Genomic DNA, 59601 nt, shown 5'->3' with positions numbered 1-59601 from the left:
TAAACATATATTAGGCTCGTGCCTGCGCATAGGCTCCTATGTCTAGTATTGAATATGGGAATCCAAGATATCCAAATATCAGGGCCGAAAGAATACGAATCCAATAATTAATTTTGGGTAATTTAAATCTATTCAAAGAATTTTGGTATTTAATATTGAAATTAGTATAAAAGAGGAGTTAAAATGGAAACTTTTTGTTGACATAAGATACTCAAGCACATGGCTTTGGAACAGCACACGTGTGGCCATCAACTAAACCAAGTCAGTATTCAGTACGATGCTGGTCCACCTCAGTTTTTTTATTAAAAAAAAAATTAAAAAAATCTAAATTTTACTAAAAAAAATTAAAAATAGAAAAATCGAGGGATAATGAAAATTGAAAAAGATATATATTATGGAATGGTTGTGAGATATTTTTATTTTGTTTATTATAAAAGAATAATTAAAATTGTTACAGTTAAGCAAATCTAGTTCGACTTGTACTATTCTATACTGGTCCCAACGATTCAAATTCCGACACTAGAGTTTATAGCCATGTGAGTAGCTAAATGATAAGACAACAGATTTTGGTCCCGTTATCAAATATATATTCAATGATTGTAATTTTTTCAAAATAATGTAACCAACTCTTCAAGCTATATTTCATTACATAATGAGTAGAAGTTAGTAGAAGATTTTTAGACCTCTCATAAACTTAATTTAAAATAGATACCAAATGTACTTTATATTAATATGTTAAGCAGATAGAAAGAGATATTATTGGAAGATTAATGAGTTGTAATCTTAAATATTTTAATGATTAAATAATTTAAGATTTTACTTAAAGGTCGAAGTTGTCGCTGACTCGCGAATAATTATTAAAAAATGTCTTTATATTAAAATATTATTTTAGCGTTTTGATGATTCCTACCTACCTTATTGACGATAATTTCTGCATTTATTGTTATCGTCTTTATTGTTGTTGCTCCGATAGATATTGTTGGTATTGTCAACATGATTTAGGGATTCAACTTATAAGGGACCAAATGTTGAGTCCCACATCTGATATTTTTATAAGATTTTGAGAAACGAGCTTGAGTTTGCGACAAAGCTAAACTCAAAGCTCATTTTTTTATTATAATATTAAAGTTAGATCCACTCGAACTTTATATGTTAGATCCCCGTCGTATAATTTTTTATGCACATTTTTTTCCCCTATTTTTCTCAAAGGGACATAATTAAGTAAATTGTTTTGTGCGTAAAATGGTGAATTTTGGTTGTCACAACTCATACTGAAAACGATAGTCCCACCTTATTGTTAGGTCCACTTTCACATTTATTGTTCAGATGCCACTATACTCTTCTACATTTAGACCCAAATTGTTAATCCAATTATAGATAATAATTTTATAATTAGTTTCATTTGTTTTTTATTTTCTACAAATAAAGAATATTAATTAAAAAAATCATATGCATGAGTTCATTTTGCTATATACGTATCCAATTCTTGTCCACTTAATGTCTAGAAATCATTTAGATTTGTATATCTAGACTTCTTGTGTAATGTTATTGAAATGAATATTCAAAAATCGTCTGTATTTAGACAAAGCAAACTCATTGAAGAAAATAAAATCAATATATATTCAGTCCAAAATTATTTTCTATTGAATATATGTTCTAACTTCTAAGAACTCAAACCTCACTCTAAATGATAAAGGACCATTTTAATTTAGATATGAATGTTAACATAAATGGATATTATTTTTACTAGTAGAACAAGGGGGACTTAATATTTATTTTTTCAATTCAAATTATGGTATATGTGAGATTTGACTCACTTGATGTGGACTTTGGTGTTTGTCTTAACCTAGCTTTTTTGGTCACCATTGGAAGAAAAAAAAAATATGTGTTTTGCTATGACTTGTTAGAGTGTGACTTTTACAAAGTGAGTTTGAAAATATTGCAAATAATGACAAGTGAAGGGTTGATAAATCTTAAACTTAACCTTTTCCAAGGGACCACATAAGATTGGCAAAGCCAAGTCTTTTTGCTTCATTGCCCATACTTTTCATCATCACTCTTTGCTGGTTAAAAGTCAATGCAATATAAACTTGATAGCTTTGTAAATCAATCATCTTATAGAACATACTTCCAATTTTTTTTCAACTTTATAAAATTAAAGTTGACTTCATGCTCTTATGGAGTAAAATTGGATAAAAGACTAGGTCAAAAAGTTCCCCAATTATGTTCTTGGAGTTGATCGAATTAGACAGAGTCGATTCATAGAAATAAATTCACAATTTTAACTTGATAGGTTCAATCTTTAAACTTATGTTCTCGGTATTTTTTTCACTATATTTCTAAAATTATTGGTTGAATATATATATTACTATTTGTTAGAAAATTTTATTATTTTTATTTACTTTTATAAATTTTGAACTCAAATCTTCCACTGTCAGTCCATACCTTCCGTTTCTCGTCAGACTAGGACTATGACAACCACTTTTTGTCGATTAGGCGCACGCTACGTCCATCCGTCACATACCTAATATCGATTCGAAAAATTAGCTCGTAAAATTAAAAAGTTGATAATCGATTTTTTTTTATTTTCACTTGATGTCTTTTTTGTTGGATTGATTGATATACCTAACTAGCATTTGATTATATATTTTGAAAATAATAAAAGATTATCTTTATATTTACGTGTCGCTATGAAATTTGATCTCTTCAAATATTTTCATGCTTCCAAAAATAGGCTTTTGGAACTGTCTCACAAAAATATAAAAGAAAAATTCCAAGTAAAATATGCATGTTCAAAATGTTTAAAAAACGGAAAATAAACAGATGTAACGCGGAAGCTAACAAAGCAAAGCTCGAAAGATCATGAGTAAGAAGACAAATGAGAAATATACCAAAAGACACAAAGATTTAACGTGGTTCGATCAATCGGCCTAAGTCCACAAAAGGAGATGAAGCAATCTCTATAATTATGAAAGTACAAAAAATATTGAAAGAAACAACATCAACCAATTCACACGAAATACAAGGAGACTCACAAAATTCTCACCCATAATCGCAACTCTCAAAACCCTAGGACTGGAAAATGACTATTCGAAATATTAAAACTTTTTTCCAAAAGAAAAACTTACTTATTATAAGAAATCAGAGCAAATAACCTCAACACTAAATTCACAACGTTAAAAACTCAAAATATTAGATTTTAAACTTCGACTTCAAAATTTATGACCAAGTGAACTTATAAAATGCTAGTGTAATGAGTTCCATAGAAGTGGTTAAACAAATATTTGAAAAAAAGGGAGAAATATATTAGGATAATTTTGAGATAAGAAAACAAAGGACTAAAAAATAGGAAGAGTACAAATGCTAGTGGGTTAAATCATACAAAAATAAAAAAGTGGGGGTTGGTTTTGGGCGGGGAAGAAGCCAGCAAATAGCATGTGCAAATAAAATTAGAGTCTGGGACCAAATGACTTAAAAAGTATACCCACCCCCCACCCCCACCCCACCCCCTCTATAGAACCAATTCAACAAAATGTTTATTTTTACGATCTCATAATTTTAGACTTATATGAACTACCTTTTTGCCCTATAATAATGACATGATTTTTGGGACACCTATATATCTTTCTCCTTGGTGTGAATGATTTACTGTTTCTTCTTAGGCCGGCACACTCTGTGCTGCTTCTTTATTATATATACGACTCCGTTCGTTCTAATTTATTCGAATGTAATTTGATTGAATATAGAGTTTAAGATATATGAAAAGATTTCAATTCGACTTTTTACTAAATATATGAAATTCAAGATGGATAAAATGTTGATGGTCTTATTAAATATTTGTAATATGTCGATTAAAATAGAAGTATGTTAGGTGAAGTATAATTTTATAACGATGATATTCGAATTGGAATTTGTTGGACGCATACCTCAATTTAGTATAAAGTGTAGAGTATAGTTGCACTTTGTGTTACTTTTAAGTTGTAAAAGTATCTACGTTCTAACCTTATATATAAATAGAGATATTTACTCTGCCTAGACTGTAGTACTGGAGTAGTATATTCATGTAGAGTGAAAGGTGATTGTTCATCGATTAGATATTCTTTGTTGGAATATTTTCAAAATTGAATATTCTTTATCAAAATATTATTTTGAGTGTATAAAAAAATTGCAATGTGTATATAGGCACAATCAGAATTTCAAAATTAGAATATTTCATTGTTGTATATGGTTTAGAGAAAAAAAAAAGAATGCATGAATTCACGTGAACTCCACCTTAATGTGCTTCTATGAATAGGTAAAAAATAACCCTGATGTTGAATTTATTATGATCAGTAAATCTTTTGTTTTCTTTGGTTTCTTGATTTTGCATAAAGATCAAGATTGTGACGTATTGTGTTATAATAGCTCAATAATCATATGTACCATTATTTACCTAATGATGTGCAATTAATCCGTTCATTGGTTTAGAAGCAAGTTATTTCAAGATTAGTTATTTTAAAATTAGTTATTCTGAAATAATTTATATCACCATGTATATGGGATAACATATTTCATTACTATCGTATAAATGATGAGATAAGTTATCTTACACATGACAACCAAACAGAATATGAAAAAATTTATCCCATCAATATTTTCTTATCCAATCACTAATTAACTTTATCTTTCACACCAAACCACCCAAAAACTTTTCAAGAATTAGCATTTATAGTTTGTTAGAATAGAAGATTATCAATAAAGTCAAGAAGACTATTCAGTGGTGGAAACACCTAAGTACTTGTCTATGCATGTGTTTGTAAATCAATTTTTTTTAACAAAACAATATGTAAATATTCAAAACGCAAAATTACAAAGGTAAAATGAATTTAAATAAAGCTTTAAAACCAACATAATCATAATTAAACACGTCTTAACATATAAAGTGTAATTGAGGAAATAGATCTAAATATATCGCTTCAATAAATTTTGCGTTGCTATGATGATCTTAGTCAATAACATGTATCGTTTGTTATGGACTTGTATTTCTATGCCACATCAAACCTCAAAAGTACACTATCATGTGAATTTAAGTAAGTACTTTTTGTTAATCTCTTTACTTTTTTTTTTCAATTTCAATTTACGATAATTTATTTAAAATGTCATATACACCTTATCGACCTACCCTCACGGGTTACACACATATGAAACTGTGGACAAAGAAAAAACTTGTAAACTCTGCAAAGACCAAGCCTCCAATTAAGACCAATTTAGTAAAACAAACAAAAATTGATTACTTATTTTTAATTTTTTTTTAAAAATGTTGCTATTGTGTCAGCAATAAGTGATCCAAGAAAAAAGGTTCAATTGACTCTTCATTAATTTGGTCATATATAGTAGAATTGCCTACACTTTATAGAGCAGCTTACTGACTCACTTGCCTTGTTTTATGTTGCTCAAAATCTTGTTAGTATTATATTTTTTAAAAATTGATTTAATTAATTTTTATAATTAAATCATAATTTTTATATATATTAATACTATTAAAAATATATCATGAATAAAAATTATAAACAGGATAAATATTTGTCAGAGTTTAAATAGATTTGCAGATAATTCTGAACTTCAATCCCAATGACGAAAAAAAGTATTCTTACTAACGTTGTGAATACATAATATGAACAGAATCAAATATTATCCACTAAGTTTGGAATTTTATTGCATGTGAATTGTGATGATATACTAAGACTACAGTTTCATCTCATTCTTTATAAATTTGCTATATTATAATAACTCTTTTAATACAAGAATGATCTCTTAATTTAAAGTTCCTTTGACGCTCATACGACGCATGCTACTTTCTTTTTTTTGTTAATGAAATTTACAATCAACGAAGAAAATTGACTTTTTAAAAGTATTTTTTTAATTTAATTTATGTAACATATTTTTTATTTAGAGGATTTAAAAAAGAGTTATACATTCTAGATTTAGTAAGTAATAATTTGATTCTATAATGACAAATTTATCTTGTCACACAAATATATATGACTTATTTTAAATTACTAGCCTCAAAAGGTTTATTTATATTATTAAATTCAAATAACATCATACTTTCTCTATCCCATATTAGATGAGTATCTTACTATAAAGATTTATCTCATATTACTTGAGCACTTACTAAATCTAGATACAATTAATTATTGTTTTCTATTTTAACTATATCATTAATATGACGTTTTTAAAGTTTAAATAATTTTGAAGATCTAAGAATTTCTTTTTTTAAAAAAGCTAATTAATATAAACAAAAAGTAAAATAATAAAATTAATTAATGTATTGCTAATAACTTATCAATCGAGTAAAGTAAAAAATTTCTATCTAATATAAAATGAGTGAAATATAAAGTAAAACGAGAATATAACAAGTATTTGTTAAATAACTTTCTAAAAGATCAATCCTAACATTATTAGTTGTACCATTTACTCTTGTTACTGTCTAGATAAATCTGACCCCTACCCCTATATTCCCAATCCAATAAATATCCCTTTTTAATATTGATGTGGTAAATATTCAAAGTATCACCAACTCCAACAAAAAAAAAAAATTAAAATATTATTTTTATGCATTTCGTTTAACAATAGTTATTTATTATATTATATTAGAATATATAATCATATTTGTTCATTTTATGAAATTAATAAAAAAAATTTGTTAAATTTTTTCAAATATTATATTTATTATATTCAAAAGATAATACAATAAAATTATTCTTTTATTCATAATTTGTTTTAAAAATGTACAAGATTAATAGCCGATTTTACCCTCTCTAGAAATCCTTTTGCTCTTTTGGTGATTCGAGCTCGTAACCTTCGAATTGAAAATGAGAGATACATATCATTCGAGCAATTCTCTCTCGTTAATAGTAGACAAATATTATTGGCCAGACAGAGTAAAAATAAAATGGAGTGTGGTAAATAAGAAAGCACAATATGCAAGGGAATAGTTGGCATTTGCTGGATGGCTGTTGCACAAATATTGTTGAACATATGATTTTCTTGCAATCACCATGTTGTACCAATATCACTTGCAACTTGCCAAAAACTCATTTCCCCACCCCCACCCCCACCCACCCACCCACCCCTACCCCATAACTAAAGCCAACTGGCAAATTTTGATCCTTCACAAAATTGAGAAAAAAACTAAGGCCCAAAGGATAAAGCAAAGGACAAAGCTAGTCTACTATTGAGTGTGCTAACTTTGGTTTTATTATACACCTTACTTCTTCTCTTTCTCCACTTATAAATACACAAACCAATAATCACAATAAAACACACATTAATTTTTTTTTCTTTTAAAAAAAAAAAAAACAAACAAAACCCTTTATTTTTCTTCCTCTGTTTTTTCAAGAAACACCAAAAAAAAAAATACAAATTTTTTTTTCCAAATATTCAAGAATGAATTTTTCAGGTTCTGAATGTAGCAGTGGCTGTGAATCTGGATGGACAATGTACTTAGATCAATTTTCAGAAGATCAATACAACAATAACAGAAGAGATATTAGCCATAATAATATTCCTCCATATGGTATTAATTATAAAACAGAGTATGTTAATGATGATGAAGAAGAAGAAGATGAAGATATGTCTATGGTTTCTGATGCTTCTTCTGGTCCACCACATTTTCATGAAGATTATTGTTTTGATGAAAATGGATATATTTTTTATCCATCTGCTTCTCAAAACACTCAAAAAAATAAAGAAAAGAGGAAAATTAATGAACAAAAAGTCAAAAAACAGAGTATTTATCTTGATGACACTGCTAGTTCTCCTTTTTCTAATTTCCCTAAGGTAATAAACTTTGTCACTATAACAATTTTTTTTTTTTTTGATATTTACCCTTTTTTGTATTTATATTTTTTTCAGGATGAAAGATGTTATAATGATAGAACTTCCATGGAGATGGTAACTGGTTTCTCTGAAACACATTCAAAGGTTATTTCTTCTTATATCATTTTTTCAATCTTTCGGAGACATTGTCTTTATTTTTATCCGCTAAAAGTAAGGTTGCGTATACAATACGCTATTCAGATCTTATAGTAATAAGATTATACTGAATATATCATTATTATTATTATTATTGTTATAGACATAAAACTGTGCTTGTCAGATCTCACGATAATTTGTGAAATTACACTGAATATATAGATTATTGACAATGAGAATATGTTATTCTATTCAGGGTAAATCTGTTTTGGGAAAACATTTTGGATTCTTGAAAACATCTGTGAGTGGAAGAACTTCATCAGAAAAATCTAGTAAGTAAAAAGGTCCTATTTTGTTCTTGATACTATAATAATAATAATAATAAATACATCTCAATCTCAAAGCTAAATTATAATTTAGATTTGATAATACAAATTTTCTCTATCCATATTTTATGTCGTTTTATTTAAGCTCGTTTCAGTTCAATAGTATTACAAAACATTACCCAAACATATATATTTTACTAGCTAGACCAAAAATAAATGTCGTAACATGACTTAAACTTAATCTCAAGTAATGTACATATTTATCTTGTATTATGTCTTATTATTTTCACTAGATATTTTTTTTTTCAAAATTTAATGTATTTTTTGTAATTGTTTTTTTATCAGGTGGATTGAAGGGAAGAAAGAGGCAATAAGAATTGGCAAAAAAGTATATTTTTTTCAGTGTCTGTAAGCAGCAGTTGAAGAGAGTAAAAGATTTGATGTTTGAGGGGTGAATAGGGGGGGCATGAAAAAAATGGAAAAAAAAACTTTAGATTTTTGAGGATCTTATTTTATCCTCTTTTTTTTTTTATAATTTTTTTTTAATCTTTCTTCCTAGTTATTTTTCCTGTCTATGTAGTGGGAAACAACAGGAAAACATAAATGTCAAAAAAAAAAAACTTTATTTTATTATCTCTTTCCCACACCAAACAGAAGTCAGGAGAAAAAATAATTAATATTTAGTCCATAATATTCATTTCTTTACAGTTTTATTTATTACATTATCTCATAATTTAATTCTTCAACAAATAATTTTAACATATCTGTATAAATTTTAAAAAATGGAAATTATATATTATTCTTTTATTGTTGTAACTGTGAGAATTGCCAGCCTAGCTGAGGGAATTTGATGAACTGATTGAGTTGGTTCAAAATTGATAATGTAATATACTCAAAACATTGTGAATAATGAAATATTGATCCCTTTCAAGTTTCATTTTCTACCAAAAATGAACAACCCCACCTAGTTTTATGACAGCTGTCTACTAAAATTATGATCCATGTATAATTTTGGAGGTGCAATTATTAGTTTTTGTACCTTGTTTAATAGCTGATTTAGTGGTGAGTTATGTAGATATTAAATTATTTTTAAGCAATATATGATACTATTTAATTAGAAAGTAAGTTATTTATATAAAAATTAATGTTGTGTTTAATTATCTGCAATTTAGGAATTCATTATCATTAACATAAGTATAAATAGTGAAGGTAGTTATATTTTATGTAGAACAGAAAGTTAAATAACCAATACAGATATAATTAGCTCGATTTTGCTATAATTAATTTTTATATTGGTGTTACTCGTATAACTGTAACCAAGTATTAAACGACAATAAAAATTATGATAAAATAGTATTTCTTCATTTTTAATATTGAGATTTTGGATTCGAATCCAATTAGATACAGATATGGAATCACTTTTGTTACTAAGCATAGCATTTTCCTATTTTTGAATTTAGTTATACTTTAATGAGAATACTGAATATGTGATAAGTGATAGGAAAAAATTTATTGATTTCATTTTAATTTTGCTTCTTTTCTTTTTTTTTTTTTTTTTACCTCACCTAAATCTTTAAATATTGAAGATCTTATGATATTAAAAGAATTTGCCACCCATATCTTGGAGCATGACATAGATTTCAAGAAAAAGACAAGAGATCCAGCTATGTGTCCTAAATGCTGACAATTTCCCTTCTTGGTACACTAATAATTTTCACAAATTTTGAAATTATTGAAAATTGTTATGTGGATTTGTTGCTCAAATTAGAATGAATTAATTGGTAAGGTTAATTATTTCTTTTATACCTAGCTAGCTTTTTCCAATAATTATTGTTGAAGGGTTTGATATTCTCCAATCTCCATGTGTTACATCTTAATCCAACAAAATGTACTTGTTACACAATTGCCACATGTTGTTACACAAATTAAAACAAAAAATATTAAATGAGAAATACCAGATGTCACCTTTCATATGTAGGTAGATATTCTTGCAGCTTCCATGTGATTGAAGGTGCCCTTTGTCTATGCTTATTTAATGTGTGGCTTAGGGTTTTCTAAAACATTGTGTTAATTAAAACCCTAATTAATGCATGCTTCATATACCTATCTTATCCGATTTTTCAAAATTTACTGATCTGACAAATTCAAATATTCATATATAAACAATACATTCAAAGGAAAAACGCTATTAATAAAAAAAAATATTATATAGCTCGAAAATTATATTCATTCATCCTACCCCACCTTCCTAATATATACTTTAATGTTGCCTCAAAAAAACTCCCAAAATTAAGTCATGATAGATTATAGAAGGTTGTTATTTTTTTATTCATGAATAGTTGAGTATATATTCCAAAAAAAGGCATACCAAATTTGAATTCTCTAGTCATTGATTAATTTAATGAAATGTAACAAGAATTTAACTTATATATATTAAAATATTGTGAAATTATTAACATGCTATAACAAATTAAATTACTCTATAACTAATCTAACACTATTTACATTCCTTATAACTATAATCTCTTGTCAAATTGGATTGTATATTATAGTCGAAATAAACCACAATGCCAATAAAGGGTAGTTAGAGTTATATACAATAATATATTCAAAGAACGATAGAATGTTCACAGATTTTATCTTTATTTTTATGAGACAGAAGTTATTGTTAATATATTTTACCTCAAAAAAGTTTTCGAAGCAGAGTTACGAAAAAATGATTTAAATTACGATCGAAGAATTATTGAAAAGATATTACATGTTATCTTTTCATGTATAATGATCATACAAATTAGCAATAATTGTGGAGAAGTTGCATGGTTGCATAGTTATGTTAGATGAGAAGTAGCTATCAACTTGATTTCAATGGAAACTTGTGGTGCATATTATTCTTTATTTATAACAAAATTTTGTTGTTTTCTTTATTAACTTGTTCTGTTTTAAGTCAAAAGCTTCCTCAGATGCTGACACAAATGTTTGTACATATTATGTTAAAAAAATAAGTAATAATAATAATATTGAAGGAAAAAAAAAAAGCAAAGAGTTAGGCCTTGTTATTGCTTACACACAATTATATTATTATTTTATTTTAAAAAGTAGTCAATAATTCATGCGCACACGTGCACTTATAAGTGTTTAAACTTTTTTTTTAAAAGGATAAATACAAAGTTTTGATGAATATTTAAAGAGGAGAAAAAACACTAATCTTCACCAATCTACAATTATTTATTTAGTATAATAATTAATTAGTATGACTTGGTAAATGAACATGTGAAATGGGAAGAAACATAGTAGCTACTAGGACAATAAAAATATTAAAACAACCTAAATTATATGCCTTCTACCAATACTATAAAAGTTTTTATATACCGGATCGTTTAAATTTGTATCGAGTAAGATTTATTAAAGGATAGAAATGTTTTTATTATGATTTTTGAAATATAATTATGGGATTCAAATGACTTCTGATTGAACATGAGATAATTACTTATTTTGATTTTACCGTCATCTTAAGTGAAACTAGAGGTGACGAATAAGTGAATCTAACTAAATTTGAGCACGTCAAAATAAGTTAAGTTTATAAATAGAAAGATGAAGATGAGTTGAAACAGACTAAAACATGGATCACAAATCAACCTTACTAATTCTTACTGAATTTTAATGGCTTTATTTATTCTTTTATAAATTTTTAATACCTAATACAATATAATTTTTCTTTATTATGTACTCCATAAAATACCAAATTTAATGGACTAAAATTAAGTGAATTAGGTTGAAATATGTCGAACTAATATATATTACGGTTCAATAATCAAATCATACTTAAACTAACCATAGGTTAATTTTGTCAACTTAGTGGAAGATAAGTATGAAAAAGGTCATTTAAAAGAAATATTTTTATAGAGTCCCAATTAGTAAAAATTGAACACAATACTTCAATCCGCATTTTAGGGCGGATTTTGGGATTCCATGGTAGGAATCTTGCCAACTTGGTTGCTCAAATTAAAAAAATTATGAAAAAAAACAAACTTAACTTCTTAAATAATAAAAAGTTTAAAGTTTATCAAGAAAAAATTAGTGAAACAAAATGGAAAGAACACTTTGTAAGAGAAACTATTTACTACCTTACAAAAATATTTATATATTCTGATGACAAAACATACGGTAAAAAGACTAGTTCAATTGCCATAATAATATTATTTTTATAGTATATAAATGTCATCAGAGTATTTATATACTTTAATGGTATCAAGGATGAAAAAATTGTGATTCAATAAATAGAATAAGAGACGGTCAGGTAAATAATTTAGGGCATGAGTCCAATCAGGAATCATGATAAATATATTGAATGGGTCCGATTTGAGTAAATACTTTGCCTAACATACTAAATTTGTATAGTTTTCTACCCAACCATTTATTATGCCAATTTTTTCATAGATTTAACTTATATACATTTACGACCATACATAATTATTATCACATTAATTGAATTTTCAAAATGGAAACAAAATTCCTCATTTCATGGATCTTGAAACCAAATAGAAGTGCCCCACACTCCTCCACAAAGAGATATAAGAGATACAAAATGGATTAAAGTGCAAGAATGTTTTTAAGTATACCTTAAACATGAGTTGCTTAATAATCAATGTTTAGAATGTTTAACATCAAATCATAAGAAAATGAGAGGACATGAGTAGCTAGGGTTGGGGGGTATTAAATTATGTTGTCAACTTGCACAGTGTTTGGAGCCATGAAAGAAGAGCACCAGGTTAATAATATGGTTGGTCCTAAATTTACAAGTGAAAGTGACAAATTGGACCCCATTCATGTGCTACTGATTGTTATAATAAACCTCTTTGTCTACCACTTTTTATTTTTGGAATGTTTGCGTAAATAGTTGGACAAATTTACTATTTACTTGTTTAGTTTATATATATATATAATAAATTATATGTTGATTATGCATAATCATACCCATATTATATATGAATCATACATTCGTCAGCTATATTTTAGTTTAATCATTGAATTTGACGATTTCAAAGTTTTTATTCTTTTTTCCTTAGTAATTGGGAAATATCTTAGTTTTTGTTGATTTCGTATCTCAGTTTGTCTATATATTTATCATTATTTAACCATTACAAACGCTCATTTCTCTTTCATTATAATGTTTTTCCTTTTTTTAATCATTTTAAAATTGTCCTACTTTTAGCACGATAGAAGTGTTCGATTATAGGCGGCTATAGCATGATTTTGATGTTTCAATGACTTAATTAATATGAATAACTCATAGAACTTTGGTTTTTCCAAGACTTATTCAAATGTTATTGTTCAACTTCAAAAATAAAATTAGTATAGAAACCTTTTTGTTCCAATAAAAAAGTAAAGTTTACAAAATTATAGAACAAACTTGTATATATAGCATCTGAAATGGGAGACAATTATAGGCAGACACAGATCCCTAGAACAACAAATCTTCTAAAAGTAATATATACCCAAAATTAAGGCTGTTTATGTGACAAGACAACTTAAAATACAGTATCCCCAATACTAACTAGAAAATGACCAACATTATAATTAGAATACGTACGACAATATGTCCAGTGAAATCTCACTTAATGAAGTTTGAAGAGAATAGAGTGTACAAAGACTTTATCATTAACTCGTAGTTATAGAAATGTTATTTTCAAAAGACCATCAACTCAAGTCACAAGTACGTAGATCATCATTATCTCGTGGAGATATAAAGTCTATAAAAAATAACAATAACATCTAATAATCGAAATACAATAATAAACATATAGTTTGAACTATAAGGATACAATTAGTACTACACACCAACTTTTATAAGGTATAAAACAACATGTTTACCCTCTTAACTTTCTAACCTTATAGGTGACTTTTACTTTATAATTTATTTAATAAAAGAGTCTTGGATTCAGTTGAAACCCCTTCGATAATTCCATTCCCTCTCTGCCAAAATATTTTCAGCAAAGATTTACATTAATGTTGATAAGGGTCAAAGTAGGCATGTGCACAAGGAAACAAGCAATCACATCAATATAATGCTTGTGATAGTAGCAAAGCAATTTGGGCATTCAAAAATGTATAAAGTTCACACCCTAACAAAGTGATTATATACCTAACAAAGATTATATAGCTCGAAATTTTTAATTAAGAATAATTGAATATTTGTACTTTATTATAATCTTGGTAAACTCGATTTTAATGTTAAGTTGAAGATAAATTCATAAACTTTAAATTTCGAGTCTGATTGTACCCAAGCTGCCTCATGATAAACTTGATCATTAATTGGGATTTCAATAATTGGACAAAGACAGTATATAGATGGATTGGTCTTTCCATAGTCATAGTGGCTAAAATATAAAAATTGCATCAGTTGAATTAGACACTTCAAATCAATGAATGACCAAACAATATATAATTTCTCATCTTTGGTCCCTCTAACAGCCTAATATATGTAACTGACAAGTTTGTATCAGAAAGAAATGCTAAATATGGAGGGGAATGAGCACTCAGCTAACCTTTCTTGCCACCCTTTCTAAACCTATTGAATTTGCATTTACTGACTTAAGGGTTTGGGGGTTAGGTAGAAAGGAAAATGTTTTTTCAAAAAATATAAATGTTTTTTTTTTTTGTGTTTGGTACGTAAGTAAAAATAAACAAATAGTAATACTTTTAAGATATTTATATGTAATCTGGATAAATATTATGGTAGTTGTGGTTATAGGGTGGTACGAATGAGTGCAATGGTGTACCCAGAATTTTTATGCAAAACTTTTCGTTAGTGATAGCACTTTTTAACCGTCAAGAGTGATGGTAAAACTAGAGTGTGCTGGAGGGTGGTGAACAAGGACATGAGCACGATCAATATAAAATATCATTTGTGGAACTTATTTTCCTTGTTTTCACCCCCAGAAAGTCATTTTCAAAAAAATTATTTTACTAAAAGATACTTTTAAAATTTTTTGAACATGAAACAATGAGCAAGGACAAATATTTTTCTCCATACCAATCATGCCCTTGATCCTTTCATCAATTATATATATTACAGGTTCGAATAAATTACATTGAGTTCATATAAAGTCTAAAAGTCATAAGCAACATTCTAAATTCACCCTTATAACCATATTTAATTGATTGAAATATTTTTAAAAACAAATTTCTTAAAAACGAAGAATATGACTTATCTATTAAAAAAGGAAAAAAAAAATTATTTGTTGGACTATTTCAGAAACGTCTACATCACGAATAAATGTTCTTGATACAATATTTTCTTCACATCCATCCAAACTTATTTATCAATCTGGCATTATGATAAAGAACAGGCAGATTGTATCCATTTAACTCTTGTATATAAAAATAATAAATGTATATTGAACTTCAAAATTGATTTCACAGGTTAACTTGACTATCAAAAGAATACATTACACAACATGCTTTCATCAGCACTTCCCCCAAGTGACAACAAATAAGAACCTAACACTGCAGATGGACTTGAATCGCCCCGCTAAATTTCCCTAGTAAAAATGAAACAAAAACCACCTGGCACGACACAAGTTATGTCCCGAAAATATGTCTGTGAACAGGTGTAGTATCAAAACTTTTAACGACTTGAATCCAAGGTTTGTCTATGATTAAGGTGGACGTTTTTGAAAGATGTCCAACAAATAAGACGGGGTCTCTGAAGGCATGAAACTCGAAATTCTTTCTACCATTGAGTTTCGTCTCCAGGTCACTTCCCTTTAACTTACGCTTCATACCTCCATTCACAAGAGTGCTATATAGCTTCTTTGAAGCCAAATCTTGACCATTGGCTAAGTCAGCCTCATCATCACCATCTACTGGCTTCCCAAAGTCAATCAAGCACATTGCCCTGTTGGTTAGATTATTAGCAGATATCATTATTATAGTGATCCAACACTGATACATAATAGAAGATTTAACACTTTATTTCCTTGTTATTTGACGTGACATAAAACATTACATGTCACTGAGACCAAAGGGAACAGAGCTATTGATATGTTTTCATTTGTCAGAGCAAAATACCAAGTGTTGTTGCATGCAGTATAATACTGAGAAACACAGAGCCACCAATAATCTTTTTATTATCAGTAAATATGAAAATAATCAGTAGAATAAAGCTAGAGACCAAGATGGTACTTGGCTGGAACAAAAGTGAGTCCCCTGCACAAAATAAAAGGGGATAATAACAGAGCCACTAATAATTGCTGGTGAAACTTAGAGCCATATACAGTTGCTGAATACTATGTTTTCCGGGTCCATTCAATAAGCTTCTAAGATAAACTTGAACATGTAATAAAGGTCACATGGTCATGTCAATATACTCAAATAGAGCTAAAAAGGAAAGAAAACGTTCATCGTTATAAATGCTTTTGGAATACTCAGAAACGAGGTAGCTGCCAAATGAACCATGTCATGCAAGGTAAAAGATTGCATCTCAACTCTGAGTATTTTTAGTTTTAGCCTAAAAGAAAAGAGTCTTATCCACCTTTGGGCTTACTTTTCTCTCAAAGAAGTGTAAACTCCATAATGAGACCTCTATAGGAATTACTAAGTGACTCTGATTTTCATTATGACCAAAGTGATTTTGATTTTTAAAAAGCAAGTAATAATAGTGACCACAATTATAAATACATCTGTCAAAAAAACAGTATAACCAACCTTGGACTATAGGCAATGACAGATGAAGAAGCAGAAGACGGTGGGAATGAAATCCCAATCACTTCTCCGGGAAATTCTTGATATCTTCTCGGCAGTGCAAATGTATTATGATTCGACCATTCCCCTAACTGCTTAGCTTCAACATCTAAGGCATATACCTGGTTCGAAGAAGTTGATACTATAAGCACATTGCTATTTTGAGGACTAAAACCACCAGCTGTGACCGAATGACCACCCAATCTTGATATAAACCAATGTTGCCTGCTCCATGAAAAAATTCATTCAGATCCAAAAGAAACGAGAATACAAAATGACCGTTCAAAGGATACGTAAATGATTTCTTAGATAGTTGAGGAGTCCCAAGGAAATGGAGAAGACATCTTAAAACAACAAAAAGCATGTTAATACCTCTGTGTCTCTAAATTAAATATATACACATCTCCAAAGCAGTTTATAGTAGCTAGCCATTGCCCGTCGATGCTGATGAACATTCTAGTTATGGGAGGTTCAGCAGGTAATAGTTCTTCAACATGCTCTTCACGACGAGGTGTAAAAACATGAACTAGTTCTGAGCTTCCTGCCTCCACCACCTAGAGACAAAGCTAAAACTTCAGAAAATGGCTCAGATTAAATTCATAGTCTAAATAAAAATAGCGAGTTTAACGTTTCAGATTTATCCGTAGCTTAAATATCAAACAATTCTTGCAAGCTATGGTCATAAGATTCACTCCCAAAGATGTCGGTCTTCAGAACTGCTGGCTGTGACCCCTCTCCCTTATCCTCACAACTCACACCTGCTGCCCCTTCTTCTGTCTGTTTACCCACTCCCTCACAGCCTCTTTCCAGTGCCTATCAACAGGCTATCACTATCATACCATCAATACTCCCACTTCCTGCTTCTAGATCTCCTCCATCATATCTTATGATGCAGTTTGGTGGTAGGATTGCAACACCAGGGAGAACCATGACAAGTTAGGTGGTCAGAGTTCAGGAAGGCGAGATTCAACGGCAGCAAAGGTGGTTAGTTCTATAGTCATGATCCTTAACCATGAGAACCTTACTTCCTACAACTTTTGTTTATCGATCCCTACTGTCCTAAAACTTTTGTTTATCGATCCCTACTGTCCTAAAACTTTTGTTTATCGATCCCTACTGTCCAAAAACTTTTGTTTATTGATCCCCACTGTCCTAAAACCTTTGTTTATCGATCCCTATGCTAAAACTTACTACTATGAATTTCTTAGTAAAGCCAAAGAGAAGATGGCAAGCTAACTCCCTGCAACTTAGGTGTGCAGTAAGACTCAAAATGTCCATTTTACTTCTATTTAAAAGTACAGTAGAAAATAAAAGAGAAGAAGGTAAACTGGACAAAGTACTGACATAGACCCTTCTGTCACACCCTGCTATCATCAACCGAGAAGAATCAGCACTGAAAACCATTGAATGGGCAAATGGCAGATCCAAAGGAAGATGACTTTTGTTGACTGCCCATGGACTCTTACTGGAAGCAATTCTCTTAAGCTCAAAAAGGCAGCATTTTACATGATCAGAAAAAGCAAAAAGGCCGCCAGAAGGAGAAACTGCACTACATGTTATTTTCCTTGGAGCTTTACACTTAACTCGGGCCACCAGATCTGTCTTAGCAGCTCCACCAGACACAGCTCGAACTAACAAAACATCAATCCAGTAGGAAGCTTGGATTAAGAGTAACGCAGCCTGATTAAATATTGTATTTACTGCAAGTTGTATATGCGGCCTCTGGGGTACAGGACAAATATCATGTGGAGAAAACTTGGTAAACTCCCTCGCAGAATACGCAAAAAGTTTAGTGTCATCACCACCCGAAATAAGCATCGGAACACCTAAATGTGCCCATTTATGGTAACTGGAATCAAGGAGCTTTGACCTAGATCGAGGTCTCTTTAAGTCCCGTTCAACTATGGTATCTGAAAGGAAAATGAAGATGATTAACAATAGAACAGAATAACAAATTCCAACAGACTGTACGAAGACAACTCTGCGAGAATCTAAAATTCAGTTAGAAGAAGGGGCAAAGGATCAATTTTACTATCAGAGGATACAAATGAACTAACCTTCGCGACTGATGGGTACAGCAATTGTCAAGGCCTTCACATCATGTGTGTGGGCCCTCACATGACTAATATAAACCCATTTCTTCATGACTCCGGAGGTTACATTTCCTTCGTTAGCCCCAGCAAAATCCACAGAGAGCTTATAAAGTACAACCTAAAAATCAGCAGCATACTGTCAGCAGCTATGGGAGAGGATGTTTGCCTGTCATCTCTGAACAATTATAAACTGCTGCACTTTTACTTGTCCACTATCCAAATAGATTTTTACTTTTCCTCCTCACTTTTAACGTATCAAGAAAAAAAATTATTTTTCCATGTTTTACCTCGGCATTAATTACTTATTCCCCTAACCACTTGCCCACACCTAATACTAAACATTAATTAATAGGGGTAGTGTGGTAAATAACCAACATCAATCATTATTTTCTTCATGCCTTGCCAATTCCAAATGTGACAAGTAAAAGTAAATGAAGGGAGAATACAAGACTCCTCAGTAAAATATTTAGTTGAAAAGATCATACACTGGAGAAAAAAAGGTAAGTACAGATTACTGCATAGTTATTGAAGCATGGTAACACCAGTGTTTCAAAAGGCATTCCTGGACATGCCTCAGGGTGGAGTGTAGCACAAAACGCACTAGGGAGATCTGTGGGGAGTTGAAGTATAATGAGGCATAAACCTTATCAATCTGAGCATACGCTTAGGCATTGAGTGAGTTTTTCTTTTGGGGCGTAAGCCCAAAAAATCTCTCCTAATTAAAATTGTTGAACAAGTTAAAAATTAATACCAAAACACGTGAAATTTCAACTTGTTATTAAATTTTTTGAAGTTACAAAAAAATTAAATCTAAATTTTTTTTATTGATAGACCTAATTTGTGTTCTCTCTCTTCATCTCTAAAGGGGTAAAGGGAAAATGCATAATATAAACCAAAATCACATTATCCTTCGAAACTTCAAATAGGAAGTTACGGAGGACACGAATTAGGGTGAAATGGTAGTAGGTAGAAGTGCGTCCATACAAGTAGGTAAGATGGTATTGTCTTGTTGTCAATACTAGTAGTTATAGTATTGCTCTTGTAGTTTCTTGTTCTTTGATTTCTGTTACCATCTGTTTCGTTTAGTTTGATTATATATAGCATTATTTTGTTGTAATATTATTCTGCTAATATCTGTTGCTTTGGTAACTGTTCTTTTCATAGATTGTTTTAGTCTAGAGTCGAGCTTATATCGGAAAAAGCTTCTCTACCTCTGAGGTCAGAGGTATGGTCTGCGTACACCCTCCCCAGATCCCACCTTGTGAAACTACATTAGGTATGTTGTGCAGGGAAAAGAGATTCTGACTATTTTCTTTGGGACGAAAAACTTAAGCCTGAAAACATTCTGAGAAGCTCTTAACATATGTGAAATTAACAAGATAAAACCAACAAAACATCACCAAAGATACTCCAAATAAGAATATTTTGTTGAAGGTGAACCTTTTTGTCGAAAAAGTGCATGTTAACAAAAGCTGCAAATGTATGCTCCGATGGAGGGTGGGGTCACTTTTCCCATGCAAAGCACACACAAGTAAACAGTACCGGCAGTGCTTGTTTCAAAAACGAACCAGTCATTTTCGGAACCAACACCAACCCAAGAATCTCGGACTAGCCATTTAGACCATCCAATTGGCTAAAATAAAAGGATGCACTGCATCATTATCTTAGTTACAACTTCTAAAATAGCAGGTGGACAAGCCCCTACAACTCCAACCAAAAGTTTCCTATTTCTAGGGGTTGACATTTATATACCTGACCATCAGAGCCAGCAGAAAACACCCTAGTATGGCTGGGAGATGCTGCTAAAGCATTTACGTCGCCTTTATGATTGGAAAGTGCATTCACAAGAGTCCCATGTTGGGTGTCCCAGAACTGAACACTCCCGGAACTATCGGCGCTGACGAGGGTACCACATCTGGAAACAATATGAAATTAAGGAAAAATTGGAACATCATATGGAACATTCTTAAAAAAGGGGAGAAATGAACTTCTTTTCTTCACATATATTTAATGCAAGCATTTCCAATTTAATTTTCACCTCAATGCAAGTAGCGACCATATGCATAATTCAGATCCACTACCCAGCCCTCCAAGACCAACTGATATCCTGTAGATTTCATGAGTTACTTCGGCATTCCAGCATCTTATAACCCTGCAAAGAAACAACTTCCATCAGAAAATTCACCATGGACATAATATAAAAAAGTAATTTCATGCCTCAACCTTTATGTCTTTTTGAGTTTTCATTAGAAATCAACTGGTAGGTTATATCAAAAATGAAACATACCCGTCACTACTCCCAGAAAATATCCTATTTGCATCAGAACTCCAAGTGACACTCAATGTACGTCCTATAAAAAAAAAAATACAACTCTATAATACCAAGTGACATTCACAAATGTGCTGTGACTCTTAAGGGTAGCTGTCTCACCCTTGACACTTGGTGATGATCTTTTGAAAGTTAAATTTTTATCATCATCGACTACATAGATTCTTACACGGCCATCGTCACAAGCAAATGCTATTCGGCTATTATCACTAGCATGATCCTCGTGAAGCTCTACAGAGTCATCACCATCTTCGCTTTCACTGCTGTCACTATCGCTGCTCTCACTATTTCTATGATTATCGTGCCCATTCTCACAATGCTTGGGAGACTGCTTTTGATTAAGGTGTGAATTACTGCATGGCTCCACAGCCATCTGCCATATAGCAACATCAATAGAATCTAACGCAATCTGCAAACAACCATAGAAACAACACCATTACTTGATTTAGATCAAAAAAACCATAAAGTGATTAAATAACAACAAACAGCTTAACAAAATGCAAAAAATGTCTTGTCTTCCGCGGGTAGTCAATTTTCACTAGGCCTACAATTCTATGTTAACTAGATAGGTTAAAAGGTACATTCTTTTCATCCGACCTCCTACACAGGAGCTAATAATCAATTCTGCCCCATTCCCTTATAATGGTCTCTAAGATTTCTGGTAAGCATAGCAAATGCAACTCTATCCAAGCATAAGCCACTTACTGGTAATAAAAATAGCTTAGAATAGTAGGAAATCTCCAAAGTACAGCAATAAAAAGCTCAACATTTGAAATGCCATTCAAGAAAAACAATAAAAGCAAAGATTATTTTTTTCACACACCTGTCTTAAATCAAAAAGGTCCCATTCAGAAACTGATCCATCAATACTGGAAGACAACAACCTTCCAGCAGGCGCACCACCGGAGCCCGACCGACACCAAACCAGCGAAGAAACCCTAGAATTTGGATTCCCGTGTATTGTCTAACCACAAAAAAAATCCAAAACTTCAATTCCCATGATAACCCGAAGAAGTATACAAATATAAGCAAAATACAAGTACGTACAAGCTGACAGTGCCAGCCGACTGATCCAGGAGAAACAAGCCAAATCTCAAGAGAACCGTCCTCACGTGCGGCGGCGACTTGAGAATCGTCGACGCTGGTAGCTAAGGCTACCACCGGTGATGGCTTCCACTCAACTGAGCTGCTCCGATGAACTTCGAGCATCTCCGAAGCTAAAGATTACAGCTTTTTGTGAAGAGTTTTTTCGACTGATTGGTGAAGGGGCAATGAAGAAGATGAGAAGTGAAAGGGGAAAAGAGAAGACAATAGGTCATTAGCGCCCACCGTACACGCTAGGTTTTCTCCGAGGGTTTAAGCGCCAACGGGTCGGTCGGGTATCATAGGATCCGCTTAGAAGAAACGGGTCAGTCAAAGTACTAATTTGATTTGACACCTAGTTTAAAAAACGAAAACTTAAAAAATAAATAAATAAATATTAATTTTATGCTTTTAAATTTAAAATATTCATTGTGTAAGCAATTTTCTCATCTTTGTCTAAGTACTTCATATTAAGTAAATTTTAGATTTTTTTTATAATTTAAAATAAATGAATTATTCAAAATGTATAAGAAAATTATTGAGATTTTTTTCCTCATTTGTTTTTCATTCTGTGAATGTTTTACTACTTTACATCTTCCAAGAGATTAATTTGAATACTAAAAAATTGTGAAAAATAGCCTTTAATTTAAAATTTATGTCCTTAATATTTTTCTTAAAGAGCCTCCAATAGTAATGAACTAGACGATGTATTGAGGTGCATTATTTAAGGAATGATTAATAAAATGATAATTTTACTAAATCACGTTATTAATACAATTTAATCAATGCTTCTAAAATAACTAATAATAAGGAAAATTAATCTAACGGATTGAGATATCTTATGGATGAATTATGAGTAAGTTGATGTTATCCAATGGAATAATGTTGGGTTTTTATTTACTATTAAATATAAAGGACTAACATTAATTTAATATTTGAATCATTTTATGAATCAGTGTTATTTGACAATAGTTAGGCTTGTTGAAAATCTTTTTAAAAACCTATAGCGGGAGATTCAATGGCAATTTTTAAAAAAGTAATTTTTTTAATTTTCATAATCAAACGTCCACTTAATTGTTTGTTAATGCAATGCACAATATTAGGAAAAGGAGAGGTAATAATTATGTCTCAATAATAGTAAAACAACATGTAATTAAGAGTTAAAAAGAATAATATTTCCATAGACCCTATTCCTATCATACGAAAATAAAATAATTATTTTTGATAAAATCTCGATTCTGTTTAAAAGCAGATTCCAACGTCAATTATTGGCTCATAACTTCAATAATAATCTCTATAAAGGATTATGAGATATCCATCTTTTGAACATATTAAAGCACTCTTCCCTTTTGTACTCAGGAGCTACATGTCCAGCTCCCTGTTTAAAATAAATAAATAAATAACAAAAAACATAAAAAGACGGTGAAAATAAAAATCAAATGTACAATAAAACAAACAAATGTGATGGAAAATAATAATATAAAGTACTTGCCTTTACAGTTGCATATGTCATCTTATTGGCATATGATCTTGTGTATCTACAAAAATGAATAAATAAATAAATAATCAAAATCAAATTTGGTATCTATAATGATAAAGAAAAAGGCAATCTAATAGTTCATTTATTTGAATTTTTTAAAATCTACTTATGAAAAATACTTTTTATCCAAAGTTTTTCGTGAAAAAACACAAGTTATGAATTTGAAAGAAAAAAAAAAGCATTACGAGAATAAAATAATTTATGCTCGAAGAAAATACCCGGCAACTTGACCATTAACGATCCATTGACGCCAATTATCAACAATTGAATAATTTAATGATTTAATCCATGCTTCTGTAGATTGGAATGGTACACCCATGTCATGATCACCACTGTTTCAACAAATAAAAAGGTATAAAATTATTTAATTACAATTTTTTAAATTTATTTCGAGCTCGTTTCGAATTTAATAATATAAAAAAATAAAAACTTTAAAAAATAAATAAATGAATTACCTGTATATAAGTGATCGATAACCTTTAGCGCTATGATTTCTATGATATGAAATACTGTCCATAGAGGTAAATGTATAGTATTTTTTAATACCATTTTGCTTGCATCTTGCCCAGTGATCTATAGTTCCCTGGTAAGAAATTGGAAAAAAAAAATTAAAAGGAAAAATAATACCTCAATATCTATGTATACCGATAATCTATTATTTTCCAAAAAAAAAAAGATCTATATAGTACCAATGAATACTCTTATGATGATCAAAAAGTTAGAATCGAAACATACTATAACAAGTTAAATAACATTAATAATATTAGGATAGTAAGTTTCTTTTCGATTTATAAAACTTAAATTCATGACATATACTTTATTTAATCAATCTTCTGAAAAATTAAAGTACTTTTTCTTTTAAAAAATAATAATTCATTTAGAATTTTTTTTTATATAGAATGAAATTATTTATACACAAATATCACAATTAATTTTTTCATAATTTGATACTTAAAAGTGTTTATTTAAAATAGTTATTCAAATTACTAATATAATATATACATAGAGAATAATTTAGTCAAATACAAAATGATGCATTCGCAAACCTTTCGAACATGGAGAGCTTTCTGGACTCGAGGGTCATTTGCCCAATAATTTGAAAGTTCGTGTCTATCAACCTGCAACCATGATATCATTATATTTATATTTGATGTTTTTACCAAATCAACGATAACATTTTATTTGTTTGAAAACACTCTTCTACGACATCTCATTTATTTGTTTTCGAAGTTTCACATCACACACACCTCCTCCTTAAAAACACTAAACTTCTTGATTAATTGATTTTGATATAAACACTGAATGAATTCGAATAACGAATCTTTACCCTAGATATACTTACAAGCTTTCCATAACAGCTGGGTGAGATGGCATTCTCTTGAATAGATCTTCTACTCCCTCTAAATTTAGATGGAAATGGGCTTTTCAATTCTGTTTCTGATCCACACAGGGGATCTAAAACATGTTGATCATTAATATTGTTCGACAGCTACAAAATTTGCAAATTCAACAAATTAACTAGTATCAACCAATTAATTATGGAAATCTTAATAAATAATCGTATATATTTAAGAAATTATTAACCTCATCCACAATATTTAGATCTTGGCTGCATTGAGCATTAGTGGGAGCAAACTCCTTTCTGTATTCTCCTTTGCAATTTTGCATCATTGACTGATGTGAAAAAATATTAGCATTGTAATATACGTGTATAACCAAACTTTCAAAATTATTGAAAATACAATTATATAACAAAATGTGTCCTTTCTAATAGCTTAAGCTTTTAGATGAGATGATCGCACACTTCATTATAGTATCAAACAGGCAGAGGTATTAAGATTGAATTTCACTGCCACCAAAATCAAAAAAAAAAATTCATGTGCTTGGCTCATGAAAAGAAAAAATCAAACCCGCACATGAGAGACGTGTTGAAAATATAATTATATAATCAAATTATTAGCAAGTGTTCGTGGGAGAAACCATCTTTTTTACCTTATCAAAAAATAACATATTTAAATAAAAAAATTGGGGGTATATAAAGAAAGAGGAAAAATGTCTGAGAGGATTACAAGTTAGAAAACAAATGAATGTTCATGTAGCGAATGAATTGAGGTACTAAGATTTCTAGTAGAAAAAATAATAATTAAAAATAATTTTATTAATTACTATTCAAAATAACTTATTTTTCTCGAAAAAACTTTGACTAACCGTCCTCTATATTACCTGATAAAGTTCAATAGGAATGATTGCCATGCCAACAAGAAATGGAATCATAAAATTTTTTTCTTCAGGAAATGTTAAAGGGTTTCCAAGTAAATAACCCTGAAATTAACCAAAACAACTGAGATTAGATTAAGCTGTTAATTACACTACTACTCATAATTTTTTTTTGAAAAAAAGATTAAGAATAGGAAGAGCATAATTAGAAACCTTAAGGTTAACCAAAGGCTTGTTGCCTGCTTCAATTCCTACAATTAAGATCATACAACTCTTAAGTAATTAGACAAACAATGCTTACTAAAAAACAGTAAAATAACTTCAAAACTCTGTAATTAGATACATGAAGTTAATTAGTAATATATTATAATTACCATCTGATATTAGTTGGACAACACGTGGAACAACGATACCAGAATATGAATCTCCACCCAAATAAAAATTATTTGAACTGAATTCTGGATGATCAACGAGCCACTGTAATTAATAATTAGAAACAATTAGAATGAGCTCACTCACACACTTAATTAGTGACTCGGAATTATAGTACTAATTGATTCGTTCTCTCAAGATAACACGGATTAATAACCAACGAGCAAAAGCCGAGAGGAGAGAGAGTTGTATTTGATATACATACCTTAAGTAAAAATTGATAGACGTGGGTACATGCATCAACATCAATAACATGCATTGCTTCTGGTGTTGTTGCATATGAAAATCCAGTATTTACAGGTTGCTCCAAGAAAATTATATTTGCAACCTAACAATTTAGAAAATATTACAACGAATAAATACAATTCAAATTCACCTTCAAACTAATAAAGATGTACAAGAATCATAGGCAATGTAATTAATTACCTTGGTCCATGAGTTTGGAGTCACTCCAAGTGTTGGTAGACTTCCATTATACTTTTTTTGTTTGTAATATAATGGTCCTGAATTATTAGGATTTAGGCACAAAAATTTATGCAACATTAATCAACAACCTTACGTAAAATTACTAGCAATAATTATAAAAGGTATAATTCAGGAATATAACTCTTAATTTGGTTTCAACGGATAACTACTCCCTACAATTTGAGTGTGCATAAGTGGACATTTAAATTTGTATAAAATTGAACAAGTAGACACACGTGTCTCACATGGCATAATACATGTAGGATGTCACGTAGGACATAAAATTGACATGTAGGACGAATGAGTCTATTTGTTCAATTTTATACGAGTTTAAGTGTTTACTCGTGCACACTCAAAGTTAAGAGTCATAGTTATCAGCTAACGCTAAGTTAAGAATCATGTTTATGTATTATTGTCATTACAAAAATTGCATCAAGGGAATGATTGTATCAAACATTAATAGATGTCAAAAGAATTTAGTGGAGTAGTTTTAAGGAGTCCGAAATTTAAAGGGTACAAAATATTAACAAAAATTTCAAAACGATGTATAAAATTTTATATTAACCAAAACGGTAAAATCGCTGCAAGTGCAGCGCAGCGGTTTTGCAAAAAAAAAAATGAAATAGGCAGCGATTTCAAAATTTTGCTTCTTACAAATCGCTGCCTTGGCAGCGATTTAATATTATTTTTTAATTATATTTTTTTTAAAAAAAAAAAGTATATCGCTGCCAGTGCAGCGATTTATAAAAGATTTTTTTTTTATAAATCGCTGCCCTGACAGCGATTTATTTTATAAAGAATTTTTTTTTTATTAAATCGCTGCAGAAAACTATTTTTTTTTAAAAAGAAAGAAAAATTATAAAAATGTTAAAACAGCGATTTTATATTAAAAAAAATTATAATATTTTTTAAAATTTAAATATATAACTTATAAGAAAATATACATTATTTTAAAAAAATTAAAAATAAGTAAAGTAATAAATATATTTTCTTTCTAAAAAAAGATATTATATTGAATTTAAATTTAAATAATATTTGAATTCAAATAACTAATTTTTTTTAAATAAAAAATTAAAGGCAGCAAAATTATTGAATTTTTTTTTAAAACAAAATGATATATATATATATATGTGTGTATATATATATATATAAAAAGTTAAAGATGATGACATGAGAATAGTAAAAAATTTGTTTTTATTGTAAATAGTTGAACAAAGTGGTCTCATGTAAATAGTACTAATATACTTTCAATGCTATAAATTGGACTCTTATCCTTCATATTCATATTACTTTCAATCTTCCAACAATCTTAAGATAATTTGAAGATTGAAAGATTGAAAGATTGTTGGTAGATTAGAAGATTGAAAGTAATATGACTATGAAGGATAAGAGTCCAATTTATAGCATTGAAAGTATATTAGTACTATTTCAACTATTTACAATAAAAACAAATTTTTTACTATTCTCATGTGATCATCTTTAACTTTATATATATATATATATATATATATATATATATATATATATATATATATATATATATATATATATATATCATTTTGTTTTTTTTAAAAAAAATCAATAATTTTGCTGCCTTTAATTTTTTATTTAAAAAAATTAATTATTTGAATTCAAATATTATTTAAATTTAAATTCAATATAATATCTTTTTTTAGAAAGAAAATATATTTATTACTTTACTTATTTTTAATTTTTTAGAAATAATGTATATTTTCTTATAAGTTATATATTTAAATTTTAAAAAATATTATAATTTTTTTATATATAAAATTGTTGTTTTAACATTTTTATAATTTTTCTTTTTTTTTAAAAAAAATAGCTTTCTGCAGCGATTTAATAAAAAAAAATCTTTATAAAATAAATCGCTGTCAGGGCAGCGATTTATAATTTTTTTTAATTTTATAAATCGCTGCACTGGCAGCGATTTATTTTATAATTTTTTTTAATAAATCGTTGCACAGGCAGCAATATACCTTATTCTTTTAAAAAAAATATAATTAAAAAATAAAATGAAATCGCTGCCTTTTGAAATCGCTGCTTGGGCAGTGATTTTATTTTTTTCATTTTTTTATTAAATTTTTTTTTTTTGCAAAATCGTCGCCTCAGCAGCGATTTTACTTTTTCAGGTGAGGTAAGTCGCTGCACCTGCAGCGATTTTACCGTTTTGATTAATATAAAATTTTATATACGATTTTGAAATTTTTGTTAATATTTTGTACCCTTTAAGTTTCGGACTCTAGTTTTAATTATTGGCAACTTAAAAATGTCACTTATAGGATAATTATAAATAATTTTTATGATAAAGAAAAGATTATGGATATAGAGTATCAATATCAGATTCATTTCAATTAATTATTTTAATGCAAAATAAAAATTTATATATAAATTCATGAAAATTGTAAAAAACAGTAAATTATGAACTCATAATTGCTAAGAATCTTAAACACTTTTTTTTTTTAATAATAATATGCTAAAAATGTTAAAAATTGAACTCGTAAAATTTAAATTCTACTTACCAATTTCATAGACAACTCCATTGAAAGAAGAGCAACCAGGTCCTCCAGTGAGCCACAATATAAGAGGATCATTTCCAGGGTCTGATTCTGATTTAATAAAATAATAAAATAGCTGGTGTTTCTCTTCTTTACCCACACCTACATACCTGAATCAGATAAATATTTAGAGCCCGCTTTGATTATTTTTTAAAAAGTTATCCCTTTAAATTAAAAATTAAAAAAATTAAATCTAAATGACTATTAAATCAAGAATAAAGTAGAGGAGATCTATTTTTTATTTTTTATTTCGCTAAACACCTTCTAAGTCATTTTTGATTTATTTTATATTTGTCAAACACTTTAAAAAGTAAAAAAAAAAAAGGGACTTCAAAAAAGGTTTAACCAAATTTTATGCCGATTCAAATATCCTCTTAGTTCTAATTATTTCAACTTAACATTTTTAACAGTTTTAATTAGTAAGACATTTTGATTTAAATCGGCAGAAAGTTTTTGAAAAATAGAAGATCTTTAAGATTTGGAATGGAATTTTAAATATAATTTGATATTTTTATAACTGGTAAAAATAATACTAACAAAATTATGAATATTGAAATCTAGTACACCAACTAAAGATATAACTATTATTTATACCGACAATCTAGATTACTTGTACTGTTTTAGATATTATTGCAAATTAGTATATTTATTATTATTAAATATCTTCACTACAGTCAGAGTGATAAATAACTTAATAGTCAAAGTGCATTATTTAGACTTACGATAAAATAAGTGTCCATAATATTATATCAATTTTAAAGAAATATATTTATATCTAATTTTACATAGACCACATATCCACGTGCTCTTAAGGTCCACAATTAATTATAAATTAACTGTTTCTCTTGATTAGCTAAGCTAGATGCCATTATTTTGCAATCAGTAAACTGTGGAAGAAATTGTTAGATCTATCGTTTTTGCTAGTAATGTTAGAGCTAAAGTTAGGATTCAAACTACACACTCTAGTAGATCGTTACCCGTTTTGATACGAGTAAATTAAAACTGGATTGAATTTTGATCCGTCCAAATTTGAACTTGTTCTAAGCTATAAAATTGTTAAATTAGTAAAAGAAAGAAAGAAAAAAAAAACTAACCCAGTTTCGAGATGAAAAGGAAGAGGACCGTCAAATCCAGGAAGAAATTTGACAGTTGCAGCAGCTTGTACTTGCAGGGGGGTTATTTGTATCAGTAATGGTAGAGCAAGAAGAAGAAGATGAAGAAACATAGTGGAGCTAATTGGGGAATAATTCGATTTTGCCATTGATGAATTTAAAATAATGGATGGCATCTTATACTGTTATTTATTGAATGACGTAAAATAGCTGAACATGGTTCCCACCATAATGTTGTCTCATTGTGAGATGATTGGTGAAAAATTGAAAACAAAATAACATCAAAATATTTAAATCTATCTCGCCTACCTACCCCTTTTTGGAAATAAAAAACTTCGAATATTGTATCAGACACGAAACATATTCTACATGACAGTTGCAACAAGATCTGTGCTCTACAATGAGCATCAAATTCGAATTTTGGGTAAGAATCTCATTTTTTGATAGCACGAACAAAAATTTAATGGCCAAAGGCGCCGATGGGCATCAATGGCTGACTCGAGTGCCTCCCAGAATGCGACATGATCACTTATTATACGACTCACTAACTTTACTTGTGACCACTTCTGTAGTAGAGTTTACTTTACTTACTATTCAGTTGTAGATTTCTAAATTTAGGCTGTTAGCATTGCCTCAAATTTAATAGGGACAACTGAAAAAAAAAAAAATTCTAACATACATCCAAATGAAATATACAATCAGAGGGTGCCAAATTTTTACATTTAAAATAGAACTGAAAACCAGCTATTTCCAGAGGTACAAGTGTGGTTCCTTGGATGGAAAGCCTTTCTCTATTACCTTGGCTATACATGCTCGCGTTAACAACATACCCAATATATTCCCAAAACAAGTGACATCTAGAAAGGGTGGGGTGTACACAGACCTTACCCCTACCTTTACAGGGTAAGTGGAGTAAAGAGGTTGTTTCCTGTAGACTCCTGGATCAAGACTCTGTCAGCTTTAGAAAATATGTATACAAGTACGATTCTTCATCTAGATTCAACTTCCAATTAAATGTCAGTGCATGTTGATTTCACCAACATTTTCTTCATTCTTGCTCTCCGTTTCCTCAACTTTTAATTTCTGCCAAATTGGAACAAAGTTGGGACATAATTAGCCTGTATATAACATGTATATTTTCTCAATTGATTCTAGAATCTAGAATCCAATTTCCTCGAAGTAATGGAATAAAGATACTTTATTTGCGCAGAAATTAACCAAAATCATACAAGAAGAGAACGAATAATTAAGCATTCTAAAACTTCTGCTCTTCGTCAGTTTCTTGCATATATCCTCCTCTCACATCTTGTTCTCAAATTACGAATAGTTAGAAATCATGAACAAACCTTTGCTGCAGAAGAGTTCTCATTTGATAAGCGTGCAAACATTGTTGTATAGAGCTTTGCGTCTCTCTTGTTGCTCTCTGATTGGAGTTGTTTTAGTGTCTTCTGTATCAGTTTCACCTCCCTGAACCGCAGAAACTCTTTGATTCATAATGGTCAAAAGAATTCTCCACCAATATTAAAGTCATGAGTTGCATTACCTGTTTTGTGGCTCTATTGCTAGTGCCTTCTTGATATCCAGTTCAGCCAAGTGCAGATCAGCTGTTTCCATAAATGCTTGCGCTCTCCTATATAATGCTTTCACATTGCAGGATTCAACTTCTAAGACCTATGACCGATGGGAAAGGATAAGGATGAAACTGGGCCGTGCTTGGTTTTGAAAGACAGTTAGCCAATTCATTCACCAAGAAAAGGAAGCATGCTTTTAATCAGCTGATACAGTATATGCACTGATAATTCTTTTTTTTTTGGTCACTACAAAACATGCCTATCCAACCAAATTACATTAAAATAGTATTTCCTCTTACCCTAATTACTTGTCCACTTTTCCTTTTTCAGTTGTCCCTAATTACTTGACCATGTTAACAAATCAAGAAAGGACAAAATATTTTTATCTATTATACCCACAATTAATTACTTTGAAAAAGGTAGAACTTCTTGAAAATCTAAAATTTTTATTTCACCTACTTCATAATTAATATGGATAAAATGGTCAATCATTGTTTTCTTAATAAGCGTGCCAATTAAAAAGTGGACAAGTAATTAGGGACAGAGGGAGTATTGTTCAATTGATTATCTTGTTATGCATGTACTTTACCTTGCAACATTGCTTGATTGCTTCCTGGAAATAACTCTGTTTGAGACAAGCAGCAGCACCATTCAACCAGCATGACACTCTCAATGATTTAACTATCTTTTGATCATCATCTTCAAAATGTTCATCTTCATTAATACAATCAGTAGCCTGAACCAAAAAAGAAAAAACGAGAAAAAACATAAAAATTATAGAGCATCTAACAAAAGTTGCACATTCTTAACAGTGATGACCAATTCACTGAGATACCTTCTCATATTTCTTCATTGCTCTTTGATACTTTCCGTTTTTGAAGAGCAAGTTGCCTTCTTCTTTCTTCCTCTGGGCCATTTGGATTCTCTCATGCTTATTCATTTCCCTAGGATCTTTTTCCTAGTTCCCAGAAGGAGAAAGTTAGAATTTAGAGAAATTTGTATGTACCAACCCAAAATAAATAAGAGAAAAATTCAGTAAATTGGTCTTGTGCAGCATCAAAATTTTCCCATTAAGAGATTATCAACTTCACTATAATAAGCACTCCATCCAGCCCAACTAAGGTGTCTATTTCACTACAATAAGCAGTTAAGCACCCCCATCCATCCCAATTAAAGTATCCTACTTTCACTTGATAATCCAAATCACTGAACACTAGAGTGAAGATTACCGTATTCAGAGTTTTAATTAAGAAAGGCTACAAATTAAAATAACTTGTTAAATTTGACCTGAAATCCGAACACCAGTTATTATGTAAATCAAAATACTGGAACCTTTTCTTTTGGTTCGGTGAAATCAAATTACTGAAACTTGAAGAGAAGGCATGGACAATACATCTAAAAACATAATTCCAAACTAGAAAATCTTTACTATAGAAAAACATAAGCACTCAAATCAATTTGATTTACACAAGATATAACAAACAAGAGAGGACTTTTCTATGAAGAGAGGAGACTTTATAGATATTCCGGAGAAGTATTGTTAGTGTCGATTTAGTTTCATAGTACATGCCAGTAAATTCTCACAAGTCTCAAAAATCTTAGGGGCTACTAATAAGAAAAGGTATAGTAACTAAATCTTGTCCAAAAAATAATCAAAATAAGCACAGCAACATATTTACAAACTTAATCAATCAGTCCAAGCAATTACATCCATTAACCTATTGGGTAGTGTTCAGGTTTCTTCATATGTTCAATCCTAGAAAATCAACTACGTTTTCCAGTCAGAACTTTGGGCCACTTGCTTGGGTCATTTACACATCTCATATGAGTTCTAACCCTACATTCGCTGAACCATGTGTACTAAGCGGCTAAACCAAATATGTCTTAGCAGATTACAGACTTCCATCAGAAATTACCTTTGTGAACTCCAACATCTCCACCTCAAAAATTATGGTTGAGCATGGAGGAACCATAGCAAGATCCCGCTTCACTTCAGTATTTCCAAACCCATAGTCAGGTTTAACTGTCACTATTGCGTGTTCTCCCTTCTTCATTGTAGTAACAGCTTGGTCCAGTCCAGCAACGACTTGTTCTGGATGCAAAATAGTACAACAGAATCATTGCAAGACAAGGTTCGTAGGCATTAAGTTCAACAAGTACAGAAGCATCACTGAAGACTTGGCATATATGCAGGGTTTCTTTCATACTGTTAATTCACATTACACAAAATTTAAGGAGTTGGAGCTTTCAGAAGAAAGCCATGCAAGAAATGCACCTGATGTAACTCTTAATTCAAAACAAAAGGTCAAGGACGTACCACAAAAACCTCAATTTAACATAACAAACCTTATTACCTTGTGATCTCAGGGAGGATAATGGGAATAAATATAGCAGATGCTTAATTATCAGCCATAAGTAAACTTTAAATTTGTTCTAATGTACCGACCTTCATCAGTTATAAACTTCAGCGCGTTCTCTCCATCAAAGCCTCTTTTCTCAAGCAAAGTGCCGTCCACAAGCTTAGCTGTATACCTAACTGGAGATTTGAAACAAAAACCAAGTAGTTAGTAAATTCCCCATACTCAAGCTGAATCCCATTACCAATTCTCAAACTGGACCCAGGCTTAAGCTAATGCTTCCCAAAATAGAGCACACATGTGTGCCTTTCACTGAGCAAGAGTACGGTAACATTTCCATATTTGCAGTCCCCTTTCCTCAGACGATGAAGGATGCAATATGACGTTTGATGAAAAGCGAAAAGAGTAGTATTAAATATCCATCTATAATCTATTTAGTCTTCTTCATGACACATTAATCCACTTTCATTTCAACTAGGTTAAGCTATTTTGTCTTTGTCGCTATTTAGGAACTGTTGCTGGCTTGCTGCCGTTACATAATTACCAGTTAACTAGGATTTGGCCTCCAAACTTTAACTAATTTTTAGAATATTGTCTTCACTTTATTAATTTTTTAGGTCAGACCGTTGGATCCCTCAATTTTCAGCTTTTTTTTTTTAACTTCTATAGAAGTTTAACTAATTATTAATTTAGTAGGAGATCTTTCTATTTTTTTAAACATCAATATGAGGTTTCCCTGCAAAATATTTGTGTACAGTCTCTGTTTTACATTAAAGCAACGTCTAGTTCGCGGATGAGTTATGGAGATATTATTATTGGCTTGCAAGCCGATGAACATTAATACTTTGATTGTTAGGCAGGGATTATGATACCAAGTGAAGGCTTACCTTTACCAATTAGTATACATGCATAAGTTATAGTTTAAAAAACAATAAAGCAAAATTATTTATTTTTCTTATTAATATGATACTATCACAATTTTTATCAATATAAGGCTTTTAGTATTCATAAAAGTAATACAGCTTGTTTGAACTTAAGGGTATTTTTGTTAATTTTGGTTCTCTTATATGCCTAATACATGCATTGTTATTCACACTCCATCCCGCAAAAAAAATATATGGTTAAGTAATATAATATCAACTATCTGTATTTAATTTCCTCAAGGGCAAGAAGGTAACATGCACAAACTTCTAAATACTTACTAGTCACAGCAGCACCTTCATCTGCAGTAAGAGTGCCTTCTCCCTCTTTTAAAATCTTCTTTAGAACTCCCAAATCACAAGTCACATTTATTACCGGCTTGAAAGAAACTAGTTCAAGATCAATACTCAGAATAGAACTTGGAGGAATGGAAGGGACGCTACTTTCAGAGTCCTTATCCCTGTCAACAGAGGCATCTGCAAAGATGATGGGATAAAGAAAATTTTAAGTGAAAAGAACTGTTGGAGTTTTTCAGGCTGATAGGGAAGGATGGCAACCATTCCTGAAGCATCTTTCTATCATAAAAGCGAGGAAGATGCAAACCAACTTAAAATGATTGCATGAGCTCTTCAGCATTTTCCCTCGTAGTTTTCTTGCAAACATGGCACTTGCAGAGGAAGAACATGAAAGTTCCATATGTTGAAGAAGCAAACTATGTTTATATTGGTTTTTCCAGTTCCTCTATACCAGCATAAGTCTTTGTCACATGGGACAAGATACATACATACATAATACGTATATTTTTATTGTTGAAGGCATAATTAAACAAATAAAAGTTTAAGCTTTTAGATGAAATTGTCACAAACTTCACCATGATATCAGAGCAGAAAAGATCATTCAAGTCTCTTGTACCCATTATACAAAATAATTTCCACCTGTTTCGCCCATAAAACGAATATCATGCCCGCACATGAGAGGAGTTTGTTGAAGACATAAAAGTATGTTTTCCCACACAGTAGTACCCACAGAAAAGCTTAATGTTGTGCAAACTTTAAGCTACATAAGTCAGTATAAGATAATATGCCTTAGGAGTTAGGATGGCAACATCTAGTAAGAATTGATACAGAGCCACAGTGTAGTTTAATGTGCTTCTACTTTAGTTGAAGAGCATGTCTGGTATAAAATCTTTATACAGTCTACTCCACCCATGTAATGTGGTCAGCAGACCTTTTTGTCAAAGTGAGCACAGACATTATGAATGTTCGAACAAACAAAAGGTATGTCATATAGGACTAAAACATTAAATTTGTGAATGTGAACTAATTTTTCTCATGAATTAAATGGCTAAAATTCTCAGAGTTATTTCATACTGTACTATCTGAAACTCTGACCATCTGTCAGATTTATGATAAGAAATATTGATAATAAAAGTCAACACCTTTGAATACATTAAATAGAACATTTCCAAACCTAATAACTAAGACTCCATTAAAATGGAAAGAAGGAAATATCTTTTTTGCTCATCACCAACAAGGTGACTAGACAGTACTGTACTAGAAATCCACCTTTGACCTTAAAACAACTAAATTAGCAATTAGACAAAAACAAAAGCGAAAGCCTAATAGAGGTAAAATATGACCAAATCCCAGTTTCTAGTTGCACTCCACTTCTAAGATCTCACAGCCAGCTCTTACCTAATAGAGGTAAAATTAGACCAGATCCCAGATTCTAGTTACATTTCGCAAAATTCGAAATGAATCAGAATGTACAATTATCTACTACCATTTTCATCTGTAGGAACACATGTCATATATCATTAGGGAAATAAGGAATTCCTCTCATTTGATGCACTCAATTCGCTTTTGTACAACATATTGTTGTGAAAAATAGCAATAAGTGGCAATAACTCCCAACATCTTCCTTACACAGATATCGTGACAATTTTTCATGCCATTCAAAAACTAACATTATGATAAAACTATCCAAACAGAGCTATCTTTCCATCTGAACAGCACAGTACGCGACAGCTGTCAGGTCCACTATTCACAAATAATCTACTTTCTTTATATAGACTACTATATTATCTACGAATTATACTCCCGATACCAACTCCTTCCCCCAAAAGGAACCCCAGCTATCAACCCATATAAATTATAATGCTAGCAAAGAATGAGTTGGGAAGACGTACACCGAGGCTGAATAAGTAAATTCACTTTCTCCCCCTTTCTCATCGTTTTGATCGCTTTTGGTAATGCTTGACAAAAATGGCCTAAAAGAAAACAGAGTTGGTTAGTCAAATACACGGAATATAGTATCAGTTGATACTTGATAGCACAAGTTTGTCGATCCTCGAGCACAAAAACAAAGATACCAAGGTACCATCTTTGACATAAAACTCCACTCCATGTTCAGGTGTTTTTGCAACAGTGATACCGTCAAGCAGCCTCACTACATACCTCACTGCAAAATCAAATTGGAAAATCAAGGACATCTCATCTATAAACAACTGACAAATGCAATATCACGAGTAAGACCACATAAAATGCAGATATTGGCACTAGCAATATTTCTTTTTCTTTTGGTTTCCAGACAGTGAATTCTTTTGGGTAAAAACTAAACACAGAACATATTCAAGTACCTAGAACTTCATCCAAGTCACCAGGAGGTCCTATCATCTCCCCCTTCTCCAAAATTTTCTTGATAATACCACCATCCTTGCAGACATCCACCACTGTGATCCATGATACGAGTTCGACTTCAAACTGAACGACTCTATTCGAAGAAACTGCATCCGAGTCTGACAATCCAAAAGCAGTTTCCAAAGGCAAAGTGAACAATGCTCCTTCACCTTTCCTCATCGTGACAATCCCACGGTCTAAGCCAGCAGAAACTTTTTCTAACCATCAAAGCAAACTTATTAAGCTTAATATATACAAACCAAATAATGGATGCAGAAACACTTTTTCCTACAATCTCTTAAGCAAATTATAAGTTAAAATGATAAGAGAAATGGCCATTGTAGCAAATTAAACATTTTTTGCAACTTAAAACATTATAATTAATTACAAACTGCACACCAATATAGGAGTAATAAGTTAACTAGATCGAAGGGGAAGTTGTAGAAACAACTTTTTCCTACAATCTCTTAAGCAAATTATAAGGAAAAATGGTAAGCGAATGGCCAATTATAGCAAATTAAACATGTTTTGCAACTTTAAATATTATATTAATTACCAACTGCACACCAATAGAGGAGTAATAAGGTAACTAGATCGAAGGGGAAGTTGTATGGGGTAAATTATTGTGAACATGTGGTCACATAAGATGAAGACGTAAGATATTAGGATAATGATAAAAGCAGAGCTGAGTAAGACTCCAGAGGCAAGCGATCTTCGAAGAATCACAAGAAAAAGTAATCGGGGTTGTTATCGATATCGGTCACTTTTACCAAAACCATTGGAGTTGTTGGCGATGAAAGAAGAGACCCGTGGCTCGAAGACACGTTAGAAGAAATAAAGACTTGTGTCCAGACGCACGTTAGAAGAAATAAAGAACTTATGGCCCGAAGTAATGAGAGGAGAAAGAAAGGACAGAAGCATCAACTAATCCCATACAGGATCCCGCAAATCACGACATACAATAGGGTCCAAGCAGAGCAATTTCATATGTTGATGTATTCTACATTTCCATTTGTTGTCTATAAATAGCTGAGTTATTCATTTGCAAAAGGTTGGATTTTCAACAATACAAAGGATTGCATTGATATTCTTGCATTCAGAGCTTTGTCTTATTACATTACCAACTAAGGTAATACTCATAAGATCATACATATAAAGACCTTTTATACCGGAACCAACACTGACACCGGAATCAGGATTGAAGCAATGATATTTTGACTTCACTATTCCATTTGCTAATTTATCCAAATTATTATTCTTAATACATTTATTCAACAATGTTTTTGCTTAATCTAAATCTTATAAGTCGAATCAATCCGCCTGTCCTTAACCTTGTAACAAATTCATTTTTCAAGTGTACATAAGTAAAATAGTAACCAAAAACTCACCTTGGCCAAGCTTGAATGTAAAAGGTTCACCTTTGTCCCAGGTGGAAACAGATTTGGTTCCATCACGTAGGATACCAACATAATGAACTGCAAGTCAATAAATAAAGTAGAAACATTTCAATTTAAAACAAATAAACACAAAAACAATTATTCCTTCATGGTGTTTGAGTGGATATGGAATTCAATAACATAGAATTTCACCCAACTATTAAATTGCTGATATGTATGGATAGAAGAGTTAATTTTGATTAAATAAACTAATCAATTTATCTAGAAACTGTTCTGTCGACTAAATTTCAGAATTACCGGTGACTTCATCACCAAATTCAGGGGTCTCCCAACCATGACCATGCTTCAGAAGCTTCTTCTTAAGTCCATTTGAGTTAATTTCCCTTTCTTCACCAACATTGAGCGGTGGTGCTGAGTCTATCTCTTCACCTGGCTCTTCTTCCAGTTCATCATCTTCATCTATAAATGCTTGGGCATTGGCCCTGGAAAATTCCACCATTTTTTTCACTTCTAATTACTGGTTACTAAGAATTTACTACTTAACTGGAATTCTATGAAGTGATTTGTACGGTGGTCGGAGGTCGGAGATCGTACGCCGATGGAAACCAACGGAGGAGCAAGTAGAGCAGACTGTTCGCTTGCAGTGACAGTAGCTTCCAGTAACTACGAAGTCATTCGAAGTGGGCTGGGCTTTGTATGGACTAAAATATTGGATCAGCCCAATACACTTCCTTACAAGTGAAAAGTTTTGTTGCTGTTTAACTATGTTCCGCTAGTTCGGATGTTTATTTTTTTAGATTTTGAATATTTTTGTGAAACTTTTAGAAATAATAAATCGAGTCAAATGGAAGAAAAGATTTGATTAGTGATTTGATTTAAAGTTAAGTACTGAAAAGGTTGGTTACTGAGCCTGGCCACGAATTGTATTGAATCGCCCCTCTATTAGCTCTAACTTTTTTAATTCCCTCAATCTCTAATCGAGTTTCTATAAAAAGATAATACCAAAATAATTAAAAAGTTGAGAGGCAAATTTAAACTTTTTTTATTATTTAAGAATCTGAAAACGTGAAATTTACTCATTTCACGCTAAAATTTTACTAACTACATTAAATATGAGATGATATATTAACAACAGGGTATGAATGAACTCGAGTAATTCTGGAATTCCAATATAAGAGTAATATCAAAGAAAAATTATGATTGAAAAGTTTAAGAGGGAAAATTAAATAAAATTTGAACATATAGAGTTTACTCATTTCAGACCTAAAATTATACGTATTAACGAGCAAGAATAAATATGAGATGATTTATTAACGATAGAGTGCGAATGTCGTCAACATATAAATTACAAATAATGATATAATTTTTCAATTACAAGGGCTGATAAGACATCCACCTTGTGAGCATGGCCAGACATTCACGAGGCTTATATTCTGGTGCAGTATGCCCTGCTCCCTGTTTAAATTATTAAAATAAACAAAGCAATTTTAACCCAATTTATTTTAACTAGATAAGAAAAGAAAAGAAAAAATAGATTGAGAGAATAGTTTCTTTGCCTTCACTGTTGCAAATGTCATCTGATTTGAGTAACTTCTTGTGTAACTGAAATCGTACAATCGAAAAAACAAAAAGAGTTTAACATCTATATATACTAACAAATTTTCTAACTAATGTAGTCACGTGAATTTCAATGTACGTCTTTCATCAAGAACTAACCCGGCAACTTGATTGTCAACAGTCCAAGCTCGCCAATCATCGACAATTGAATAGTTAAGAGATTTTATCCATGCTTGAGTTGATCGAAAGGTGACAATCTTGTCATGATCTCCACTACTCAATTCAATAAAACATTAGAGAAGTTGTTAGTTTCACATAGTTATTCCGATATGGCTGTACACACGATTAATATTTCAATTCAACCTGTATATAAGAGATCTGTAACCTTTGCTACTGAGGTTTTCATGATATGGTATGCTATTAGTGACTATCTTTTGGAATTTCAAAGTTGCACATCTCTCCCATTTTCCGATAGTCCCCTTTTATCGAATGGATATGTTAGTCTGAGTTTAAGTTCTACGCATTGACATTAAGTAAATAACTAGTGAATCTATACCTTCCGGATGTTGAGGGCGTCTCTAACTTGATCATCATCAGCCCAATGATAAGAATGTTTGTACCAATTATTCTATAAAGCAATTGCACATTGCAAATTCTTGTTATCAATTTAGCAGATACAAGAATCAATAGCCTAAAGTATGCAACATTGTATAGATAATAATTGAAGATGGGAAGACAAATACTCACTCGACATTTTATAAGATTGTTAAGTTGATGTAACTTCTCATTAAGAGATCTTCTTTCGCCAAACAATTGGTGTGGCCTTGGCGAAAAGCGCTTACATTTGGGCTCCAAAATATGGGGTTTATTAATTCCTCTAAGAAGCTGCATATAATAAGATGAGTGTATTTTGATACCAAATAAAACAAGTAGTAGATCATATTTGATTTTACTTCAAATAGAATCCAACCTCTTTAAAAGTTTGAACATCTTGCAAACACAATAAATTGCTTGGATTTATATTAATGTATTCTCCTTTACAATTGGTATTCAAAGACTGTTTCAGAAAGAGTAAGCCAATAAGTGTAAGTAATGTTAATGAAAACACATAACTAAAGAAAAGCCAACCTCATAGAGTTCATCAGAAATAAGTCCCATTCCATAAGCAAATGGAATCTCATAATTGTTTTCACCTTCAAATGTCGATGGATTTCCGAGTAAATATCCCTGAAAGAAAATGTTCTTTTGATTGTGATATTGTTCTACATTGACCTGTAGGAAATCTTCAGCAAAAACTAATATGTTTCTACGCAATCTTTAGCCGGGATAGGATTGGAGGGCAAAGGATGTTCATTACAGAATAAACATTTGTAATAAAAATTTCATTACGAGTTGCCATTTATAAATGACGAACCTTGAGATTGATAAATGGTTTGATTTCCATTTCATTATCTGCAATATCAAGGGCAAAATGTTATAGGACTAAACCAGCAAAGCATGATCCAAGGAAGTAAATATAGTCTTACTACTGGCAATAATTTGACTAATAATGGGAACAACCATCCCCGAGTACGAGTCTCCACCAATGTATAATGGATTCTTTAGAAATGTTGGATGATCTACAAACCACTGCAAAAACATTTTGAGGTTCAGCAAAAAGTTCAGACACCTAAAAGGCGGAGAAACTAAGTGAAATGTGATCCTCACTTTACACTGATCCAACATCGGTAATGAGTTGCAATGGATATACAAAAGTTGTTCAATACTAACAGAGGCCTTAGACCTCCTATATATGCTGACTGCGAAATCACAAGTAACGATAAATGTAATTACCTTGCGAAGGAACTGATATGCATGATCACTTGTTTGTAAATCAGATGTTTGTAGAGCTGCTGGAGTTGTCGCGTAGGAAAAACCAGTTCCTACCGGTAAGTCTAAGAAAATAATACTTGACACCTAAAAATTCCATCATACATTTTAACATTCTTGAATTGTGCACAAACTTTATGTACATTACAAAGTACAATTTCAGTATCAAATACTCTCACCTTTGTCCATGAGTAAGGATTCAGTATCATTGTAGGCAAACTCCCATTGTATTCCACTGCCCCAAATGTTATTGGTCCTTCATATTCATTGTTCAAAATGTTTAGGAAGTATAACTTAATAGCTTGTTAAAAGCCAGAAACTTTTAGGATTCAAATCAACTAATTTTACTTTTATTTGTGGTATTTTAATCCAAGTTGTCAATGATCTGAACCAAAATATTTTTCCTATTTAGCTTGATGAAGCGTGATCAACAACATACCTATCGTTTAATTCCACAAGTGGGGTCTAAACATAATAAAATGTATGCAGACCTTACTCCTATCTCGTGAAGGTTGAGAGATAATGTTGTACTATATATACTAATTCTTCTACCTAATCCGCGACTTCTATGCCTTCCTCTCTCGGGTCATGTCGTCGGTAAGTTGAAGATGAGACATGTCATGTGTAATCAACTCTTCTTAGTACTTTTTTGACCTACTTCTATACGTTTCATCATATCCACTATTTCCAACCCCTCACAATTCCTCATTAAAGCACTTCACATATCTAAATCATCTCAGCCTTGCTTCCTTTATCTTGTCTACCATACTAAGAGATGAAAATTCGATCTCCTTCTATGGACTTGGACAACCTCATGAGCTAGCTTTTTAGATTGAGTTAGGCCCAGTATCAGGGGCGTGTTGAAAGAGATGGAAATTGACGATTGGAACATGTCAAAGGAACAGGTCCAACCCAGTTGACTGACTTATCTACAGCAAGTGTTGATGAAGAAGGAAGTTGAGGATAGGAACATGTCGAAGAAACAGGTCCAACGAACCTGACTGACGAGTTACAACACTGCTGAATAATTGGAGTCGCACTAGCATTAGACTACTTATGTTAAATAGTGTTATATTTCGTCTATAATTATATTATTATTAGGATTACATTACGACTAGGATTACTATTAGAATTATATTACAACTAGGATTTATATTATTTATAATTGCAATATTAGTATTATAGTAGTAATATGTATTGTAATAGTATTCTAAGTATAGTTTAATTTAGGACTCTACAATTCTCTCTTATATAAGAAGTATGTATTAACATTATTATTTATCAATACTAGATTGATCGTTATTGACCAATATGATCAATTCATCAATAATCACATATCAATACAATCCTTAGTTTCTCTACAGGAGATTTCTTCAGGGCGGAGCTTTGACATGGCAAGGTTGGTCAGATGAACAATCTTCGTCAGAATTTTTTTTCGAATATATATTACTAAATATCGATTTTTTTAGATATACACTAACTGTTGAACAACCTTGACATAATAAAGGTTGACAGTTCAGTATGCAAAAATACCTCTGCGTTTGGTTTGGGCCCAAGTGTTGCGATTCTTTTAATTTTTTAAATTATTCTGTTTTGTCCTAAAGTATGAACATCCTTGGCAAAAATTCTGGCTCTGTCATCGCCCAATATCCATCTTTATACATCACAGAGATCATACCTACCTTGTCCCACATATTTCTATTCCTAATCTTATTTCTCTTTATATACCTACACACATCCATCTCACCGTCCTTTTATCTTTTTAAGTTTTGGTGATACGTTCTTATTAAACAAACTTGAAGCCTGATCAAGAGGTGTAAATCAAAGGTTACATCTTTTTACACTATCAATTGAAATTTTTACTAGATTACCTATACATACCAATCTCATAGATAAGGCCAGATAGAGCAGAGCAACCAGGTCCTCCAGTGATCCAAAGCATTAGAGGGTCGGAGTCTGGATATCCAGACTCCGACTCTATAAAATAATAGAATAATTGCACATCTTCTGAATCACCAACTCCTACATACCTGGAAACACCATTCAATTATATGAGTTTTTAAGTAAATCACTTGAAAAATATAACTCTAATAATATGTAAACTTATTTCCAAATTATATTCCTCACCCAGTTTCAAGTTGAAAAGGAAGGGGTCCTTTAAAACCTGGAAGAAACTTCACTGGTGAACCAGCTATTGCAGGCTCTGCAACAACAAGAACCAAAAATAAATAACATAGCTCTGTTTTTGTCATATTTCTTCTACAACAGAGTTGTCTTGAACCTTACTTTGTCATATATATAATAATAATAATATAAATATATTACTTTTCCGTTTAAAAAAGAATAATCTTCTTTTGTCTTTAAAAAAAAAGAATGAGTTTTTTTCGTAATAATTTGCACGTGCATATTTAAGGCCACAAGATTAAAAGACTATTTTATACCTTAATTTAGGATTATATAACTAAAAATTTTCTTTATTTTATTAAATTAAGTTAAACTAGACAATTATTCGTGAAGGTGAAAGAGTGTATATATATGAAAATAGATAAGTATTACTTCCTCTGTCATAATTTATTAATAGTCTACCCTAACGACTAAGAATTTAAAGACTTGATGAAATAATTTGTATACCCCTTTCCTCCCTTGATAAAAAGTCAAAAAAAATTAAAATAAATAAATTAATTAAATCTAATTAATCTAATTTAGGGAGTAGAGAAAACAAGATAGATGAATTCTTATATATCTTGATTTAGTTTTTGAAAAAAATTAGAAATAACAATCACAACATTTCGTTTTAAACAAAATATTATTTAAAAAATAATCTATATTTTCAGAGAATATATATGTTTTGGGATGTAATTTTATTTGATGAAAACTTAAAAAATATTATCTAGATAAATAAGCAAGTAATCTACATATATTCTTGTGTCCCATCGAGAAATTTATTTTTTTTTTAAAAATAAAAATAAATTAAAAATAAAATTTTGATTAGAACACGAAAAGATTAAAAAGATATGTTTCTTAATATCAAGCACATCTTAAGTATAAATTATAAAAACATAAAGTTAAATTACTTATATTTTTTAAAACAAAGTAAAAAGAAATAGTATTATCTAAATTTGAGGAAAAAAAACACTTTTTAATTTGACGTTAATTATTACTTTAATCTTTTAACTACTAACAATTTTAAAACACTCATTTTTTATGTCACATCTGATCCACCCAAACATATATGCGGTATTTTCTATTGATACGACATACACATAAATATATATAATAAAATAAATATTTAAAAAGTACTTAATAGTTAAATTATAAGAATTTAATAATTTAAGAAAACCTTTTTTTTCTTTTTAAAAGAATAATTTCTAATTATTTTATCCCACCCTACCCTGTACCCCAACCCCACACCTCACTACCCACTCATCCCCCCAAAAAAATCATAAGAAAACCTTTTTTTTCTTTTTAAAAGAATAATTTCTAATTATTTTATCCCACCCTACCCTGTACCCCAACCCCTCACCTCACTACCCACTCATCCCCCCAAAAAAATCATTGGTAAGAAGTAAGAACAAAATATTATTCTCCTTCCGTTTTACAGAGAAATGGTGTAATATAACTTAATACGGAGTTTAAGAAAATAAATAAAACTTTTAAATATATGATTCTAAATTAAAATTATGTTAAATGTACAAAATTATCCTTTAATCTTGTGGTCTTAAACATGTCACATAAAAAGTTATTATAAAAAGAAAATCATTCTTTTTTAAAAGAATAAAAAATATATTATTTTTTTTACGGAAGAGATATTATATTTTAAAACTAATTTTAATTTTAGTACCATTTTCTTTTACTTATTGAAGTTCTTCTCTTCTTTAATTGTTAAATTTTAGTGTATAATTGTTTAAATGTTTTTTCTATTTTATTTTATTATATATATATATATATATATATATTAAAGGGTGTTTTAAAATTATTTAATCAAATAAAAGAGTATTTTAAGACTATCAATAATCAAGAGATTAAAGTAAAACTTCACAATTTAAGAATTCTTTATATATTTGTCTTACTAGACGAAAGAGACATTACATGTTCGAGATGAATTGCAAGTACCAATTTGTAATCCTCTTGAATTTTCATCTTTGAGAATTTTATTATAATCAAGAGATTAAAGAAAAATTTCACAGTTTAAGAGTGCTTTTTATATTTATCTTACGAGACAAAAGGAACATTACGTGTTCAAGATGAATTGCAAATACCACCAATTAGTAATCATCTTGAATTTTTGTCCTTAGAGATTTTTGTTTCCTCTCTTACAATGAAAATGTGTCATTGCTTATTTTGATTCATGTGGCACATGTAGGATCTCAAAAGTTAACCATTTTTTATGTCTTTTAAATATATTAAGTTGTTAATTATTGTATTTTATAGTACATATTTAACTTAATTTTTAAATAATATATGTTACTTCCCATGTTCAATTTATGTGACATTAATTAATAGAATTTTTGAAGTCGAGCGAATATTTTTATAAATAATTATATTCGTCAATTTCAAACAATATATGTTTATCATCTAATTCAGTTTATGTAGTATCAGTAGAATTTAAAGAGGCAATCAAACTTTTTATATAATGTTTAAATATTTAAGTTGTTAATTATTGTAATTTATAGTTTTACATATATTATTTTAAAATATATATAAATATTATATGTTTCTCTTTTTATCCTAATTTATATGATATTGAGAAATTTAAAGTGTCAAATAATTATTAATTATTGTGATATATATATTATTATTATTATTATTATTAATAAGTACACTAAATTGTTAATTATTTTAATATCAACTTATTTTTATTTTTTAAATATGTAATAAAAAAAAAGGTGAGACATGATAATTTAAAAAAAAATACACACGTCAGCCGATATGACAAAGTGTCATTGTGGAGATGTTGATTGATAGTAGTATTTTTTTGTGAAGAAAAGGTACCATTTAGAAAAGATAACAAATATAGTAATTCTAAACATTAATTACGAGGGGCAATGACCAAATTGCAGATGAACTTTTCTAATATTACGAAAAGACAGCCATGTGAAAGATTGAATCTCTCCCTACTATATATATAAAAGATTAAAAAAAAAGCCGTAAAAATTTCTTTTCGTTTAGAAAAGAATGTTTTTATTTTTTTTAGTTTATTTTAAAAAGAATAATTTTTTTTTTTTGGTGAATTTTAACTTTAACTTTTCATGTGACATATTTAAGACCACAAGATTTAAGAGCATTTTGGTACATTTGACATAACTTTGATTTAGAACTACAAGATTAAAAAAAAAATTCTTAAACTTCGTTCTAAATCAAACTAGGTCATCCTTTATTAAACAGATAGAGTATTTGCGATATTCATACAATTGACTCATCAATCATTTCGAGGTGACTGGACATTGACGTACATTAATAAAAAATAATTAATAAATATAAACTTAGACCAAACAGTAAATTTTGTTTAATTCCGTATTTGGAAGGATAAGATGTACTAACGCAGTCTTCTTCCTATCTTTATAAGTTACAGAAAATTGTTTTCTATTAACTCTTGACAGTCTTCTTTTTATTTATTCGAACTTAAGACCAATAATATGAGTGAGCGATCTCACACGATTAAACAATTGTAATACATTTGTTGATTACAAAGGCTGATGAGACATCCATCTTGTGAGCATGGCTAGACATTCACGAGGCTTATACTCTGGTGCAGTATGCCCTGCTCCCTGTTAAATTATTAAAATTAACAAAGCAATTTTTTTAACTAAGAAAAGAAAATTGAAAAAAAAAAAAGTAGATTGAGAGAATAGTTTCCTTGCCTTCACTGTGGCAAATGTCATCTGATTTGAGTAACTTCTTGTGTAGCTGAAATCGTACAATCGAAAAAATAAAAAGAGTTTAACATCTATACACAGACTAATATAGACACGTGAATTTCAAGGTGTCCACAACATACGTCTTTCATCAAAAACTAACCCGGCAACTTCATTGTCAACAGTCCAAGCTCGCCAATCATCGACAACAGAGTAGTTAAGAGATTTGATCCATGCTTGAGTTGATTGGAAAGTAACAAGTTTGTCATGATCTCCACTGCTCAATTCAATAAAAACATCAGAGAACTTGTTAGTTTCAAATAGTTATTCCAATATTATTGTAAACACTATTAGTATTTCAACTCAACCTGTATATAAGAGATCTGTAACCTTTGTTACTGAGGTTCTTATGATAAGGTAAGCTATTAGTGATCATCATTTGGTATTGCAAATTACTTGCACATCTCTCCCATTTTCCGATAGTCCCCTGTTATCGAATGGATATGTTAGTTTGAGTTTAAGTTCTACGCATTGACATTAAGTAAATAACTAGTGAATCTATACCTTCCGGATGTTGAGGGCGTCTCTAACTTGATCATCATCAGCCCAATGATAAGAATGTTTGTACCAATTCTCCTAAAGCAATTGCACATTGTAAATTCTTGTAATCAATTTAGCAGAGACAAAAATCAATAGCCTAAAGAATGCAGCATTGTATAGATGATAACTGAAGATGGAAAGACAAATACTCACGCGACATTTTATAAGTCCACGAAGATTGTTAAGTTGATGTAGAGATCTTCTTTCGCCAAACAATGTGTGTGGCCTTGGCGAAAAACGCTTACATTTGGGCTCCAAAATATGGGGATTATTAATTCCTTTAAGAAGCTGCATTCATACAAGATCAGTATATTTTAATACCAAATAAAACAAGTTGATCATATTTGATTTTACTTCAAATAGATCAATCCAACCTCGTTAAAAGTTTGAACATCTTGCAAACACGGCACATTGCTTGCATTCATATTGAAATACTCTCCTTTACAATTCGATTTCAACGACTGTTTCAGAAAAGTAAGACAATGTAAGTAAAGTTAATCAGAGTGTACAAATATAACACCTAAAGAAAAACCAACCTCATAGAGTTCATCAGAAATAAGTCCCATTCCATAAGCAAATGGAATTCTATAATTGGTTTCACCTTCAAAAGTCGTTGGATTTCCAAGTAAATATCCCTGAAATTATTTGAAGTTGTGTTATAATAGGCATTCATTCACCATGAGTTGGTAAGAAAAATGACAAACCTTAAGATTAATAAATAGTTCGACTTCCATTATTTCATTCTCTGCATAATCACAAGAGGCCAACAAAATGTGAAAGCATAGTACTAAACCAGCAAAGCATAATCCAAAACAAGTAACTGTAATTGTTAGAGGGCAAATATGTGTAGTCTTACTAATTGCTACGATTTGAGTAATGACGGGAACAATCATGCCAGAACATGAATCTCCACCAACATAAAATGGATTCTCTAAGAATTCTTGGTGATCAACAAACCACTGCAAAATTATATTAGCTGAATACTAGTTATTTCCTTTTGAAGTTCAAACACGTAACTAAAACTAAGTGATAATTACCTTGCGAAGGAACTGATATGCATGCTCGCTCGCTTGTAAATCAGATGATTGTAAAGCTGCTGGAGTTGTTGCGTAGGAAAATCCAGTTCCCACCGGTAAGTCTAAGAAAATAATACTTGACACCTAAAATTCCATGATACATTTTCACATTTTTGAATTGTCACATTACATTGTACAATCAGAGGCAAATCAGGATTAAGAGTTGGAGGTTCTAAATTTTAGAACAAATAGTGTGGTTCAAACCCCACTACTCTAGTGTGAAAAGCGTTCACTGTCCATTTCATACCACTGAACTGACAATCAATTTTGTTAAGAGTTCACAAGTTAATATACATATATATTTATTCAACTTTCTAATACAAATCCGGAGAAGTTACTTGGTTTGTCCGAACAATTTCATAATCAAATACTCTCACCTTTGTCCATGAGTAGGGATTTAGTATCATTGTAGGGAAACTCCCATTGTATTCAACTGCCTCAAATGTTATTGGTCCTTCATATTCATTGTTCAAAAAGTTAAAAAAGCAACTTATAAGTTACACAATTTTTACAATCTAAGTTAATACTTAATAAACATTTATTCGTAATTATCTTGTAAGTGACCTGAGCGCATTAAAGATGAAACTCATATAACGTACCCATCTCATAGACAAGGCCAGATAAAGCAGAGCAACCAGGGCCTCCAGTGATCCAAAGCATAAGAGGGTCGGAGTCTGGCTCAGACTCCGACTCTATGAAATAATAGAATAATTGCACATTTTCTGAATCACCAACTCCAACATACCTGGAAACATCAGTCGATTAATTTTCGAAAAATTATGACAATTCAAAGTCCTTACAATACAAATTTTTGAGAAAAATATCGGTGTTCATTTCTCACCCAGTTTCAAGTTCAAAAGGAAGTTGTCCCTGAAAACCAGGAAGAAACTTCACTGTTGAACCAGTTGCTGCTGCGAGCTCTGCTACAACAAGAAATAAAAATAAGCAGTAGCATAGCTCTGTTTTTGCCATATTTATCATTTAACAGGATTTTCTAAAAGTTAATCTTCACGTAGTAGAGAATAGCGGAGGAAAAATATAATCGAACAATTTTCTGTTAACCTAAGATCGTTAATTTATATCAAAAGATTCAACTTAACATAAAGAAGAATTTGGATAGAAGAACTTTGTTACAACGGAACACTCTATCATTGTCTTTTTATTTTATTTTATGTTGTTTATAAATATTTAATGTCACTCCTATTTATATTTGAAATGGTTGTAGAAATGATTCTAGATACATCTATCAGAAATATCTAGTTATTTATATACTTTATAATAAATATCTAATTATCTAGAACATTTCATTTTTGTAAGTATAAATACCAAAAGATATTTACTTTACAAAATCCAAAAAATCAAATTTAATTTTTCACACATATCAAATATAATTAAAATTGATGCAAACTAGTCAAGGACCCGATAAATTTACAATCTTAGAGGCACAACCAGTAACAGTTGTGTGACCCTCCATTGATTAGTTGACACTTGAATAATCAATTTACTTTTTTAGTTGTTTTACCGTCTCTCTCCTACTCACCTCTCTTTATTTTCATTTTCATATTCTTTTACTCCTAATAAATATTTAATTCTCAAAACATAATTAAATAATTAATACATTTGATTTTTAAAAAAAATATAGATTTAAATTAAGTTCCCCATTTCCTTTTTGAATAGTTGTTTACTTAAAAGGGATGACAAATATATTTCGAGGAGAGAGAGGAGAAAAGCTAGAGAGCGAATACATGTATGTATCGGTGTATTCTATATCCATATATCTAAAGATCGAAATCTGACACAAATACTAATTTTGGAAACTCGTGAAAATGCACATAATTAGACGCTAAATTGGTAAGACTTGTATTGTTTACCCTTTTTTATATTAATTATTACCATATTAAGTAGACTTACTAAAATAAATAAATTTTCATTACAAGATTAATATGATAATATAAAAAATATAGTATTAATCTATGATTAAATTACATTGATAACATGTAAACCGATAAAAAAATTTAAAAAAAAAACTTAAATTATTTGATAAAATAGTAGTGCGTACACATAACATAGAAATTATCAATTTGAATTCAATACAATTGACTCTATCAAACATTTGGAGGTGATTGGGGAGAACAAAATCTACGCAGCCTATTCCTTACTTTTATAAGGTAGAGAAATTGTTTCAAATTGATTCTTGACAACCCTCTTTATTTATCTGACTTGAAACGAACAATGTGATCGAGCCCACACTTCAAACAACAATACATTTGTTGATTACAAAAGCTGGTAAGACATCCACCTTGTGAGCATGGCCAGACATTCACGAGGTTTATATTCTGGTGCAGTATGCCCTGCTCCCTGTTTAAATTATTAAAATAAACAAAGCAATTTTAACCCAATTTTTTTTAACTAGATAAGAAAAGAAAAAAAAAATAGATTGAGAGAATAGTTTCTTTGCCTTCACTGTTGCAAATGTCATCTGATTTGAGTAACTTCTTGTGTAACTGAAATCGTACAATCAAAAAAATAAAAAGAGTTTAACATCTATATACTGACAAATTTTCTAGCTTATGTAGGCATGCGAATTTCAATGTACGTCTTTCATCAGAAACTAACCGGGCAACTTGATTGTCAACAGTCCAAGCTCGCCAATCATCGACTATTGAGTAGTTAAGAGATTTTATCCATGCTTGAGTTGATGGAAAAGTGACAATCATGTCATGATCTCCACTGCTCAATTCAATTGAACATTAGAGAACTTGTTAGTTTCACACATAAAAACTTTTGACTATTTGTATTTGTAGTTATTGTAATGTTGTATTTTAACACAATTAATATCTATCGCGAACCTGTATATAAGAGATCTGTAACCTTTACTACTGAGGTTTTTATGATATGGTATGCTACTCATGACCATCCTATTGTATTGCAAATTACTTTCACATCTCTTCCATTTTCCAGTACTCCTCTGTTACCGAATGAATATTTAGTCTGAGTTTAAATTCTACACATTGACATTAAGAAAAAAATAACTGGTGAATCTATCTATACCTTTCGGATGTTGAGGGCGTCTCTAACTTGATCATCATCAGCCCAATGAGAAGAATGTTTTTACCAATTTTCCTAAAGCAATTGCACATTGTAAATTCTTGTAATCAATTTAGCAGATACAAGAATCAATAGCCTAAAGAATGCAGCATTTTATAGATGATAACTGAAGATGGAAAGACAAATACTCACGCGACATTTTATAAGTCCAGGAAGATTGTTAAGTTGATGTAGAGATCTTCTTTCGCCAAACAATTGGTGTGACCTTGGCGAAAAACGCTTACATTTGGGCTCCAAAATATGGGCTTTATAAATTCCTTTAAGAAGCTGCATTCATATAAGATCAGTATATTTTATTTAATACCAAATAAAACAAGTTGATCATAGTTGATTTTACTTCAAATAGATCAATCCAACCTCGTTAAAAGTTTGAACATCTTGCAAACACGGTGCATTGCTTGCATTAATATTGAAATACTCTCCTTTACAACTAGATTTCAACGACTGTTTCAGAAAAGTAAGACAATAAATGTAAGTAAAGTTAATCAGAGTGTACAAATATAACACCTAAAGAAAAGCCAACCTCATAGAGTTCTTCAGATATAAGTCCCATTCCATAAGCAAATGGAATTTTATAATCGTCTTCATGATCTTTAAAAGTCACTGGATTTCCGAGTAAATATCCCTGAAGATATATAATAGCGTCGTCCATTTTGTGTATCTTTAACAACTTCGTTATGAGTTGGTAAGAAAAAGGACAAACCTTAAGATTAATAAATAGTTCGACTTCCATTTCATTCTCTGCATTATCAACAAACTATGAGAGCATAGTACTAAAACATCAAAGCATAATTTGCAATTGTTGAAGTCTTACTAATTGCTATAATTTGAGTAATGATGGGAACAACAATGCCTGAATATGAATCTCCACCAACATAAAATGGATTCTTTAAGAATTCTGGATGATCGACAAACCACTGCAAAAATCATATTAGCAGGGTACGTACGTAGTTATTTCCTTCTGAAGTACAAACACCAAATAATTACCTTGCGAAGGAACTGATATGCATGATCACTCGCTTGTAAATCAGATGATTGTCGAGCTGCTAGAGTCGTTGCATAGGAAAATCCAGTTCCCACCGATAAGTCTAAGAAAATAATACTTGACACCTAAAAGTTCCATTATACTTTTCACTACATTGAATTTTGTGCTTCATTACAAAGTACAATTTCATAATCAAATGCTTTCACCTTTGTCCATGAGTAGGGATTTAGTATCATTTTAGGAAAACTCCCATTGTATTCTACTGGTTCAAATGTTATTGGTCCTTCATATTCATAGTTCAAAAGGTTAACGAAGTGTTACAATTTGTAATTACCTTATAAGTGACCTGAGCGCGTTAATATGACATACCTATCTCATAGATAAGGCCAGATAAAGCAGAGCAACCAGGGCCTCCAGTGATCCAAAGCATAAGAGGGTCGGAGTCTGGATCAGACTCCGACTCTATAAAATAATAGAATAATTGCACAATTTCTGAATCACCAACTCCGACATACCTAAAAACACCAGTCTATTACATTTTCGGAAAATTGTAACAGTTCAACGTCTAAACAGTTTATAATATTTATCCGTAGTCAATTTCTCACCCAGTTTCGAGTTGAAAAGGAAGTGGTCCTTCAAAACCTGGAAGAAACTTCACTTGTGTACTAGCTGCTGCATGGTCTGCTACAACAACAAGTAAAAACAAATAATAGTATAGTTGTATCTTTTCCATGTTTTTCATCCAACATACTATTCTATAGTTTTTTTTTAATTTCTTAAAGTTATATTAAATCATCATCTCATATCATTATCATATATAATAAAATTGATAAACTAGTAGGGAAAAAACTGTTCCAATACTATATATAGGTACACGTGATGATTTGTCCAATAAATTGGTTTCCCAAAACCTCCCTATTGCCATAGTTTTGCCCATGTCTATTCAACCTAGTTCGAAAAGTTAATTCATATAGAGAAAATTGGTTTAAGACCATATAAAGATATCAAATTACACCTCCAGCTGCAATGTGTTTCGAATTATGTTAAATTCATAAATATATAAATGAAAATAAATACTATGAATTAATATAATTTAGTTAATTATTTAAGTTCAATAAATATAGATTTGATTAAATTTCAAATTCCTTAATTAATTCGGGCTGCAAATTGATGAGCCCAATTTTCTAAGTCCAATGTACTAGAGCCCATTTTGGTGCAGCATAACAAATGACGTAGCATGTCAAGTCAAATAAAGAAGTCAATAGGGTTATGACATGTGTCGTTCCGTAAATTTGATTGGCCGAAGGGAATTTAGTTTTAATCACAACTCATTTACTATTCAAAAACTATAAATAAGAGTTTTCATAATTCAGAAAGGGGATGAAAATCCTAAACAAGAAGTTAGAGAAAGTTTGTCCTTCGAACGCCATAAAATTCTCTATAAGCTATAAATTTAAAAATTCAAGCGATCAAGAATTATCAAGATCAAGACCATCGAATTTAAAAATAAGCTCGAAACCCTTGAAATCAAGTAAAAGTCAAAATAAAGTTGAAATTCATCAAAGATGTAAGAACCAACTAACTTTAAAGCCCTTGAATCCAACATCAAGTTCAAGGCAAATTCAAGATCAAACCGCAGATAAAATACATTTTCATACCTATCTTGGATTTTCATTGTAAATTCAGATATCAAAACTCTTACGTTTTTCCAGATAAAATAATCAAACAACTTCAAATATTTCAAAATATAAATTTGAATCAATCGAAAGATTCATTCTCGAAATTCCAATTATGCTACATAAATTACGATCAAAAGACATGAATATTACTAGTCTTTGAAACAGCATGACTTCTACTCCTAGGATACCTCAAATCATTTTTCATTAACATAACCGAAACATCATCTTCTTGACCTCCTAAAACAAATGGCTTATCTTCATCGATTCTTCCCATACCAACACTAACACTCCTCGGTACTGTTCTCCTTGATGGCGTTTGTTGCTGTAATTGCTGTCGAATTTGTTGCTGTATTAATAAATTCAGCTCAAAATTCTCTCCCATACTCCTCGCGGACGCTGCTCTAACAAGTTCTCTAAAATCTTCGCTGTTATCAGACCTCGTAGATGATGTTACACTGTAACTCTTAGGTAAACTCCGAGGATTTACAACTGCGTAATTCGTCATTGTACCTACGTAACAATCTCGCGCTTTGATTAATGCCTTCCATGGTAATGCGAGAATTCGAATAAATCTGTTTTGGCCATGACTCCCTTTGTTCTTCATTGTTGCTCTGTTTTACTCTGTTTTTGCTCTGTTTTGAGATATAAATGGTGGGTGAGTTAGTTATATTTAAAAAAAAGTTTTTTTGTAGGAAAAGTATTTTAATATGACAAATTAAGTCTTTGTTTAGACTTTGGACTTATTCAATAGCCCATCGGATAAGAATTATATAATAATGTACGTTACACGTATAAATAATTATAAAGGTGTATGAGTGAAATATATTTATTTATATATTATAATAATTAATAAAGGATAAGAATTGACGCGTCCAGAATAAATTTGGTTGCACTTTGTTGACAGGACTGTAGCATTGAATTGTTGTTCTTTTTTTTTTTCATATTCGGTATTCGATATTCATGTTACGGATAAAATGTTTGTTAATAAAGTTGGATTTCATACACATGAAAGTGTAAACCCAAGACCTGTTAGTTGATTGATAATGAAGGAGTACTTATCACTCTATCGTAACTCTTGTTGGTTGAGTTGTTATTATTTTTAAATTCATATATAATTTTTAATATTCATATTGGAGTTTGATTAAATTCAGATATTCGTTGGAAAGTTTCATAGTAGAGGTAAACTCTCCGTAACAAAGGCTACTTCATACATATGAAAACTCAAATTCAAGATCACTAATTAAGAATGGAGGTGTACTTATCGTTTGACCATATTCATATTAGAGACTGATTAAATTTGAATATGCATGAAAAGTTTCATATTGAAAGTAAAACATTCTATAACAAAGAAAATTTAAGACAAATAAAAACTTAAATTCAAATTTTATAATTAAAAATGAAGAAATAGTTATTACTCTATCATTCGTTGATTGAATTGTTCTCGTGGTGTCCAATTAAGTCTACCTAATGATTCAGCGTTCTCATCAATTTAAGCTCAATTTTCAGCTGTTCCTATTGAGTAGGTTGAAATTATGGAATACGTAGTTCACATGATTGAATTGGTTGGTGTCTTAAATTTTTGAATTAGGTAATGAAAATGGTATCTGAAGTCAAATTAGATATTTTGTGAAATGAAATAAAAATAAATATGCTAAAGTTTGATAGGAATTTTTTGTTGACTATATCTGCAACTCGTATCTTTTTATCCTTTCTTTTATTTAATGGTTTATTATTGTTTGACTATTTCCCATATTGTTAAAGTATTATGTTATTTTTGCAATAAAAAACTAAACAGAAGCAAGTAATTTCAAGTCCACAAAAGAATGTAATTTCTTAAAAAACATTATTCCTTTATACTTGCTCAATTTTGAAATAATTCCTTTCAATAATATGAAATAATATAGTCGAATATTGACAATTAATACTCTAGAACTTCAACGAACTCAACAAACATAATAAATCACACGACACTCGTTGTTTTTGCTTGAAAAACTTATGTCAAGAAAAAAAAAAAGAAAAATAACAATTTTTTCTACTTTAAGTAAAAATAAGATTTCGTTTTCCGTATCTAAAATGAGAAAAATAGGAAGGGAGGTAACTTTTGATGAAATTTGATGAAAAAGAGGCAACTTTTTGTTCAAAAATTAAATTTCAAGAATTTGATTAATTAATTTCTTTAGCGCAAATTAATTTCTGAAAATAAAATTAATTAATGGAAATTGAAAATAAAAAAAATTATTTTATCAAACACAAATACTGTGGTCCGTAGTTGTGAATTTCCACCTTAGCGCCTAATGGTTCCAAACTTCGAAACGATGTGCGCCCACTAACTACGCTATAAGTTTTAATTGATGGGACCAAAACGTCAAGGTTAGGTAAATTATACTTTCATCGTTTTAAATTATTTATTTAATTTTAAATTATATGAAATTATAAAAGTTAAAAACAAAATTGAAGTTCTAATCCGAAGAATATTATGTAGAAAGCTAAAATTAAAAAAATGTTAAAAGAAAAAAAAAACATCTTAATTTAAATGAAATAAAAAGGAGAGAATGAAAAAAAAGGATAAATGACAGAAATTCAATATTTAAGTTCTCTTATTGTCATTATCTCCTATTAGTTTTATAAATTTTCAAAATTCTTAATTTTTACATATCAAATTAATGTATCTCGCTCATCAGATTAGTGTATCATGTATAAAATATACATCAAATTAGTGTATCATGTATAAAATGTAATGTATCTTACTTAACAATTAATGTATCTCGCACATCAGAATAATGTATTAACGCTTATATTATTATATCAGTTTGAGAGATTTTTATATTATAAATTTATAAGGAATAGATAATAAATTTACCTTAAAAGTATGTAAATTTTATCCGTTGCCCCAAAAAAAACTATACATATGTATATAGTTATTTATTTAATGTAAATATTTGACTCAACGCGAGTAAATTTTTATTACTTATTATCTAACCAAATATTTCATTTGGTCATTTGTGATATTAATCTCAACACTTTTGACTAAAAACCTCTGAATAAATTATCTAGCTGGAGCTTCCCACGTTTTTAATATA

General features: G+C 30.4%; 6 protein-coding genes across 7 annotated transcripts; 1 reads left to right on the top strand and 5 right to left on the bottom strand.

The window, feature by feature from the left end:
* Positions 1–7214: 7214 nt before the first annotated feature.
* On the top strand, positions 7215–8915 carry LOC101256378 (protein SOB FIVE-LIKE 5-like). Its single transcript, XM_004238035.5, has 4 exons — positions 7215–7821; positions 7897–7965; positions 8213–8288; positions 8628–8915. The coding sequence occupies exons 1-4, from the start codon at positions 7429–7431 to the stop codon at positions 8654–8656; spliced, it is 567 nt and encodes a 188-aa protein (XP_004238083.2). The 5' UTR covers positions 7215–7428; the 3' UTR covers positions 8657–8915.
* A 6721-nt stretch (positions 8916–15636) lies between these two features.
* LOC101256087 (WD repeat-containing protein PCN) lies at positions 15637–22794 on the bottom strand. Its single transcript, XM_004238033.5, has 11 exons — positions 22494–22794; positions 22270–22410; positions 21549–21855; positions 21405–21468; positions 21156–21269; positions 20870–21032; positions 19082–19235; positions 18369–18934; positions 17397–17578; positions 16989–17249; positions 15637–16179 (listed from the first exon to the last, which is right to left on the bottom strand). The coding sequence occupies exons 1-11, from the start codon at positions 22653–22655 to the stop codon at positions 15864–15866; spliced, it is 2430 nt and encodes an 809-aa protein (XP_004238081.1). The 5' UTR covers positions 22656–22794; the 3' UTR covers positions 15637–15863.
* Positions 22795–23650: 856 nt separating this feature from the next.
* On the bottom strand, positions 23651–45505 carry LOC101252078 (uncharacterized). Its single transcript, XM_069297416.1, has 29 exons — positions 45346–45505; positions 45100–45248; positions 43398–43474; positions 43183–43305; positions 42876–42978; positions 42764–42801; positions 42478–42576; positions 42320–42406; positions 42097–42234; positions 41906–41977; positions 41713–41828; positions 41509–41622; positions 41349–41394; positions 41183–41247; positions 40803–40828; positions 30851–30929; positions 29721–29866; positions 27145–27221; positions 26924–27046; positions 26661–26763; positions 26500–26537; positions 26293–26391; positions 25654–25743; positions 25412–25558; positions 25116–25187; positions 24525–24652; positions 24288–24401; positions 24018–24067; positions 23651–23903 (listed from the first exon to the last, which is right to left on the bottom strand). The coding sequence occupies exons 1-29, from the start codon at positions 45468–45470 to the stop codon at positions 23824–23826; spliced, it is 2724 nt and encodes a 907-aa protein (XP_069153517.1). The 5' UTR covers positions 45471–45505; the 3' UTR covers positions 23651–23823.
* FKBP62C (peptidyl-prolyl cis-trans isomerase FKBP62c) lies at positions 31522–40508 on the bottom strand. 2 transcript variants are annotated; one of them, XM_004238032.5, is made up of 13 exons: positions 40090–40508; positions 39784–39870; positions 38356–38613; positions 38097–38177; positions 37906–37986; positions 35999–36193; positions 34886–34975; positions 34356–34531; positions 33275–33397; positions 33029–33175; positions 32412–32539; positions 32215–32335; positions 31522–31951 (listed from the first exon to the last, which is right to left on the bottom strand). In XM_004238032.5, the coding sequence occupies exons 1-13, from the start codon at positions 40289–40291 to the stop codon at positions 31886–31888; spliced, it is 1755 nt and encodes a 584-aa protein (XP_004238080.1). In that variant the 5' UTR covers positions 40292–40508; the 3' UTR covers positions 31522–31885. The 2 variants fall into 2 exon arrangements, with proteins under 2 accessions (XP_004238080.1, XP_010320295.1); XM_010321993.4 differs by having other exon boundaries at positions 38089–38177; positions 40090–40450.
* Positions 45506–48568: 3063 nt separating the features above from the next.
* On the bottom strand, positions 48569–55627 carry LOC101252581 (uncharacterized). Its single transcript, XM_026030515.2, is given in 28 exon segments — positions 48569–48986; positions 49080–49125; positions 49237–49350; positions 49442–49560; positions 49638–49709; positions 49827–49961; positions 50048–50134; positions 50210–50308; positions 50378–50418; positions 50530–50632; positions 50711–50833; positions 51127–51203; positions 51349–51494; positions 51591–51731; positions 53028–53107; positions 53208–53253; positions 53366–53479; positions 53599–53717; positions 53801–53872; positions 53990–54124; positions 54215–54301; positions 54381–54482; positions 54561–54598; positions 54672–54774; positions 54845–54967; positions 55049–55125; positions 55212–55357; positions 55448–55627. Coding segments are annotated over 28 exon segments (2757 nt in total). The 5' UTR covers positions 55576–55627; the 3' UTR covers positions 48569–48902.
* Positions 55628–56651: 1024 nt separating this feature from the next.
* Positions 56652–57125, bottom strand: LOC104647238 (uncharacterized). Its single transcript, XM_010322222.1, has one exon. The coding sequence runs from the start codon at positions 57123–57125 to the stop codon at positions 56652–56654; it is 474 nt and encodes a 157-aa protein (XP_010320524.1).
* Between the last annotated feature and the right edge of the window lie 2476 nt (positions 57126–59601).

This window comes from Solanum lycopersicum, chromosome 4 (genome assembly GCF_036512215.1).
Source record: "Solanum lycopersicum chromosome 4, SLM_r2.1".
NCBI lineage: Eukaryota > Viridiplantae > Streptophyta > Magnoliopsida > Solanales > Solanaceae > Solanum > Solanum lycopersicum.
Note: the sequence above shows the minus strand (reverse complement) of the source record. Positions and strands in the feature narration are given on the sequence as shown.

Excerpts from the sequence above, each read along its gene's own strand:
- LOC101252078 (XM_069297416.1), bottom strand. The coding sequence starts at position 45,470 with ATGACAAAAACAGAGCTATGTTATTTATTTTTGGTTCTTGTTGTTGCA. Across the intron at positions 25,744-26,292 it reads TTCCTATTGAACTTTATCAG|TCAATGATGCAAAATTGCAA; the intron begins GTAATATAGAGG and ends TTTTCACATCAG. Across the intron at positions 24,653-25,115 it reads AAGCTCTCCATGTTCGAAAG|GGAACTATAGATCACTGGGC; the intron begins GTTTGCGAATGC and ends ATTTCTTACCAG.
- LOC104647238 (XM_010322222.1), bottom strand. The coding sequence starts at position 57,125 with ATGAAGAACAAAGGGAGTCATGGCCAAAACAGATTTATTCGAATTCTC.
- FKBP62C (XM_004238032.5), bottom strand. The coding sequence starts at position 40,291 with ATGGTGGAATTTTCCAGGGCCAATGCCCAAGCATTTATAGATGAAGAT. Across the intron at positions 38,178-38,355 it reads TGACTTGGATGAAGTTCTAG|TGAGGTATGTAGTGAGGCTG; the intron begins GTACTTGAATAT and ends TTGATTTTGCAG. Across the intron at positions 33,398-34,355 it reads AGATGTTGGAGTTCACAAAG|GAAAAAGATCCTAGGGAAAT; the intron begins GTAATTTCTGAT and ends TCTGGGAACTAG.
- LOC101256378 (XM_004238035.5), top strand. The coding sequence starts at position 7,429 with ATGAATTTTTCAGGTTCTGAATGTAGCAGTGGCTGTGAATCTGGATGG. Across the intron at positions 7,822-7,896 it reads CTTTTTCTAATTTCCCTAAG|GATGAAAGATGTTATAATGA; the intron begins GTAATAAACTTT and ends TATTTTTTTCAG. Across the intron at positions 7,966-8,212 it reads TCTCTGAAACACATTCAAAG|GGTAAATCTGTTTTGGGAAA; the intron begins GTTATTTCTTCT and ends TATTCTATTCAG.
- LOC101256087 (XM_004238033.5), bottom strand. The coding sequence starts at position 22,655 with ATGCTCGAAGTTCATCGGAGCAGCTCAGTTGAGTGGAAGCCATCACCG. Across the intron at positions 21,469-21,548 it reads ATCATCACCAAGTGTCAAGG|GACGTACATTGAGTGTCACT; the intron begins GTGAGACAGCTA and ends TTTTTTTTATAG. Across the intron at positions 16,180-16,988 it reads GTCATTGCCTATAGTCCAAG|GGCAATGTGCTTGATTGACT; the intron begins GTTGGTTATACT and ends TCTAACCAACAG.